The sequence below is a fragment of the Nelumbo lutea genome, chromosome 7 (assembly GCF_056320005.1).
Source record: "Nelumbo lutea isolate HS-2025 chromosome 7, American lotus-T2T, whole genome shotgun sequence".
Taxonomy (NCBI): domain Eukaryota; kingdom Viridiplantae; phylum Streptophyta; class Magnoliopsida; order Proteales; family Nelumbonaceae; genus Nelumbo; species Nelumbo lutea.
The window spans coordinates 58101113-58167640 of record NC_142690.1 but is presented as its reverse complement, the minus strand read 5'-3'; the positions used below and the strand labels follow the sequence as shown (position 1 = coordinate 58167640).

Genomic DNA, 66528 nt, shown 5'->3' with positions numbered 1-66528 from the left:
AAAAACTAAAATGGAGAAGGGAGGAAATTCCAACAGAAATCAACTCAATAAAGGCTTATCCAACTATAGGGGTGGGAAGGGAGCGGGGGGGGGGGGGGGGGGGGACTAAAACAGCCCAAGGCAGAAAAAAATTCAGTTAATAATGGGATTGATTCCTTCTAGATGTTGCCTTTCTTTTTGACATGTTATCCCAAGAAAATGTGGAAATTTATGATATTAGTTCTATTCCACGAACATAACACTTCTTTTTAACAACAAACTAGGTGAGCAGTATGGGTAAAACAATTCTAGTGGAGGCAAATAAGTAATTGTGCTCTCTTTATATATTATATCAAAACAGGTATGTATAGATAATTTGAGATCAATTCAAGAGTATGTACCCATAGTTCTCAAAATTAGCGCTCTACCAGGACCCCTTAAAGGCTCAGTTTGTAAAGAGTACAAATACAAATATGTACAATGCAAATACATACAAAATAATACAAAATACAAGGTGTTGCACTCTACATATTTGCATTTGTACTCCTTCCAAACAAAGCCTAAGCAATTGGAAATTTTCTAATTTATTAAAAAGTCAAAACTGAATAAGATACAAAGATAGAGCAATAGATCTACTTGTTTTCATCCCTCTCCTTCTCTCTATCGATATCTGTCAATCATCCAATCCCTCTATATCGGATTTTCTTATCAGAAATTCCTAATCTCATGATCTCAACCAGATCTTGTCCTTTTTTTCTAATCAGGGCTGCTGTTCTTGTGATTTAATTATTTAATGGCCTAATTTGCAGTTTAATTGTTTACAATTGGAAGATAAAGGCCATTACCCAACGTTGGTCCTAGCTATCTGGGGTCTTGGGAGGGGTAAACTGGATGTGGTCCTAACCTCTGGCATTTTTTGGACAAGGTGGCCACTCTCAGACTCCAGCTTGTGTTCCAGAGCAAGATTTTACCATTACAACAAATAATGGTTGTGTTTATAATTTCATAATAGTTTTTTTTTTTTTTTGAAAGAAGTTAATTGATTTCAATAAAGGAAAAAGGAGTACACAAGAAGGTGTACAAATACAAAGCAGGGGCCAGACCCCTGAGAATTACACATGAGGAAAATTATCACAGTACAAGGACTCCAGAATGACTCCTAATTTTTCTAGACCATCTGCAATAGCATTTAGATCCCTTTGGATCCAGTATAGAGAAGCGTTCTTATGATCCAATAGGTCCCTTGCCTCTGTTAAGAAGTGACTGAGGTCCAGTCTCCTGTTGACCTAACCATCTCATAGTATTTGCTGAGTCACCTTCAATGGAGAAGTTCTGAATACCCAGCTAACTAGGTGAATCCTTGTGAGAGATGCCAACACTTCTACCTTTGTGAAGTCAGCAATCCCAATCGGTCCACTGTATACCCAGCAGGTGAGACCATTTTCATCTCTTAGGGTTCCCCCTATGCCAGCCGCTCCAGGGTTACCAAAAGCGCTACCATCAAAGCTTAGAGTCCAAGTTCCTTCCTTTCTTAATGAGGGAACTCTGGGGGGGGGGGATGGGATGGAGGAGGAGATAAAAAAGTTGTACACATTTCTGTTAAGGTCGTTAACATTGATTCCTGTGAACTCCTCTGAGCTGGAAGCCCACAAATTGCAGTGATAAGAGATGTGGTTGATCAGCTCATCCTTTGATTGTCTTATTTTCAAACAGTCGATTGTTGCTTTCCTCCCAAATTTCCCAATTCCCCAGAGTACAGCATGAAGTATTATCAACCAGTAAGTATTACCTTTCTTGCTCAGACCTCTTCCTTGCCACTGACAAATCAGATCCTGAAGGTGCTTAGGAGCCACCCAACTATAGCCAACTAGCTGTAGGAAGAAATTCCAGATGTTGCTGGCTACCTGGCAGTGTATGAAAAGGTGGTCATTTGTCTCTCCCTCACGGAGGCATAGGATACAGATGTGAGGGGAGATAAAAAGCCTTCCAAGGTTTTTCTTCTGCAATAGCTCACAAGTGTTTACTCTATGCAGACAAGCCTCCCAAACAAAGAAACTCACTCTAGAGGGAACAAACATGCACCAGATCGTCTTGAAAGGGAAGCCACAGTCTCAGTTTCCTACAACTAGAGCTTCGAAGAAAGACTTGGACGAGAACTCACCTCCAGGGTTGGACTTCCAGATTCGGGAGTCATGGGAGTTTGGGGAAATGTAGACTTCTCTAAGAGAGAGGAGAAGGTCTTCTGACACTCAGATTATGTTGCTTTCATTGGGAGAAATGGGGAGGCACTGAGAGATGGTTGCACCTTTGTTTAGGGTAAGGTTGTAGAGCCTAGGATAAGATTCTGCTAATGTGGAGTTGCTCCACCACAGGTCCGTCCAAAACTACCCACCCTAAATCTTATGAAAGAAAAAAAGAGGTTGTGAATGGAAGTGATACCTTTCGAGGGATTTGAGGAAACTGATCGGTTTGAGTGGAGATAGCAATCTCAACCGTTTGCATTTAACCCATACTTGCTGGTGATGATAGTTGCCCAAAGGGAGTTTGATTCAATGGGGAATCTCCACAACCATTTTCCTAGGAGGGCAGTATTCTTCTCTTTTAGGTGTCTGATTCTCAGCCCTCCAACCTCTTTTGGTTTGCAGACCTGACTCCAATTCACTAAATGCCCTTTTCTAACACCTCCACCTTCCCATAGGAAATCTCTTTGAAGTTTTTCGATCTGTGATCTGATTTTGGAAGGGATCTGAAACACTGAAAGAAAGTAGACGAGCATGTTTACATAGAATACATTTATTTTGATCAACTCATCTTGCTAGGACAAAATGCATAGGCAAACCTAAGATCCTCCAATCATGTGCTTAGCAGACCTCATCAGGAGTTGCAATATTGGACAACTGGGGCCTGAAACTTAGTGGTTGGACTAGTTGTGAGCAAAAGAGAAAAGATATCATTTCCTTCAATGCCTTATTGATTGTAGTACATAGATCCATCACAAAAAAAAAAAAAAAAAAAAAAAAAAACATTTTAATTGTTGATTAGGTGCTGAACATATTAATAAACCACTCAAAGTGCAACCCTGCAGTACTAAACATTCCAGAAGAAGGTATAAACTTTTAGTTTAATAACAACACATGCATATTCACAATAAGGAGATTAATAAAAGAAGCCATAGTGTATACTTTATGACGTTTCCACATATGAATTTTCTTGGTCTTAGAGATAATATTGCATTCATACATAGAGTGTTTAACAAAAATCCTTAGAGAAAGGTATAAATAAAAATAGTTTTTCTTAAGAGAATTTATATTCATTTGTCTTCATAAGAGAGAAACGTGGAAAAAATTAAAAGCAGATTGACAAAGTATGGATGATGATAATAATATAATTTACAAGACATTTGCAGTGGATAACTTACTTTTTCTTTATCAATAAAAAAGAAGAGATTCTATTAGATAGTGACAGTAAGAAAATATACAAGAAACTAGTGAAAGATGGCAGAAAATGTGGCCACACCACAAGGAAAGAAAAAAAAAAAAGAAGTAAGCTGGGATAGAACCAAACTATGCCAAAAAGAGACTACGGTGCAAGCACATGGTAGTAGAAGACCCACAAAACAACTCTGCTCTAACTGTGACACCCCAGAAACAGAATCAACAATGGAATTATCCAATCATTATCATCATTACCCAAGCCTTATACCAACTATATGGGGTTTACTTTATGAGTGCTGTTAACACCATTCCATTATCCATTGTTAAATTATTGGTGCAGCATGAAAAGAAAAACCAGTATCCATGATAATGAGAGTTCGGAAACAGTTTTAGTGCCTGAATACAATATGTCAGTTATGTGTACAATATCCCACATAAAAGTATAACATCAACAAAATGGAAAAATACAGACAGGATTTTCAGGATAAAGTTGTCAGTCACATGCTAGTGTGGTAGCAGATAACCAGGAATTTTTGAAATAAGATACCAGCTCCCACAATAATAAACAAATAAATAATAATTTTTTATGATCTATTATTGGTAAAACAACATACTAGAGAAAATACCGTCCAAGATATCAAATAAAAGTCAATAAAAAAATAAACATACTAATTTATCTTAATGTTACTAAAAGTATTGCCTACTTGTGTACATCGTCTCTTCCAGAAAGCATGTAATTGTGAATACTCTGTCATACCAACCACATGATTGCAAACCTGGATAATGGAATTATCCAATATTGCCTTCCAATGGAACAAATTTTTAGACCTGGAAGCAAAGACTTCGTGCTTCAAAACTTCATGAAAAAAAAAAAAAAAAAAAACCTCAAGAGACCCTGTTGACTGACAGATCCAAAATATGACTTAAGTATGAGTTGCAATCCACAACAAACCTCTTAAACTCAGAGGTTGTAACCTCTAATCACCTTACACCCTGAAAAATTGTTGTACACATGATAGATTATACAGCTTAGTTTAGTGTTATAGCATATTTTTCCATTAGCGCCAAGACCACAAATCAATATCTGATGTTTCAAAACAACGTCCATGGAAATGCACACCACATTAGATTCTGCCACCTTGCACAGTTACTTCAATCATTTAACGAACACAAAATTTAATCAATCAAAACAAAAAGGACTAGTAATGATCAGATTCTACAAAGTATGCTCAACACAAAATTAGGCATCCAAATAGAACATCAAGGGAAGAATTAAATGAAACAATGACTACACAGGCTTATTCCTTCCCTGCCTTAAATGAAACAAATGGCCATGATAAATATTGTGTTTCTCCTAACGATGTATGACTGTATGATTATAGACTAAATGATTCAATTGGTTCGTTGGCTGAAGTTTTCGAACCAGATACATAATTTGTTCAGGTATGAAATATTACAACAGAATAAACCATTTCGGATCTCATTTATCTTAGTGAAACATCCAGTTGGCACTCCAGTATCACAATCTCAGTCATATTTAAATGCTAAAATGTTTCCTTTTTGAAATGCATGCAAGGACAAAAGATGGATATTGATAAAAAACATGTACTCCAGTTCCAGTCAGTCAGCTCCAATTTGAAGCACAGGTAGAACAAATTGTTGCCTTGGGATTATTTCAAGTAGTTCAGCATCATCCATGATTTTATTTTGACTAGGACATTATCCATGAAGTTTAAATGACTTTGGTGATTATTCTGTTACAGTACAAGGAAATCACTACTGAAAACACGTAAGGCATAGAAAATGGAATAACTAATGGATTGAGGTTGGAGTTTCTTTGCCTTCCCTATTTCCTCATTGGTTAAACCTTGGTTGAGTTTTCAAGGATTGTATTGTCAATGTCATATCATCTCTTTTTACTGCCAAATTGAACTGCATCACAGGGCAGCATTTTCAGTTTACTTCTGAATTTAAAATGTGATTTGACATTTCCAGTAGTTCAACATATGCCATCATAGTCATTTCCCTAACCTTAACCACATCAGTAAGACCGACCTATGAGCTAGTAAAAAATATTCAGCATGCCTTCTACCTATTAGCTATTAAAGGTCCAAAGTTAACAGCTGTCTCATTCTTATTTTCAAAAGTTCTCATTAACAGCACACAAGTGAATGGCCAACCAGAATCATTATATACTTGAGCAGGGTTAACAGTTGTTTTCTCTGCTTCAGCTAAATCTGACAACTCTGAAGTAAACTGCAGCTAAATCTAGTGTTTTTCTTACAATAAATGGATTACTTCTAGGTTTAGAATTCCAAGAAAACTGAAGTTTACCCATTATCTTAAGCAGGGTTACTTCTGAGTTCTCAGATTAGTTTTGGGTTGGCAGATTTAGCTGCTAACCCTGCTCATTTGTCTAGTTCTCATTGTAGTTGTTTCCTCTGCTTCAGCTTAATCTGCCAACCTGAATCATAATATACTTGAGCAGGGTTACCTTCTGTTTTACCCATTATTTTGCTTACAACAAATGGATTAATTCCAATGTGAATTGTATGAATGACCAAGTACAAAGATTTAAACTTCATCAATACATGGATATTGGAAAAAAGAAGTTTCTTTCAAAACACTACAGAGATTCTTAATCAGATCTTAGTCATTTACACACCATTAATTAACCACAGAAAAGGCCTAATATAAACAAAAAATAAAATGATGGAAACCCATTTCTCCCATTCTAACAAATCATTCTTTCAAGTATTACAAAGAAGAAATACTAAGGAAACATGGAAATATCTTAAGTTCACCTATAATAGAAAATTCAAACAAAACATCATAAGAAGCAAACCAGGCTGGCCTAAGTAAATCACTTTTCCTAATTATTTCTTTCTATGCCTCCTTTTTCTCTAGACCAGAAGGAGTCATACCAATCCATAAGCCATTGGCAAATCATTTGAAGATTTTATATGGGTAGCTAGCAATCATAAAATTAAAACAATGGACAAAACTTTCTGGTTGCTTTTCAAACTCCTAATAAACAGACAAATAAATACAATTATTGAATTGAATCGAACCAAAAAAATCAAATTTCAAAGCTTCATACATTTGCCAAATTTATAACTTGGTCCTTAGACCATGTACAAAAATAATAGAAGAAAAGGAAAAACTATTAATCATGTGGCCTTGGATGCATCAGGATATCAAAGTCACTGATAGTCCACTCTACAACTTGATCAGGGTTCATGAAAACCTCTGTACCAACGCCTATAGAGTCCCAAGACCTATCTATAGGCACAGTTCCTGGATCCTGATAGAAAGGTAATGTGAATGCCAATTGTCCAGCCTTTAGCTTCCACTTCCTTGAATCACTGATCCATCCATCTCCTTGCTTCTTTGGGAATCCATATGATTTCCAAACCGGATGAGGTAGTATCTAAATAATCTCCTGTGGCATTGGATTGCTGTAAGGGTCGCATAGTTGGTATAGCTCTTGAAGGTGTCCAGCATTGCTAGGTGCACAGTAACTATGGTAAGCCTCATATGGAAAGTTTGCTGTGTCATTACGATATATGGGAGGGGAACCACCACGAGTAATGTGATATGGAGGACATGCTTTTAAGTTGGTAGGGCTACACAGTGCAGTTGTGTTTGGACTGAGGATCATTCTGAAGTATCGATTTACATCAATTCTACTATTGCCTTCACATCTAAGACCATCATTCCGCCAACAGATTCTCATCTCTAGCAAGTTGAATTGGCTATTTGCACCTCCTCCCTTGAGCACATTAAGTGTGAAAATCACTTCAAAGTCTGGCGAAATTGTAAGCTGCAATATCAGAACAAACTAAAAGAAGTTAAAACTCTTAACTAACTAAAAAATATCATTGCAAATTATATGATCAATATGATCAGAAATCAGAAATTAATTATAGAAAAAAAATAGAAAGAAAGAAACCAGCACAATGATACTTACATCCTTAGTCATTCCTCTGGTACCATAGCCAAATTTTCCACCAGCAGTATCAGATTTCAGGATGAGCTTCAGTGATGGATATTTGTCTGATGTCCTCAAAAAGTGATGAAAAACCCAACTCTTATCCTCTCCAAACTTCTTTTCCCATGACACAGAGTAGTAGGAAATGTTACGTGTTACTCCTTTTCCAAAATCAACATCCAAGTCATGGGTGCCAAAGAAACTCCCTCTAAGAAACTTCTCCTTCCCAACAGTTTGCAAGCTGGTATAGTTATGGAACATAAGTGGCTGATTCATACACCCCTTTCCATAACATGAGAATCCATCTTCTGAATGTTCAAAGGGACCGACCTTCCTGCCTTTACTGGGGCACGATCCAGCATGTGTGTCTAGGTTACCATTTCTAAGAGTAATCATCCAGAACTGATAATAGTCAGAAATAAACCTCAGGTCGTTCCCATGTACCTCACTTGGAACCAAGATACAGTTCCTTCTGAACAGCATACAAATCTGGGTCATTAAGATGAGACAAATCTTGTCCCCTGAATGAACTAGGAAAAGGGTTTCCAACACTTAATCTGTTATCGGCTTCTGTGACTCTATGATGAACAGAGAATGTCTTAGGATGGACATCAAAGCAATCAGCTGCAGCCGGGCTCCCCATCTTAGGAGCTTCATGTCCAACCTTGTTACAGTAGTTCCATGAGTCTATGGCCAATCTAAGGTTAGAATTTCTCATACCAGGATCTCCCACAACGGAATATTCAGGTCCAGGCCACTCGTAATCATCTAATTGACCGAAGGAAACAGTGAAGGAAAAGATTGAAAGGAAGGAAAGAATAGCTAACACCATAGTCATTTTGTTTGTTGCAGACGCACGCACTGCAGATAAACAGAAGAGAAGAGAAGTCAGTGTAATGGAACAGAAAATGAATAAAGAGAAAGAGAATTCACTGTAAGAACATGAATAAAGAGAAAGAGAAACGAAGGGAAAAGAGACTTACCGTAACGATTTCTCAGTGTTGAATCGAACGAAGTGTAGTGTTGATGATGCTGTATGTATGCGAATGAGAGGCAGTCTATTTACTATTTACAAAACAAGAATCCTACTTAGAGTAGGATTATTAGTAATAACGTGTACTGGATGGAATTCTTAACCGACTTAACTAACAGAGTAACAGACTGCAATATCTATTTACTATTTATAATACAAGAATCCTACTTAGAGTAGGATTATTAGTACAAACGGCTGCTGGAATGGAATTCTGTTAACCGACTTAACTAACAACTAACAACGGCTGCTTTCGTATGGCGGTTACTAACGCCTCGAGTTCCCACAACGACCAAAGATCTTTGTGAAGATAGTTAATCTTATCTTAATCATTTAGGGCTGTCACTGGTTGGATCGGGTCTAGTTAGAACCAGAACCGTCCCGGTTATATTGAAAACTATATTTTTTTATTAAATAATAATTTAAATTCTAAATGTTGATAATATAACCAAAATAAAATTGATAGAAAAGTATTAAATTACTTATATATATTAATAAATGAAATAATTTTAATTAATATTATCTATCTAAATTATCATGTCAAACATAAAACATGATAAAAAATTATAAAAAATCAAATATTTTGATAACATAACCTTAACAAAATTGATAGAAAAATATTTAATTAATTGTATGTTAATAATTTAAATATTTTTTAACTAATATTATTCATCAAATTTATCATTTCAAACATAAAACACGATAAAAATTATAAAAAAATAAGAAAATGTTATATATTCAAAATTCAATCAAATAATCAGTTTTCGGGTCTGAATTGGTTCAGGACAGGCAAGTGTCAGAACCGGCCCAATTATTAACCGGGACAAAACAATGGAACCAGACCTCATTATAATTGGTTCGATCTATTCAGGTACATTGGATAGACATGACCCATTGACAGTCCTATCTAAAGAGAGCTATCTATTGACTAAAGGGATAAGTAGATTGCACTCTCCCTCGGAAATCTGAAAAGATTGCTCCCTCCTAATCTACTAGTAACTTCCCCCTATAAAGCGCATCTTGCCCGTGGATTTGGCATCAATCCACGGTCAGGATTCATTCCACCTGTATGGTGGAGCTAAGATTTTTAGGGGTGGACTGAACAATAAAAACCCCTTGACTAAAAAGCAACGGGTTGAATGTGAATCCCCTGATTTGTTGGGTTATAGGGTTGGGTGCAATCTGAATCCCAAGTGCTTAGGATGTTCGGTTAGTATCGAGGTCTAGGGCTTGAGGAGGTCCTGTTAATAGTTCTCTATGGGCCAATATTCAGTTTTGATCATGTAGGGAGATGCATTCAAGTTGAATTTGCATTCTATCACCCCTTGGGTCAATCTTTTACATTGACCCTTCAATAAAAACTTGCCACATCATCTTGAAGAATCTAGGTATAAGTGGACTGCATTCCACCTCAAAAATCTAAAATTGTAACCCCCTCCTAGTTTACTAGTAGCCCCTCTATAAACTGCATCCTACCCATGGATTTGGCATCAATCCACGATCAGGATTCAGTCCACCCCTAGAAATCTTATTTCTGCCCTAGGGGTGGACTGAACAATTAAAACCCCAAGAATCTATGGCAGGGATAGTGGTGTTCCAATCTTGCTTTCATCATCTTGAACAAGATTTATGATTTGAGATGGATGTCACAAGTAGAGGGTCAAATACCATCTTCACTTGAATGGAGTGATTTGGTTGTCACTACTCATCAAAAGGAGATCAACTTCAGTCAAGGCAAGCCCGTGCTCACACCGTCCCAACAGCCTCTTTCAACCTTGCATCAGGAATATCTCCCCATGAAATAAAGCACATGAGTAGGGAAAATTCCCAATACAAGACTGTAAAGGCTGTTCAAATGGGCGTTGCCATGATGGGAGACCAACTCCACCAAAAGTGGAGAAGAAGATGATTTCTTTTGTTTTAAGAGGATCTTCTCCCTTCAAATACACCACTCTCTTTGATACACCTAATTTGTAATTACTATGGATGTCAAAGGGCTGGGTTAAGTGGTAAACCTGCCTTAATATGGTTACATGTAACATTGTAAATATGGACTTTGTTGCTGCTTGGATTAACAAGGAGATGAATGTAAGACCTAGGATTTTGGCAACTTGTGGTCATGGAAAGGTGTTAGAGGCATTGGAGTTATGTCCCTAGGGTGGTGTCTTTGATACTAAAATTTAGAGTGTTCTCATGTGTTGTACCTTGGGGTTCTGTGCCCATATATACTTGATATTAATAATTATTTTAAAAATAAAGTTAATATTGAGAAATTAATAAAAATAATGGTAATAATTAACTAATAATATATTATTATTTTAATAGTGAATAATTAAATGATAAAATACTTTATTATTATTATTATTATTATTGAATAATTAAAACAATAATAATAATAATAGTTAAAAATAATGATAATATAAAAATATTAAATAATTAAACAATTAAATATTAGTAATATAATGAAATAATAAATAAATAAAATAGTAACTAATTATTACTATTTTAATAACAATAATAATATTATTGTTAACTTAATAAATAATAATTATTATTTTAATCATATTTATTATTATGAAAATAATATCTTATTGTTCTTATTATTATTGTTGTTATTGTTATTATTATTATTATTATAATGTTTTAATATAATAATAATAATTATTATTGTTAATTTAATAAATAATAATAATTATTATTTTAATCATATTTATTATTATGAGAATAATTTCTTCTTCTTCTTCTTCTTCTTCTTCTTCTTCTTCTTCTTCTTCTTTTATTCTTATTCTTCTTCTTCTTCTTCTTCTTCTTCTTCTTCTTATTATTATTATTATAAAGTTTTAATATAACAAGAGCATGTTACTAATAATAAATGATGAATAAAATGCACAAAGGGAAATTGGGGGATAAATAATAAAAATATGGTCATTTTGATGTTTGCAATCTAAAAAATAAGAGGTATTAAAATAATAACATGATGCCAAGATTCTTTTGCTTTTAAGATATGTATTAAAAGAACAGTGAAAGTCATTTGCTTTGAAGACATTAGAGATTGAAAACAAGTTAAAACAACAAGACCTTGAATATATAGGCTATGCTTAATTACAAATGCCATACAACCCTTTTATCAAAATTGCTTAATTTTTTTTTCTAGTAAACCAATTTTGCTTAATTGAGTGTGAGTAAAAAAAAAAGCTAAATAAAAGAGGGTGTAAATTACAAAATCACCCATTGTACCATGGTCAGTCAGTGATAATTACCCTTGAACTTACACTTTGGGACAAATACCCTTGACTATTAAGTTGGAGGACAAAATGCATTAAATTACCAAAATATTCACTTTAACTTTTTTTATTTTATTTAAGGTTCGACTATGATATGGAAAGGATATGATATCTTAAAAATTTCTAACCAATCAAGTGGTATCATAAAAGTGGTAGTCAATAAAGTGTTATTTATCAAAATTCATGGGTGGGTTTTGATTGGTCAAAACTCTTCCGGTACCATGTCTTTCCCGCATCATAGATTTTCCCTTTTATTTTTCTTGCCATTTTCCCTTAAACCATAATTGATCCAAAATACTTTCATTTTTTTCCAAATGAAACCAACTAGAATAACAATAATCATTTTATTTACATACAAAAAAGTTTCTTTAAATCCTTGTTTATTTTATTGACATGAATGTCTTTATTCATCTTAAAATATAAAAATTATTCATTCCTTTTTCTAATAAATCAAGAAAAACCAAATGAAACCTCAAATACATATATATTGAAAAGAAACCTCTACCAATTTTATTTAAACTAGTAAAAGTGCACGCGTGTTGCACGCGACAATATCAAATGATAATGATGATAATCAGAACCAAATGACCTTATTGATTGAACCATTAAACTATTTAACCAAGAAAATGGGCTATGATTAAGACATGAATTCATTTTTTCTTTGTATTTTAGCCATTTGTATCTTTACTAACAATAATTCTTATTTTTCAAACATATTTTTGTTTAATATGAAGAACATATAATATTAATGCATGTTCAAATTTTTTCTATAAAATTTATAAAAAATACTATATTTTTATTTTTAATTATTTAATTTATGAGATAATAAAAATTACTCATTTTCCAAGGGGCAATACAATTCCAATATATTATTTGAATATTGGTTTTTAATATATATATATATATATATATATATATATATATATATATATATATATATATATATATATATATATATATATGAGATCCGATTAGATCTTCAGATCAAATTGAATTCGAATATATCCTGATTCAAATCCAATCCGATCAAACCACTTGCCTACAATGACTTATTTAATTAAATCATTGGACCACTTGACATGGTTAGTAGGGTCATGTGCTATACATTAATGCTCTTTATTTTTTATCCCATTTCTATCATTAATGAAAATAATTCTCATTAATCACATTTCTTTTATATGATAAATATATAATATTATAGAATGTACCCAAAATTGTCTATAAATTTCTACATTTTTTAGAATTTTATTATTTAACATGGATAGTTGAACCACCAACCCATCACTTAGATAGAAAAACCATTTTTCTTTTTCGGTTGATTGTTAAATCATATATTCCATTTTCATTAGCAATAAAAATAATTCTTATTTCACATTTATTTTTACACGTGATGGTATCAAATGATGATGATGATGATAATAATAAACAACCAAATGACCTTACTAGTTGAACAATTAATCTATTTAACCAGAAAAATGGAGTATGATTAAGACATTGATTCATTTTTTCATTGTATTTTAGCAATTTCTATCTTTACTAGCAATAAAATTCTAATTTTTTTCAAACATATTTTTTTTAGTATGAAGAATATATAATATTAATGTATATTCAATTTTTATAATATTTATAAAAATATATATTTTTTATTTTTATTATTTAATTTATGAGATAATAAAAATTACTTATTTACCAAGAGAAAATTCAATTCCAATATATTGTTTAAATACTGGTTTTTAATATTGTGGTCAAATCAATTATTTATATATATATATATATATATATATATATTATTTATATATAGTATATGTGTTATTTATTATTTGTTTATAAATATTTTATTTATATTCCATTTTTGTAAACTTTTTATATGATGGAAATAGTTAAAAAATACTTATATTTTTGTTTGTTTATTTTAATTGTTATATTTCCTTTTTATTTTAATAATTTATTATTTAAAAAATAAATCGGATTGTATCATATTCAAATATCCGACATCTTGATCAGATTCGGATTCGAATAAATATTTATGAGATCTGGTCGAATCTTTGGATTATATCAGATTTGAATATACCCTAATTCAAATCTAATCTAATTTGATCTGTTTGCATCCCTACCAAGCCACTTGCCTACGATGACCTAGCTAATTAAATTATTGAACCATTTGACATGGTTAGTTTGGTCATGTGTTAGACATTAATGCTCTTTATTTTTTCTCCTAATTTTCATCCCACTTCTATCGTTGATGAAAATAATTCCCATTAACCACACATTTTTATATGATGAATATATATTATACAATATACCCAAAGTTATCGACAAATTTATATATTTTTAGAACTTTATGTATTTTATTATTTAATAATAACAACATGTGTTGATTCATTTGACATGGATAGTTTAACCACTAACCCACCATTTGGATGGAAAAAAAATCATTTTGCTTTTTCGGTTGATTTTAAACCATGTATTCTATTTTCATCATCGATAAAATAATTCTTATTTTCACATTCATTGTTGTTTAATATGGTGAATATATAACAATAAAATTGTATCAAAATGCTTTATACAAAGCTTATATTTTTCTTTGAATTTATGTATGTATGTATGTATGTGTATATTTAATATTCGTTACTTAGTTATGACATCATAGATTGACCCATTTGAGTTAGAATATTAGATCATTGACCTACCTACCATCTAGATATGGAAAATGGTTTCATTTTCAAATTGGTTTTAAATTTTGCATTTCATTTATATCAATGATAAAATAATTAATGTTTATCATACTTAATTTTATTTATAATATTAGTATATAATATTATAGATGTGCCCAAAATTGTTTCATATTTTTTCTACATTCTATTTTAAAAAATTTATTTTTAATTATATATCATAGGATAACTTATTAATTTCCCATCGGTTTCAAGTTGTATATTTGATGTCCATCATTAATAAAATTATGTTTATTTTATCATACTTATTTTTTAATGTGACAAATATATAATAATAGAAACGTGTCCAATTTTTTAAATTTTTTTCTATTTTTTTGTATTTTTATATTTATAAAATTGTATTATTTATTTATGACATCATGCAATTATCCATTTGACCCAATTGGTTGAAGTACTTACCCACGACCTAGATGGAAAATATGATTTCATTTCTAGGTTTATTTTAAAAGTATAAAATTCCGTTCTATTAATAATTATCGCGTATGGATTTATTAGTAGAATTTAATCATGATAAACAAAAGTATTTTTTATATTTCTAAATTTGTATTATTTATTTATAACATCATAAAATTATCCATTCGACCCAAATGGTTGAACTACTTACCCACCACCTAGATGGAAAATATGATCTCATTTCTATGTATTTTAAAAATATAAAATTTCATTATATTAATACTTCTTGTGTATGGATTTATTAGTGGAATTTAATGATGATAAACAAAAGTATAAATGTTGGATTCAATGAGTGAGAATGTGATTTATTTAATGACTTAAATGTGAGACTTAAAGAGAGGTAATTGAATGTACTTAATGATATTATTTTAATTACATTGTCTGTCATTTTAATGGAGATGAACTAAATTCAAAACGAGGGGTATTTTAGTAAAGAAAAATTCCATAAGCCAATACCTCCTCATTCACACTTATATATATATATATATATTGGATCCAATAAAAAATATAAACCAATAGAACTTCAATATTATATTTAGAAAATTAGTCGAATCATAAATCGTTCAAATAAATAATAAAAGGGTAATTTAGATATTTAAAAATTGTAAACAATTGAGTGAGCATTTTTTCGAAGTAAATAGACAAAACTCCAAGGTAGACTTATTCATGGGCCAAGCTTTGTCTATGTATCAAACATAATACATTTAGGCCCAAGCCCAAGCCCGAGCCTGATCGGACCATCGGGTCTAGGTCTTGAGCCCGAGCCTAACCCTCATATAAAACTCGAACAGAAATTTGAAAACCGACTTTTTTTATATTTAATAAAAAATATTTTATTTATATTAAAAACCTTCAAAACTCAAAAATTATAAACATTTCACTATTACTTGAAAAAACAAAGAGAAGAAGAGAAAAGAAAAAAGTTCGGGTCCGATGCTTTAGGCCCGAACTCGAGCCCACATGCCTAGAATTATGGCCAAGCCGGCCGAGGAGCCATCGGTGGGCGGAGACGCCCAAAGGACTCTCTGCAAGATCGACTTCCGATCGACACTCGCCATTTAAGCACCATTCGAAACTGAGACTCCGACGCCAGTTTCTGCAGCAGCAGCCCCTCCAACTCTTTCATCGGGATGGGCCGCGCCACCCCCGGCCCCATTACCGATCGCGCCCATCATGCCTCCGCCATCCGCGTCATCAACGCCTATCTCGCTTTCCACTCCTCCACTGTCCTCAAACCCCCTCTCCCCTATGCCAAAGACATCACTGACACCATTCGCTTTCTCTTCACACGCCTCGATTGGCCCTATTTCAAACTCGAAGAAGATCTTCCTCTTCTCCTCTAACACCTCAATTGCCCCTTCAAACTCAACAAATCCGCCCTCAAAGCTCCCGGCACTCTTCATTCCTGGCCTTCCCTTCTTACCGTCATTCACTGGCTCGTCGAGCTTGCGCTCTACAACGATCACATCGCGTCTTCTTCGACAACGACGACAAATTCACTCTTCCGAGATAATAGGGTTCTTACTCACATCGTAAATAGTTACTCGCTCTACATCCGCGGCGACGATGATGGTGTTGAAGCTCTCGATAATGAATTCAATAGGCAAATAGAACAAGAGAGGGATGCCGCGGCTGAGAAAGTTAAGTCGTTGGGGAAAGAAGTGGCTGATCTTGAAGCCCATCTTGAAGCATTGAGGTCGGGGCCGTCCGAGAGGGAGGTGCTCGGAGAGATAAATCTATGCTGGAGAAGGATGTGCAGAAGTTTCACACAATTGTTGAGGAGCTCACTAACGCAATTGTGATGGTGGAGAAGACTTTGAAGGATTAGGAGAAGGAATTGGACGCCAAGCTCCAGGAGAATAAGAGGATTTCTGAGGAGAATGAGGAGACGAAGAAGAGAGTTGATGCGCAGACTGTGAATGCTAGGGATGCGGAGAGGATGAAGAGGAAGCTCCAGGCTGTGGAAAGAGATATTGCGGAGACAGAGCTTGCGAGGAACGATTGGGAGAAGTCCTGGGACCTTGATGCCACTCTAGCACATAAGCTTAAGGAACTTGAGAACCTCTCAATTGAATGCAATCATGCTCTCAGGAGGTGAATTGCTAAGATTTGCTTGATGATTTGCATTTTGAATTGTTTTTGCCAATTCATCTCTAACTAATGTGCTGAAGCTGCGTCAATTATCTGATTTTGAAGGTATATTGCTTCATGATCTAAATAGGTCAGAAACCATTTTAGTTTTAATTTTATAATCGAAACATTTTGGTTTGTGGGTTTCCTGAGTATTATTTGAAATTCCATTCCATTATAGCTTTTAGGGCTGGTTTATTCCTTGTGTAGAAGTTAACATGAATGTTTTTGTTTTCATTTATTTTTGAATTTTCTGCATCAGCATGCATAAAAAAAATGCACGTTCTTGAACTGGGTTTTTGTTTTGAATATCAAAAACAAGTTGGTTTTATTTCAAAAATAAATTCATATTTTTAAAATAATCAAAATGATAGTTTTAAAAACAGAAATGGATTTTGTAGTAAAGATATTATATAATTCATTTCTTTTTGAAAGGTAAGGTAAAATTTTTATTCCGTAGAGAAAACACAAGGTACAATAGATTCTAGGATACAGAAAGACTAGCCTGGAATCAAAGATAGATATTATATAATTCATGTAACATGATATTAAATAACCAGATGAAAACATAATCTTTAAATCAGGAATTTAACATGTTTTGGTTGTGGTTGAGAATCTTGAGACTTTGGGAACAAATCCCGCCTACACCAGGGTTGGGGGGTTATTGGTAGGCGGTAGGGGGACAGGCTATCCCTGTTATGTAGCCCCATCAAGAAATAAAAAAAGAGCATATTTTGGTTCCAGTTTTGGAAGCAAAGAACACATATAACCATGAATCTATTTTCTGTATTTTTGCTTTTTTCTTGGTTTTGAGAATCAATTTATTTTCAAATCAGATAGTTTTGATTTGTTTTTGAAACTCACAACATGAAAAACAATCCACATTGAAGAACACTTCCTTCATAGCTACAACGTTGTTTCCTTTTTGTCATTTCCAGGCTAAAGATCGGAGGCAATTATCAATACGTGCTGAACGCCAAAGGATCAACCCCTGCTGAGGTGTTGGGAATTGACTACAAAGGAAGACTAAAACCTGCCCTTAATGAATTTATGGATAACATAAAGAAAAGCTCCAAGGCAAAGTTGGAGGAATTGATTTCTCTTCAACAACAGTCTGTGGAAAATGCTACTAAGATCGAGGGCAAAAGAAATCGTCTTGCAGCCCTTCAATATAGGATTGATGAGGTATGTGATTGGGATTATACAACAGGGCATGGTATTTGTTTGTTGATGTCATGAAAATTTTCCTTTCGTTTTGTTTAATAGATGCTCAAATTTGTTCTGGTTGTATATTTTGGAACCAAAAAAATTGTAGGTAATTAATTACCTTGCACCTTTTGTTAAGGCTGCAGCAGTTACATGATCTGTCTGGTTCCAATGATATTGAAGCTTTTCAAGTTCTATGGCTTGCTTCATTATTCTGGATTGTTGGAACTTTGAAGTTAAAATTTCGTTTGCTGAAGATAGGAAGAACAAAAAGAAATAAGATGTATATCTACTTTAAGTAAAGTTGAAGGAATGACACAATGTCCCATTTTTTGAATTCTAACATTATATACTTGCAAAAAGGGGTCTAAAATATTGCTTTTGTTGCTATAATATTTGATACAAAAAATGCACTCATCTTGTACATTAGATATTCATTTATGTCAAGTAAGCAAAGAGATAAAAGGGAAATGTTATGTAAATGCGTCCTCAAGAGTCCATTGAATGTTGGATTCTGACGTGTGCTCCACACAAACATCTTTTCATTTTAGGAGATTCCATGCAAGACTGGTATACCCCTCGTCTACCTATCTTTATTTATACCTTTCAATAAACCCATTTGCCTTGTATTTTACCATAAAATCCCACTTGTAACCAAAATGGTCCTTGTCCTTAGAAAGTTCAAACAACTCCCACTTCTAATTTTTAGTTAGAGCATTCATATCTTGTTTCATTGCTTCCTTTCACTTTTTTTTTTTATAGATCAATAACAAAAACTTTCATTAGAAAAAAGGAAGTACAAAGGACTAGGGAGGGGTAAACTCTCTTATCTCTCCCCAAGAAATAAATACATAGCTTTCTTTCATTTATGATGAGATGTAGCTTTTACAACACTTTCAGGAAAGGAGATAAAAGTAGGTGCAAGTGCAATATAAATGAAATAAAAGATTAATTAAAAGGAACTTAGAATGGAGTAGGCAATACTGATATACCTTTATGCAAAGCAATAAGAAGTTAAGAACATCCAAATCACATGGTTGTGTATTGATAAAAAAGGAATATGATGGATGTCACAGATCAGCAACACGAGACACTTTGACCTTCTTAGGTTCACTTGCAATTCATTGCATGGCATGATTGTAGTAAGAACAAAAATGAGGATGTTGAGAAATATTTACTGAAATAGGCAAAGGTGATGACCTCTCTTCCCCAATCTTACAAGTCTCGCCCTAAAGACAGAAAAACAAGGAAAATACTAATACAAGTGATAGTCATAGTAACATAGGATTTCCTAGATGTAGGATCAAAACATCTAGACCCTTTCTAAATGGAGGGATATCCAATAAAGCACCATCAATTGCATCAGACAACTAATTATACATGAAAGAATGGAGAAAGCATAACTATCAGGAAAGAAGTGTTGAAGTATGGATTTTAATTGAGGGATCCTGGATGGCATGCAATTTATCAGGTCAATAGCATTCTAAACAACATTCCAAAAACGAAAAGGAATGTGAGTTTCAATATCACTTCTAGCTACTTTTAGAACCTGGATTTTTTTTTCCTTTATGCTACTTCATTTTTCCGAGGGTAGGAACATAGATAAATAACTTTTTAGTTCACTGGATATGAAGTTGTTTCTCAAAGGTTTCCTTGGTAGTAATTTTATTGCTTGGATAGTATGGGGATATACAATGCTTGGTTAGTTGGCAGGCTTCACATTGATGATCTAAAGGAAAATGAACTTAAATAAACCAAGAAACACAGACATAAAATATTTGCATGGGGTCTAACTGGACCGGGCTCTGAAATGTAAAACCAATTTATAATTTTTGTTTGTATTGTCAGCTGGTTGCTTTTCTTGGATGTATTTGTCTCTACTGTGTAGTTGTCAAGGCAATGCCTAGGTGACAAGGCACTCATGGAGGGTCGCCTTTCTTAATTGCATACCTATTTTGTGTATACTGCTATGCTATAAATGAAACACTTATATTCTTTATTTTTTGAGATTATAATTATAACATAGACTATTTTTGAACTAAAATATTCATTTTGTAGGTCTATATGCTAGTTGTTTGTAATTATTTTCTTATTGGTTAGGGTTCTATCAACACACATGTTGGTGTATGCTGTCTTGAACCCTCACAGACTTCAAATCCTGAACCAATAAGCAAGGAAGAATGTAAAATTTTGTCAAATCAACACATTCTTTATCTTTATCACTAATTCACTATCATCTTCTTTCCCTGGGACAAAAAGAGGGGCTCAGCCCCTATATTTTCCTTCTTTTCTTTCTTCTTTTTCTTCTCATGAATATTTGAATTTCTATGCTTTAATATGAAGCTATAGGATAATTATTAATGAAAGATGATTGCTGGTTGCTATGGAACCTAGGGAATTACCCTAGGATTCATGGATTTTATTTAAAAAAATTCCATCACCTAGGTGACTAGGCAACAGGGCACCCCCGTCACTTAGCCTTGCCTTGGCGCCTTGAAAACAATGCTCTATTGTTTTTTCCTGGATTGTTTAGGGACATTTTTTTTCTTCTGATTATGAATACATTTTGCAAATTCATCAGCAAATGGGGGAAAGACAAATATGGGTGGTACAGTGGTTAAAATCTTTGGATTTATTCACAGACTTTACTGTGGATGATCTGCTGAGAAAGTGGAAAGAGATTGCTAGCTTTGCCCAGGTCAAAGCGGGTCTAAATTTGTCTTGGATCCCTCCCCCCCACTGGTTTTATAAAGCTGAACTTTGATGGCAGTAGTAGAGGGAATCCTGGGCAATCTGGCATTGGGGGAGTGTTCAGGGATATGAGAATGGGACTGTCGCAGCCATGTTCTCAGGCCCAATTGGGGTAGGTGACTCTCTCAGGGCTGAGATCTTTGTGGTCTTGGTAGGTGTTCAAAGGGCAAAGGAAATGAACATTTTTTTTTATCAATAACAATTTCATTAATTCACCAAAAACGTTACGCAAGGAAGACAAACACACTTATCTTCTAAAAACAATAAAGGTCCTCAAGAAAAACAAAAGAATAGGAAGATACAATAAAGTTACAACTTAGCCCAAAACATTGAATCCCTTTCTGCCCCTTGTTTATCTAAACCATCAACTAAAGAATTGGCTGATCTTTTAACCCAACACATCTTAATTTCCATCTCTCGCACCGACTACTTAAATTTCCTCCTCAGATTGCTGTACTTCCTTAGACCATTGCTGTCTGCATTCAGCCACCCTATCACCACCTCCAAATCCCCTTCAATTAGGAGTTTTTTGATGTTCATCTCCTTATCTTTCTCGACTCCTTCCATAACTACAAAGATCTCAGCTCTAAGGGAGTCACCCACTCCAATTGGACTTGAGAACATGGCAAAAATGACCCCATTCTCATCCTTAAAGACACCCTCAATCCCTGATTGTCCAAGGTTCCCCCTACTACTCCCATCAAAGCTTAATTTCATGAATCTAGCAGGTGGAGGGGTCCAATACACACTCATTACTGACTTGGTCTGTGTGCATTCTGCTATTTCACCCCACTTCCTCAACATGCCATCCACCGTGTAATCTGTGAATAGTTCCAAAGATTTCAGCCACTGAACAGCCCTAATATGAATGATAGCCTTTAGTTCTTCCACCCCTCTCTTAGCTTCTAAAAATATCCTGAAATTTCTTTCTTCCCATAATGTTCAACATACTGTAACCCTCAGTCCTCTCCACATAGTCTTTCCCCTTTTCCTACGCCATCTGAAGAAAGAAGGGGAAAAGAGGCCCTGTAGATCTGATGGAGGGTTCCATCTACACTCAAAGAGGGAAAAAGCCCATTCGCAAATTGACCTCGCAAAATGGCAAGACACCAGTAGATGAAAACCAGTCTCCCCATCCGCTTTACATAGAACACACCAATGGGGTGACAAGTAAGTATTGGGTCTCTTCTTTTGGAGTAGATCACTAGTGTTGAATCTTTCTAGATAGGCTTCCCAACAAAAACTATCAACCCTAGGAGGGATTGCTCTACACCAAACCTCATCAATAGGGAAAGAGGAGGTTCCAGGACTGGTGGACTAGCTTAAGACTTTGAAAAAGGAAGCACAAGAAAAGAAGCCAATGGGGGTAAGGGTCCAAATTCTAGAGTCCGCCCTTATGGGGTCTAAGACAACGTTATCAAGGAGTTCAAGAAGGCTTGAAATATTGTCGAAGTTTGAATCCCTCAAAGCCCTTTTTAGACCCAAATTCTACTCAAGCCCAGAAGTGGAAGAGGATGGAGTGATGAAGGATAAAATTGGCTCATTTTTAAGATCAGATAGAGCATACAAAAAAGGAAATTGGTCCTTTAGAGGGGCATTCCCCACCTAAGTTTGTTCCCAAAATATTATGGAGTTACCGGAATTCAGATCATACTTGATATTAGGGGAGAAAACTGGAAGCAGATCATGAATGACTTTCTAAGGAGAAAAGCTTGTGGTCCTAGCTTTGATTCCAGCATCCCAACCATTGTGCTCCAGCCCATGTATACTTGCCACTATTTTAGCCCATAGCTTCTCTTTCTCCAAAAGGAACCTCCACAACCACTTCCCTAGAAGAGCCATATTCCTTCTAATATTCCCAATCCCCAAACCACCACAAGTTTTACTCCTGGACACTACCTCCCAGTTGACTCTATGATCCCTCTTCTCCTCTCCCGGCTTCCACAGGAAATCTCTCATCAACTATTCCAATCTGTTAGACACCTTCATTGGGATTTTGAACACAGACAAGAAATAAATGGATAAATTAGCAAGTGTGGCCTTAATCAATGTAATTCTTCCACCGAGAGAGAGGCAATTCTTTTTCCAAGGGACCAATCTCTTTTCAACCTTTCCACCACTGGGTTCCAAAAACTCTCCCTCATAGGGTTATCACCTAATGGCAACCCTTAATAATTCAATGGCCACCCTGAAACTTCACACCCCAACACTTATGCACTCTCCCTGATCTCTCCCTCCTCCATATTCACCCCCGCTACGCAACTTTTCCCAAAGTTTACCTTCAAGTTTGACATTTGCTCAAACAGGTATCACCACCTTCAAGTTCCTGATAGAGCTCACATTACCACCTTCACAGAACAGAATCATGTCATTAGCAAACTATAAATGAGTGAGGGGGGTTTCCGCCCTTCCAACTCTCTACCCTCTAATGAGACCTCTCGAGTCTGCTTTGTGAATCAATTTCCCCAGAACTTCCACAATTAGTATGAACAAGAAAGGAGAGAGGGAGTCTCCTTGTCTTTACCTCTACTGTTTGAAAAGAAATCTACCACTGTCCGATTCACTAACACTGAATAATGACAATTCTGGACACAACCCATGATCCAATTGCACCATCTAGCCCCAAACCCCAATTTCATCAAGACTTTCCTCAAAAATTCCCAGTCCACCAAGTCATAAGCCTTTTCAAAGTCCAACTTACAGACCACTCCCTTCTTTTTATCCTTCTTAAAGTTCTCCACACTCTCATTAGTAATTAAGATTTGATCAGTGATTTATCTTCCACTCACAAAAGCTCCCTGATTTTGTGCAATGATGTTTGGCAAAACCTCCTTCAGCCTCAAAGACAACACCTTAGCAATGATCTTATATAGGCTATTCACCAAGCTAATTAGCCTAAAATCCTTCGGGTGCGAAACATCTTTCTTTTTTGGAATCAAAGCTATAAATGTAGAGTTCACACCTGGATTGATAATTCATCTCTTGAAAAACTCCTCAAACACCAACAAAAGATCATCTTTCATAATATCCCAACAGTCCATAAAAAACATAGCCTCCTTGATCTCTTCCAAATCAATCATTCTTTCCAACCTTCTCCTGTTTTCCACCCCTACATCTGGCCAATCCAATCCTTCTACTTACCGGCCTTCTTAGAATGGATTTAAAGTGCTCCACACATGCCCCTGCTATCTTCTCTTGGATGGAGTAACCACATATTTTCAAATCTAAAGGGGGCGGGTCCTCCATTCCTTCTTTCCTCCTTGCAAATTACTATGGGTCAATGATCCGAGGTCACCCTTAGGAGAGCTCTAGAAGCCAAATTTCCCCAGTGTTCTTCCCAATCCAAAGAGAACAGGAATCTATCCAACTTAGAGCAAATGGGTCTAGATTGGGGATTTGACCATGTAAATGTTTTGTGGGCTAGAGGAATCTCTTTGAGTTCAAAGGCATCCACAAACCTATTAAACTTCCTCATGCTTTTTGTCACCCTCTGATTAGTCTTTCTGGTTTCCTCCGAGTATCTAATCACATTGAAGTCCCCACCCACACACCATGGCCCATCCCACAACCCTCTAACATCTGCCAATTCCTTCCACAACTCCTTTCTCTCTCTGTAGTCATTTGGTCCGTATACATTTGTAAGGTCCCATACATAACCATCCTCTTACTGCTTAAACTTCATGGAAACCGAATACTTTTCAATCAGCTCCTCCAGGCCTTCAACCACATTCCTCTTCCACATTGTTACAATCCCCCCCGAAGCACCCCACGAAGGAGCAACCACTTAGCTAATCCCCCTGGCTTTCCATACACTCCTTGCCTATCTGTTATTAAACTCTATTCTCTTGGACTCCTATAACAGAATAATATCTGGATCATACCTCCTTATCACCTCTTTTATTGTCGTTCTTTTCCTTGCACTCCCTATTCCCCTCATGTTCTAACTAATTATCTTCATTTTCACTTCTTTCTTAACTCCTTCTTCGCCTACCCACTACTTTCCCCCTTTTCTTCTATCTCCTGTTACCCCAAACTTTTCCCCTTCTACATCTCTTTTCAGCCTCTCTACTTTACTAAATTTCCTCTTCTGTAAACCTTCTTTCAGCACATTCAAGTCTTCCAACCTACATCCTAACTTCCCCACAAATTCTGCTATCATATCCTCATTCACTGACTCCTCCACCCCTATCCGTCCTGCATTTTCCCCTCCATCTCTGCCCCCCTGCCCTTCCCTCCTCTCCTCTGGTCCCACCTCTCTTCTCACCTCTCCCTCCCTTCATCATCTCCTGTTACCTCCCTCCTGCCATGTTCTTCCCCATATTCCTCTCCCACTCTACCCTCCTTCCTTTCCTTCCTCTCCGCTGACCCCTCCCCTCTTCCTTCCTCCCCATCCCTCCTCCAAGTCAGAATTCCTTCCACTTCATTAAACACTCTTTCAATGATTTCCCACACTTTTTCATTCTTATACCTCCCCTCCCGCATCTCCTTATAGTCCTTCATTCCCCTCTCCACTACCTCAAATAACCCACCATCTAGCTTGGTTGCATATTCATGGGTTACAGGACAAGGATCTGGAACCAATTACATAGGAAACACATTACTAGCACAAATCGGATTCACTTGGTTACCTGGGATTGATGGAAAGGTTGGAAAAAGGCTGTTCTTGGCCTTCCCCTCTTGTTCCAGAGGTTGGTAAACGTCTATCTCCCTGAGTTGGTTGGAAAATGCTTCTGTCCTTTGGTCACCCTGGTGATCTTTCCACTCTACCCCTGATTCACCCCTAGAAGGTGTGTTCCTGCTTTGCTTCAGGTTCACCCGATTTGCCCCTTTTGTTGTACCTTGCACACTCTGGAGTCTTGGAGATGAGTTACAACCTTCACCCTGAAATAAGCTTGTAATATTCCACCCATCCATTTCACCTCCAACATAGTCACCTTCGTTGTTTACACTGCCCACGCTGGTACCATCATTTGTGCTATCGTCCGAATCTTCATCCTCCTCACTGCATTGCACGTTTGCACCCAGCCTTCATCCGCCTCTTCCCTCTCTTTTGCTCTTTCCCTTGCATATCTTGGATTCGACTTGTCTGAGGATCATCCCAGGGAGCTATACTCCTCAAAGTTTCGGCGTGGGATCCACTGAAAGTTCCCCTTCTCCAACTTCCGCTGCTGCGAACAACACCCATCCACTCTCGCCAATTGGGACAATGATAGACCAATTACACTGTCTAGTAATGGTCTTTGGTGTGTCCCCTTACCCCCGACCTCGTGACAACTTAAGTTATCACGTGGGTCATTCAAAAAACAACTCTGTTCGGTATTAGGCCCGCCCGACCTGCCCGCGTGACCAATTAAGTTGTCACGTGGGCCCTTAAATGAATGGCCCGGTTCACTCTCCAAACCTCCCGACCCACCCACGTGACATTTTGAGTTGTCACGTGGTTCCTTCCAAGACTGTCCTAGTTTAGACTTGAGCCTGCCTGACCGCCCACCACCTTCACCGGCTCGGACCAAGCCATTCTGCTCCCAAAAGCCATCTGCTTCTTTGCCACGTCAGCATAAGATGAAAAGCCCACCCTAATTTTGTTTAATTCAAATCCATTTGAATTGATTTCCTTAAATAGGTTGTCTGTCGTTTGGTTTTCCCCAGCCGACACGGTAACCCCAGATTTAACCTTTATCTGCTTCACCTTTTCATTGCCCACTCTCTTCCCTCCACGTGTCCACCACCCTGCCATCTCATCATCTTCAACCTTAGAAACTCCTTCCCACCACGACCGTTCGACTTCTGAAGCCACCCACACCTTGTACCAGGCTTCATCCGAACAAATTTCAAAGAACCTCGGCAAGTTCTCGTGTCTAACACCAGCAACTTGTAACTCCACTGCACTCAGGTTTCGTTTATCAGCCTTCACCAAAATACCTCCCAGGCTCTGCACTATGTGCTCAAGAACAGGTTCCCACCAGAGGTGAAATGGAAGGCCTATTAGCTTCAGCCAAACACACCCGTCTTGAACTTCGACTTCATTGCAGATTGGGCTCTAGTTCTGAACCTGTATCAGACCTCCATCCACCACAACTGTTTTAAAGCTTAGTTCCTGGTTGCCCACATCAAGCACGGCTTTTGTCTCTGCAAAAGGGAACAGCATTGCTTCATTCCCAGTACCTAACTCTCCTGCAACTGTACTCAGAACCTTCTTCCAATCTGTCGCCCCTTTATCAGCCACTAACACCATTCTTTTCTTCCAATCATCCTTCCCCGCTCCTACCAGTATTCTTCGATGAATAGAAGAGCAAGCAACCACCATTTCAGGACTCAGATGGCCTTGCACTTCTACACTCCCAGAGGTACCAATCGATGCTGCCTCCTCCTGAGTTTTTTGACCCTGGTCTTCGAACTTTTGATCAGTTGCCTTCCCTCCATCCACTCCCTTATCTTCCGAAGCTACAAGGTAAGACTGCAGCACCTTCACAATAGCCATCCACTCTTTCTGCAATCCCCCTTCTGGCACACAGATCATTTGTTTTCCATTTGTTCCAAAAAACTCCACCACTGTGACGAACCACCCTTTCTTGTTTCTTTTCAATTCTGTTACATATTTCTTGCCTGGAACTGACATGGAGTTTTCCCAGCCATTCACCTTACCAGAGTTGATAGCCCCATCCACGAAGCCTTTTATCTATGCTATAACCTCCTTTGAGACCAACATTGTCGCCCTGTTATTCTCTCTGATTTCCAATGCATGCCTTTGGTCCTTTCCTCTTCGAACTTGAATGTCTTGTCCTCGATCGACACCTCAGACCTCCATCTTCCTACTACTATGAATCCTCTCTCGCCCTCCATCAGAAAATTAATGCCAAAGTTACATGAAGGTTTCACAATTAATGCAAATGAAATGAACATTAGGAGGCTTGTAATTGAAGGAGATTTCGGAGGTGGTAGTAGGGTGGCTGAAAGAAGACAAGGCTTGGTTATGGAGCTACAACAATGAAAAGAAAAAATTCAAGTGGCTGGCTAAGGACATGGAAATAAAGTACAGTTGGGTGAAGAGGTTTGCTAACTCGTTTGTTGATAGATTAGCCAAGCAAGGGGTGATTAGGGAATCTATATTTTGGGCTCAGTTGAAATTCTGGGTCTTTTCTTTTTGAGGACTCTAGCCTTTGTTGGGGGAGTTAAGATGGTTTATCTACCCTTCATTGTAATTAATTATTCTATTTGATCAATGGAAGTTTTCTTATTGATCGGGGGGGGGGGGAAGACTTAAAAGAACTAACAAAAAAAAAGAATAAGTCTTGCATCCTAGGGAATTACCCTAGGATTCATGGCTTTTATTTAAAAAATTGTAATCACCCAGGTGACTAGGTAATAAGGCACCCCTTGTCACCTAGCCTTGTCTTAGTGGCTTGAAAACAATGCTCTATTGTTTTTCCTGGACTGTTTATTGACAACTTTTTTTTAATTAAAAATACATTTTGTTAATAATCACAAAAGGGAAGAAATAAAGACTTCAAAGAACTAACCAAAAAATGCATTAAGTCTTGCATCCAAAGCCTCAACTCATTATTTGAAAGATAGAAAGGAACTGGGATTACTAGATTGATATGCCAAAATTTGCTGAGGTGGAGCATCCAATAATTAGACCCTGCTAGCTTCAGGATCAATGCCAATTGTCTTCCTCATAATTAGGTCCTGTTAAACACTATGACTAGGAAACAAAGTTACACAACAATTAGATCATTCTGTAAGACCACAGAAGAACAAAAGATTAGTAGTCAATTGAGGAACATGAAGACCAAGAGATAAAGATGGATAATTACCAAATTTGATGTCCCTTGGCCAAGATAGGGGCAAGAGATCCATTTGCTATGGTAACCTTGTCCCTGCCAAGGCACAATTGATAAGAATTGAAAAGGGAGGACTCACCACTTATATGGTCGGAAGCACTGGAATTGGTTATCTGGGTGGATGAGAATGAGGAGAAAATGCTATATTGGCAGTGGCAATGATATTTGAATGAGCAAAGGTAGTAGAGGGCTTAGAACAGTGTTTTAAAAGCGTAAGGCTCAAAAAAGGTGCCGGGGTCAATTTGTGCTTAAGGCACAAGGCGAGGCACGTGCCTTTTTAAGCAAGTTGCAAAAAATAAAAAATGCCCAAAAATTAAAAAAAATGCAAAAATAAAAATATTAAACATAGTATTAATAAAAATATAAACTTTAATTTCAAAATAAATGTTTTAAAAAAACTATTATCTAATATTAAAATACATAAATATAACATGTAAAGCATATTCAAATGAAAATTTAAAAATAAAATCAAATATATAAAACATTTTCAAGCATATAAAATCCCCAATCTCTTTTTTTCTCAATTGCATTACTTCGAGTAGCTAATGTGATGTAAAACATATTACATTCCTGATTGTAAGAGCCGCCTTTGTGCCACGCCCCTCGAGGCAATCCCAAACAAGTCCACGTTAGGTCTTAAATTCTTAGTCCTCACACAAAAAATAATGATTTTATAGTTTTTATTGCTTTTTAAGAAGATATTTTATTAGGATGAATGAATGAACAACACTACCAAATAGGGGGTTCTTGAAATGCGCCTCGCCTGCCAAAGTTATTGCAGCTGGAATGGAATTATGTAGAATCAACCATTTACAACTTGGCAATACTTTCACTTCAACCTTGGTTATCATCAGTTATTGCAGCTGGTTATAACAAATGGATGGGGGAAACTGTGACATTTTTTCTTCGGTGCCTTTGACCATAATCTGGGCCTAGTAAGCAATGGTGATTCTACCGAAATCTGACCATCTAATCACTGCTGATGCCGAGGAAATGTTTAGCATCTCTATGTTCTTCCCTTTTTAGTCCAATTAGAAGGCTTCTCTAAGTGGTATGATTTCTCTTGAGTCTTGTGTTTATCTCCTTGTAAGAGTCGTTTTTTGAATTAAACTTAGCAGTCATATTGACAGAATAAATCTGCATGTACACTAGCCGCCAAGCCAGTGTGGCAGATGTTTTAGTTTGAGGCCTTGAGGGTTGAGTATACTGAGAAACATAGCTCCATGTGGTTGACTTCAATATGTATTTTCTTAGTACTCTAATTTGACCAGTAAAGATAAACTTTCATGCTTAATTAGGGCCAGTAGACATGCTATAGTCTCAAGTGCAAAATGCTAATTGGATATCAGTTTATTGGAATTTGGCATGGTTGGTTGATCGATATTTGAACTTTTTTGAATGCCACTTGAGTCCTTTCATTACTGTTTTCTAGTTAACAAAGAAACAAAAGCAGCTTAAGCATCCTGACTAACAAGATGAAGCCTAAGGTGCTCACTGACTCACCCAAAATTAGAGTCCTTTTATGCTTTCTAGGATTCTGACACAAGCCTATCTGGTCCATGGGGGATTGGAGGATTGTTGATCTCTTCTAACACTACTCTTATGGAATTGATGCCCATAGGTGGGAGTGAGACATGGCACTTCCCACTTCACCAATTAGCTTCATTTTTATTAATACCAACCTGGCAATTGACAATTGTAAGCTTAGTGCCTGGCCATATAAACACATCAGATTATCAGTATGTTTCGTTTGGAAAGCTATAAATCAATTTGCCTTCAAGCAGCAGAAGTCAAGTTCTCTGAGGCTTGCGCACTTAACTAAGGTGTTTCATGGCATAAACCACGACTCCGATCAATATATATATATATATATATATATATATATATATATTGTCTAGAATCTTAGTTTTTCTCCAGGATAAACACCATTGAGCCAAGCCCTCCTTTTTTGCTTTTGTTCTGTTACCTGTCCACAATGTGTCTTCCCCTATTCAGGCAGAAAGTACAGTTGTTTCATCAATGTCCTCATTGAAACTTTTCCTCCTGTAACATGGAAAATAGGAAAAGTAAAATGTAAGAGAGATGCTATTTCAAATGAACATAGTGTGGAATAAGAATAATGATGGTATATACCTGATGTGAATTAGGAGGAACAGTGCGCCAAAGAGTAACCCCACCAGCAATTGATCTTAGAACTATTTTTTTTTTGCTGGACTTTGCTCTCTGGTCATTCTAAACGTGTCTTTGTTCCTTTCTAAACTTTGTTCTTATGTGCATTATTCCATGTCCTTCTTTCTCCTATTTCCAACCATTGAATTTGATTATACACCATTTCAAAGGCAAAATAGTGATAATGTGATATTACTTACCAAGATGTATAGCCTACATGTATAAGCATTAATAGAAATAGCTAAATGAAATAAAACATATTATTGTGTAAGCCTATCGGCTTCGGTGAGGCGGTTATGGTGGTCTAGCTCCGAAGGTCCAGGGGATGGCAGTGGTTCCTAGAGAGTTGGTGATTCAGAGAGAGAGAGAGAGAGAGAGAGAGAGAGAATTATTATTTAAAATGTTGACTAATAAGGGGCTTCTATGGCAATGCTTTGAATGGCTAATTGGTCTCCCATCTGAATTAAAAATATATTGCATGTTGGTCACTCCATCTGTTATCCTTGATGTATTTACTTGGGGCTATGGGATGATTTTAAACTCAAAGACCTAATAGAACCCTTGTCAAGGCGATCCCTAGGCGGGCAACAAGGTGCCCTTTGAGGTTCGCCTCACCTAATCACCAAACGGTTTTGTACTATGTATTATAAAGTACTTTTTTATTCTTTATTTTTTGACATTATAATTATAAAATATGCACTATTAAACTAAAATATTCGTTTTGTGTGTTTATATACTAATTTCTTTTTATTATTTTCTTATTTGTTAGGGTGTAATCAATATAAACATTGCTAAATGCTGTATTGAACCCCCAAAGACTTTAAAACCTGAACCAATAAGGAAGAACTTAAAATTTTGTCTAATAAGCATAGGACTCAACCTTGTTGCAGAAGGAAATATTAACATCATTATGCCATTATAAGCCACCTCCAGAACCAACATTACCAAGGGGTATAAGGTTACAACTTTTTTTCACTCCCTGTGCTGTTTCTGTTAGTTCTGCATTCAATGTCTCATGAAAGAAAGATGTCGACAGAAAATTGCTTGAGTGCATTCTTGTATCCACATTGTTCTTTATGGTGGAACTAGATACCTTATTTATAGCATCTGCATGTTTGAAGATTGCATCATCAAGACAAAGAGCATCTATTGAAACATGCACTGTTAAGATAAATAGCATGTGATGGCATTGGCATAGGTTCCAAAGGAGTAATAACTGTTCTCCAATTTGATATAGTAGCTATTCCATACCTGCTTTAAGCATCCCATATGGTCTGACTACCACTGGGAGGATCAGATTGGCCTGATAAGATATTTTTTTTTTCGGAAACAATTACTTTCAGTCAATGTTTAATAAGATAATTACAAGACAAGCACCCCATTTAAGGAGTGTTAACCCCACATAGGGAATCCACTATTACAATGCAGCTCAAACAAAAAAAAGGTTCTCCCCACGTTGATCCTTGTTTCACTAAGCTATCAGTCAAACCATTGGCTTACCTTCTAACTCATCTAAACCTTACACCAATTTCCCTTGTTAGACTCCATATTTGATATTTCTCTCATAACTTGTGCATGAGTCTAGATTCCCAGATTTCCTAACTGCACCCATCCTATTACCATCCTTGAGTTGCCCTCCACAGCAATCTGTTGGAGGCCCAACTGTTTAGTCAATCTCACGCCTTGAAGGAAGGCCAATATCTCATCTCCTAGTGAGTCTCCCACGCCTATAGGCCCCGAGTATAGATTCAAAATTCTTCATTCTCCATCTCTTAAAGCTCCCCCCACCCCCGATGGCCCTGGATTATTGATGAAGCCCAAGATGATATGCAGGCCCAAGTAGTGGCCCAAGATCAGACCCAGACACGTAGACTCGATGCCCCTATCCTCCGATCAAGTTTGTCTATTATAGAAGGCCATGCCATCAGAAATAACTTTCATCTTCTCTCTCTCTCATATTGTATAAATAGGAGGAATTTCAAATGAAAAAGGCATGTGACTTACCATTTGATCACTCTCTTCTTTTCTCTCTGTCTTCTCTCTTTTAATCTCCTATCAAATTGGTATTAGAGCCTTCACTAGCAATATCTAATTCGAAGTTGAGATTCAACATAATCTAATCAAATTTGGATAATTCAAATATCATAATTGGTTGAATTTGGATATCCTAATCATATCGTTTATGTAATCAAATTGAATTCAGATATGATCTGATTCAATTCAATAAATATCCGAATTTGGTTGATTATTTAATTCTTATTATATAATATATAAACTATTTAAATTATATAAATAATATATATATATATATATATTTATATATTTTATATAAATAAAATATTTATTAATTATCTAAAATAATTAATTGGTCAAATGCGAATCTTATCAAATATTCTAATATATAATCAAATTTGAAATTGAACATTAATTTTCAATATCTATCAATTTTCTAATCGGATTCGAATTTGAATACTGCTTAATTTGATTTCCAATTACACCCCTAGGAAGATCATATTGACAAGTTAGAGGTGGAATTTCACAAGGTGCCAGGATACCTTTGGGAGATCAATGAAGTTCTTCCCACCATTATGACAACTCAATATAAGAAGATTTCTTCCTCTTTCATTTGTGACAACATAAAGGAAAGCTCGAGCTAGGGAAGTGGAAAGCAAATGACGAACAACTTCAATTAAATAGTTAAATTAGACTTTCTAGTAATTACCAACAATTGCCAAATTTCCTAGAGGTTTTTTTGCATAAAAATTAACAAAATTTGTTGTATTGGCAAAATCAGATACGTTTCAAAATAAATTGCAAAAGTCGATAGTAGGGAGAAAAAAAGCTTTTAGTTGGACCAAATTGCCCTTGGTTTAAAAGTCCGCCACTCTCTCTCTCTCTCTAGAGGATTCTTCTTGCTTTTCCTTATCCTTTTCTTCTCATTAGTTCCTATACCTCTCTCCCCCAATCTCCAATTTATCTCTCCCATAAGCAAACCTACTTCATGCCTCCGGTGGCATCTCAATCTAAAAGAACAAAAGCAAAAGGGGAGTTCGTGCCATTTTTCCATGCCTCTGTTGGTTATTAATTCGCCTCTTTATGCTCAAAGGATCGATTTCTTTGAAATAAATGTTATGCTGTTGAGGGCGTTCTCTCTTTCTATCTTTGCGCTCATTGTTTCTAACTTCTTAGTGGAATATAAATCCCACACCCTCTTGTATTGGCAGAGGTCCCATCTGAAAAAATGATGTCAATACAGGTCAAACAAGTTGTTAAAACTTTGGTACAAGAAATCACTTCACTTGTGCATTATTGCATGGAAAAGTTTAGGCATTTGGTTAACAACTTGACAACAAGCAGTGCTTCAAAGGGAAAAAAATTTAGGCATCATCCAGCAATAAATCGAATGGTGTTTTACAAGGTTGGCAATCATCTAGCATTATAAAGACTGGATGGTTACCTGTAGTTTTGAATCATCAATTGCGGTTGCAAATATCTATCACTTAGGTGACAATATAGTATTTACACTTGCAAATTCATCTAAAACTCAACAGACCACAAGGTTTTATATAATTCTCACAACTGTACAGACCATTCAGTATAGTGGAGACTAGATGGTGTTTTACAAACTTAGAAACCATTCATCATTACACAGGCTAGATGATTGCTTACAATTTTTAGTCATTAATTATAGTTATAATCATCAATTACACAGGTGATTTAACACATTTAAAACCAATTAAATCACATGGTTATATATGATTGAAAAGACTGGTAATTTTGGAACAGCATCTATAGTTGCAAACATCTATCTCTCAGATGGTTTAGTTGTACTTACACCATCAAATGCACCTAGAACCCAATAAACCACAAAGTTTTATATGATTTTCACAGGTATATAGGTCATCTGGTATAGTGGAGATTGGATGGTGTTTTATAGATCTAGAAACCATTTGGCATTACACAAGTTGGATGGTGTTTCACAATACCAGTCTAGTGAATGAGGAAGCTTCATCTTCCTTGATCATTTGAGATGAGTAGCATGTGCCTTTCACGAACTAATGAGGCAAAACATCCTTTACCGTTCTAGTAGTCTCCCTGGCTACAACAACATGCAAAGTTGTGAGACAACGATGAACTTCTAGGCTTTTTACTCTCTAGTAAGTGTAGAGGGTATTCTTGTGGGAGATATTTGTGGTTGACTACACAAATCCTATCTCCCCATTGTAAAGGGCTCGAGCTATGCTTTTTGCAAATATAGAAGCCTCCAACTTCATTTCAACATACAAGAAAAATACAAATAAATGATAGAGAAATAAACATATGCTCTATCAAAGTAAGAAAAGGGAGATACAAAGAAAGATCTAAGCTAATGGGTGGGATTTTAATAAGGGGCAATTTGGTAAAAAATAATAAGCTTTTTATACAACTCACTATTTTTGCAATTTTTTTTCAAAGGTATATGATTTTGTCAATAGTTGTAATTTTGTTAATTTTTATGCAGAAGCCCTTTCCCGGATCTTTTAGAGCCAAAAGAATTTTTCTTTTTGAAAATAATGAGACCCTAGCACATTAGCGTGTACTATTATCAGTGGAAACCAGCTGGCCCTCTAATCTAGAGCTTCCCATGCCACTGGGAAACCATACAAGTACCCTAACTATTAGTAGCTTGGAAATAGAAAAGATAGCTTGATATGGACATAGCTCTAGTCCTTTTTTTGCTCTACTACTCCTTGTTAAAAAGAAATACAGTACTTGTTGGATGAACTAAACACACACAACATAACTGTAAAAGATCTAAGCTATCACCAAATCAGATTTCACTACAATAACATTTAGAGGCATTTGTGGTCCGGTTTAGAGAATATCTCATACCAAACTAGTAAATTATGATTTGAAAAATTTTCAGATCAAATTAAACCGTTTTATTACGGTTTGTGTAGTTTCTAATATGGTTTGTGGACTTTGGACCTGTTTATGATTCACTTGGACTGGTATAGAACAAAAAAATTAACTAACTGAAAGGGGTGAGGGCATCGAAGAGAAGAGAGATATATCAATTCAATTATTAATTAAAAGTTAAAATTAAAATTAGAAGTCTTTAGTATTTAATCTTTATTATCATTTTATAAAATAAATATATATTTATAATTTAAAGCTTTAAATGTTCAGTATTTTGTTATATATATATATATATATTATTTATATTATATTAATGCAGTTTACGGTTTAGTTTGGTGTATAAAGTTTAATAAAACAAAACAAAATGATAACACGTTTGTTCAAAACTTTAAAACCAAATTAAATTGTTTTTTTCTTTTTATTATAGATCGAAGTCAAATCGCAAATTCAGTTTGGTTCAATTATGTTTTACAGTTTGAACCATACAATAAGCACCCCTAATAACATTTTTGGTCATGCATGCTGTTTGGGCCAACCGATTCTCCTTCTCTACTTTTTAGTCCATTATGAATGAGGTATTTTGCCCCTACCTATACCAATATATATACTGGAATTAGGCTTAAGCTTGGGCTTATGTTTCAAGTCTGGAACTTGACTGAGCCCAAGCCTAGGCTATAGCCCTTAGTGATTATCATGTGCCCGACTTGGCTTGACCCATGTCACCCTTACACCCAAAAAGGTCAATGGGTCACTGGTCACTAGTTCAATTGTCCCTAATAACACTAATAACACTATTGAATTTAATAACACTAATTTAATCGCGTTTGTGTTCACCGGTTTGACTATCCGGTTTGTGTTCATCGGTTCACTGGTTCACCAAAAAGGTCATCAGTTCACCGGTTCAACTGTCCAATTTGTGTTCTACAACACTGCCCCTAATAACACTACTAAATTTAATTGCGTTGGGTTAGAATGAATTCGATCGATCCAAACCCAATTAAGGGTGGATTTAAGCTGAGTCGAACTGAATATTTAGCTATTCGAACTCGGTTTGTTGAAATTGTGTTAGGCTTGAATTTAAGCTCGATTTCAAATTAGAGACTTGAACTTGAGCTTGGCTTGCTTTAAAGTTTGCAAGTTCGAGCACGACTCTGCTTAAACTTGATTACAAGCCAATTTTTTTTCTAAAAAATAAAATTATACATATAAAAACATTTTTTATTTTATATAAAAATTATTTATTATCATACATATAAAAAAATAAAATATTTTATATAAATTATTATTATATATAATAAAAATTTATTTATTTATTATATTAGACTCGACTGGCAAACGAGTTTCGAAAGCTTTTTCACGAGACGACTTCGAATAGGTCGTGAGAAGCTCGGCTCGTAGGCACCCCGGGTCATTACAAAAACGACTCGTTGACATCCGTAACTAACGCATGTAGATTAGATGAGACTAGAACGAGCGAGCGAGAGAGATGGAGACGGGTTTCGTGGTAGTTGAGAAGGTCCAAGGCAAATCAACTGTCACTCGTTGCTTCTCAAAATATCCCCTCAAATTCATAATACCCAGAAAGGTTCGTTTCGATTCTGTTTTTGAAAGCGTTGATCACGATTTTATTGGTCAATCACTAATCATCAGAACCATCTGATTTTCTCTACCCTGCTGATGGGTCTTAGGCGGGCTCCTCCAAAGCTGATGTTGTGTGGATTTACAGTCTCACCTATGGTGGGGGCATAGTTTCTGTATGTCCCTTTCCCTCCCTCTCTGTCTCTGTCTCTCTCGCTCTCCCCCTCCTCTGTTTCTCTCTCTAAATAGTATATTTTAACTAATTTTCTTTCGTATTGGGTATAGGGAGACTACATTTCATGTAGGCTGACTATCGGCGATGGCTGCAGCACCGTCTTAACAACGCAGGCTTCCACTAAGGTTTAGTGTTTTTATCATGACTTTAGTTGACTTTTAGTTTTCTATATTGATTATATGTCAGATATACGGTTCTAAGTTGGGTTTCCTTGTTGCATTTCCTCGGATCAATCTTATTTTTTATTCCTGAATCTCTTGATGGCTTGTTTTAATTCCATTAGTTCATCATTAGTTGCTGGGATTTTCTGGGTTATTTTTCTTTAATTATTTTGAAATCATAACTTAATCCTGGTTCAGGTATACAAGTCAGTGGGGTCGAAATGTTCGGAGCAATTCTTGGAGGTAAAATTTTCCTTAACCTAATTGAAAAGGGAAGGAAGCACAATTGTTCCCTTTCATGTTTTGTAGATTCATTATCGATCAAAAAACGTTTTGTAAATTCATCTTTGATTGTAAACCAACTGGTTATTAGAGATGTTTATCAGTAATGGTGGCAAATTTATGCCATGCAGTAGGCGCAAATTGGAAGCAATGCTCTTCTGGTTGTCATTCCAGATCCAGTGACATGTTTTTCTACAGCAAGGTACCATCAGAAGCAGGTCTTCAGAGTGGTTTTAGACTCAAGCTTGGTCATTGTTGATTGGATTACAAGTGGGCGCCATGAGAGGGGTGAAAAATGGAACTTTGAGTTCTATAAGAGCATCAATCACATCTTCCTAGAAGAAGATCAGCCTCTATTTCTTGATTCCGTAATTTCCTTATTTTCAATAATGCTTATGAATGTTATTACTTCTTAAGTGGTGTTTGCAGTAACAATTTTGAAGTTCTTGTATGTCTTCTTTTCCTTGGGAATTGATCATTTTTGTCAAATTTAGATTAGATTCTAGCAATAAACTATCACAAAAGAGATCGTTGAAGTGCACTACATAAGGCCATTATTATGTCCAAAGTTTCTGCTGTTTTTTATGTATTTATTTTTTGATAAGTAAGTTTCTGCAGTTCTTAGTTAAGACCTTCTAAGAAGAAATCATCATCCACATTTCAGGTTCTAAATATTAAGCATTAAGCAATTCTTCTACTAATAAAATTAGAAAAAGAAAAGCCATTCATCTGGTTTGATACCTAATGAAGTATAACATAATTCTTAATCTTACAAAGGTGGTAGAATATGTCTGTGTGTGCATGCTTGTGTGGGTGTGTGTTTTGGTATTGTGACCATTTCTGAAAGAAAAAGTATGAGATCCAAAACCTTACTCCATCCTGGAGATTTAACTTTATAGGTTCACATCCTTTCATAGCTTGGAACAAACACTTTTGAAGCTTTCAGCACTGCTTTCAGAAATGTTGTCTGTGTTGTTTTTTGTTCTTAGCAAATGATGTAGTTCTTTTTTTCTATATATATATTTTTTTTACTTCTGAACAAAATTAAATGGGAAAGGAATTTCTTCAAAAAGTTTTTATAGTGCGTTTCTCAAGCTTTCTTCAAGCATCCAACCTTCCTTTCCCTTCTACCAGCACAGGCACAATGTAGTGGTGCACAAGGCGGGAATACAGGATGATACGATCTACAACCTTCATCTTGCAACTCAAGGGCTATAAAAACTGACAGTTAGTGGGGACATGGAATTGCCCATCAGGATAAATATGCATTGTTTGCTGAAATAGAGCTGTTGAATGAGAGAAGAAGAGGAAGAAGAAGAAGAAGAAAAAAATGAGATGGGCGGCAGAATAATGCTCAGCCAGCCCTAATCTATTATATATAAGGACATTACATAATGTTACATAAATAGACAAGAATGCCCCTGATTAGTGATAGGACACCTAGTCAAAATAAACACTAAATAAGATTAGGCCCAGTAACTAAGGCCCAATAACTAATGACTTAAGACCCAACAAAGATAAACATACAAATTAAGACAGCCGAACCAACATGCATCTCTCGAAATTACAAACATATCTAACAATGATGAGCTAATATGTAATATCTCCTCATTGCAAGAAGCATGGATGCCAATCATGTTTAGCTTGCCAAGTAAGTCCACGAATTTCACTGTAGCTAACCCTTTAGTTAGAACATCTGCAATCTGCATCTCGGAGGGAGTATAAGGAATGCAGAGTTCTCCTGAGACAATTCATTCTCTAACAAAGTGACGGTCCACCTCAATATGTTTCGTTCTATCATGTTGCACTGGGTTATTTGCAATGTTGATGGCAACCTTGTTGTCACAGTACAACCTGAGAGGGCACTCAATCTTTATTCCAAGTTCACCATGCAGGATCTTAAGCCATAAGAGTTTAGCAACACCATGAGCCATAGCTCGGTACTCGGCCTCTGCATTAGATCTAGCAACCACATTTTGTTTTTTACTCCTCCATGTAACTAAATTTCCTCCAACAAAGGTACAATACCTAGAAGTAGACTTCCTGTCCCCAACAGAGCTAGCCCAATCTGCATCAGTATATCTTTCAACTTCAATTTTATTGTTTTTCCTGAACAGAATCCCTTTCCCCGGGCAAAACTTCAAATATCTGATGATCATTTCCACAACTTTCATGAGAGGGATTTTAGGAATGTGCATGAACTGACTGACAACATGTACAGCATAAGCAATGTCAGGGCGAGTAAGGGACAGGTAAATCAACTTCCCCACCAGCTTTTGGTATCTTTCCTTATCAAGGTAGTCCTCTCCTACTGACACCTGTAGACCATGATTCTGTTCTATTGGAGTATCGACTGGCCTACACCCCATCATGCCTGTCTCTTGAAGAAGATCAATGATATATTTCCTCTGACATATATAGATGCCATCTTTGGATCTTGCAACTTCAATCCCAAGAAAGTATCTCAGTTGACCCAGATATTTGATCTCAAATTCAGTAACCAAAACCTCCTTTAGTCTTTTAATCTCTTCCTGATCATTCCCTGTAATTACCATATCATTCACATAGACAATAAGTGCCGTAAGTTTGCCATTTCTCTTCCTTATGAATAGGGTATGATCTGCCCCACTTTGAGTGTAACCCCCTTTCTTCATGACCCCACATAGCTTCTCAAACCAAGATCGAGGGGACTGCTTAAGGCCGTATAGGGCTTTTCTCAATCTACATACCTTCTTGCCAAAACCATAACCTGGTGGAGGATCCATGAACATCTCTTCATGCAGGTTGCCATTCAAGAAAGCATTCTTCACGTCCAACTGATGTAGCTCCCATGAGAAATTTGCAGCTAATGATAATAAAACTCGGATTGTGTTGAGTTTTGCCACCGGAGCAAAGGTTTCTTTGTAGTCAATCCCTTCTTTTTGAATAAACCCTTTTGCTACCAGTCTAGCCTTGTACCTCTCAATGGACCCGTCCTCCCTATGCTTCACAGTGAACACCCACTTGCATCCAACAATGCCTTTCCTTTCTGGTAGATCCACTAATTCCCAAGTCCTTGCTTTCATTAAGGCTTTCATTTCTTCGTCCATAGCCTCTTTTCATTTTGGGTCAGATACTGCCTCAGAATACCTGGTAGGAACATGTACAGAAGATAGAGCAGACACAAAAGAACAATGACGAGGAAACAATTGTGAGTAAGACACAAAATCAGCAATGGGGTATCTGATAGTACAAGAACGAGTAGACTTACGAAGGGCAATAGGAAGATCCAAGTCAGAGGAACTGATAGGATTACCTTGAGTTTCTGAGACAGGTTGATCCGAGTCCAATTGGTCGCTGTCATGAGTTAGAGGACCCTTCTTCCTTCTGTTGTAGGTGATTCTGATATCTCTTTGCAGTCTGCTGGAGTCTTCAGTAATATTTGCGACATCACTAGTAGTAGCTGGTACAATGGGAGCCTCACTAGATTCACCCGGGATACCACAACTAGGTGGATTAGGAGGAGAAGATGGAAGGCCTGAGGTTGAGAGAGGTACAAAGAATGGGGAAACAGAAGAATCCTCTTCCATCCCACTAGTCTTCCCCTGAAGAGGATCCTGGGAAGAGTGAAAATAGGATTGAGACTCAAAGAATACCACATCCTTTGTGACATTTTTTCTTGGTGACTGGATCATAACACTTGTATCCCTTCTGAGTAGGGGAGTACCCCAAAAAGATTCCCTTTGTAGCCCTAGGATCCAATTTGGTTTTCTTTGGATCCTTGACATGTATAAAGCATACACAACCAAAGACTCTCGATGGAAGAGAAAAGTCAGGAAGATGAGGGCAAAGAACAGAGAAATGAGTTTTCATCCCCAATACCTTAGATGGCATTCGATTTATCAGATATGATGCAGTAAGGATTGCTTGAGACCAATAGCTTTTTGGAACTTTGTGCTGAAATAGTAAGGCTCGAGCAGTCTCCAATAGGTGCCTATTCTTGCGCTCAGCAACCCCATTTTGTTGGGCGGTACTAGTACAAGATGACTGATGAATCATTCCAGCATCCTCCATAAACAGATTCAAGGACCTCTCAAAGTATTCTGCAGCATTATCTGACCTGAATTGTTTGACCTTCGTACCTGAACTGATGTCTGCATCAAGGTAGTAGAGACCTCCACACTCATGACCGCTCCCAATCGTTCACTTCGTCAATCTGTCCTGAAAGACACAATGAGTAGGAAAAAAGGTTACGCTACAATTCAAATTTTTGGTAAGCTTTGAAACAGATAAGAGATTTGAAGAAAGATTGGGAACATGCAAGACAAATTTTAGTGAGAGGTTCTTGCTTAGGTCAACCACTCCTTTCCCAGAGATGGTAGAGAGAGAACCATCAGCAGCCCTCATTTTATCTTGGCCAGACATTAAATGATAGGAAGAAAATAGAGAAGACATGTGTGTCATGTGGTTAGTTGCACCAGAATCAATAATTCAAGAGGCAGGATCAATAGTACTAGTTGCACTAAAGGCAGGGACAATACCTGATCTGGCAAGGGAGGAGGATGGAAGAGAATTGGTCCTTAGACGGGCTAGGGCCCGACTAAGTACCTCTACCTCATCGGTAGTAAAACCCAAGGACCCGGTTCGAGGGGAATTAGTAGTCTGTCCCATGGAAGAGGAAGTAACTGTAGATGAGTGTTTTGAACCATCATCACTTTGACCCGTAGCCAAATTCACACTTGCAGATTGACCCTTCAGATGCTTCTTATCTTTCCTCAATGCAACTGGCTTCAGATGCAGATGGAGAACCCAACAGGTCTCTTTCACATGCCTTTCCCCTCCACAGTGGGTGCACTTCAGATGTCTCTTGTCAGAGTGCCTGTTTCCCCTTTGATTTATAGAGATTAGGGCCGAATGCTCCACAGACTGTTCAGCTAGTTTTGTTTGAGTATCAACCTGCATCTCTTTTCTTCTCACCTCTTCATTCCTCACAAGGTAGTAAACATGATGTAAGTCTGGCATTTCATCCCTTCCTAGAATTTGGGACCTTATGCTCTCATATATAGGTTCTAGGTCAGCTAGAAACTTAAATGCTCTACCCTCTTCAATTTGTTTGTCATGCTTTTCTTTGTCTCCGGCACTCTCCCAATCAATAATAAGGTGGTGATCTAACTCTTCCCATAGTCCTTCTAGTGTAGCAAAATATGTTGCAACACTCATATCTCCTTGCCTCAAGGCAGCAATGTCTTGATTCAATCTGTAAACTCTGGCATTATTCTTTTTTTGCCCATAGGTTTTAGAAACTTTTTCCCATATCTTGGCAGCCGTGGAGAAATGTTGAACAGTCCTAGCTACTCTTGGAGTCATTGAGGCAAGTAGCCAGGACATAACTGTAGCATTCTCTTTGCGCCAAGCTGCATATTCTGCACTCCCCACTTCTGGTTCCTTCTTCTGCCCGTCCAAGTAACTAGTGAGTTCACGGGATGTGATGAAAAGCATGGCTGAGACAGACCATTCTCTGAAGTTGTACTCATCCAACAACACACTTGTGATCTGTAGGCTGTGCAGATTTGGATTCTCCAGATTAGGAGACCTCCCACAAGCCCTAACATCACTAGAAGACACTTCCCCGGATATGGAAGACATCTTCACTTACTTGTAAATGCCAAGACTGTAAATGCAATATATAGAGAACTGTTTCACACTTACGGAACTTGCTGCACTGTAAACTCAGTCCTGAGAACCCGACACAGAGCTGAAACACTGAGTACTACACTGCACACTGTGCCCTAATTACTGCTGTCACAGATTATACTCTGTTGTGCTACCTTCTGCTGTGTTCTAATTACTGCTGTCGCAGCCTGCAACTTGCTGTGTTGGCTTCTATTGTGTGCTAAGCACTGCTATCGCAGGTTATAACCTCACCCACAAACAGTTCTAGGACTGCTGAGATTAGTCCTTCCGCCTAGATCTGTTCTACACAGATCTATCTTAGCCGAATGGCTACAGTCTGTTGTACTGCGTCTATTAGGGCATCAGCCTCTGGGTCTAACTCCCCTTGGGCCCTACAACCAAGGGAAACCCTAGATGTAGGTCTAGCTGTGTTCTACGACCAACCCTAGGGTTTCTTTGTAGCAACCAAAAAGAAAGATGGGAGAGTTACCTGCGAGTAGAAGAAGAGGCGGCTGCTGTAACCAGTCGAAAGATCAGTGCTCTGATACCATGTTTGCTGAAATAGGGCTGTCGAATGAGAGAAAAAGAGGAAGAAGAAGAAGAAGAAAAAAATGAGATGGGCGGCAGAATAATGCTCAGCCAGCCCTAATCTATTATATATAAGGACATTACATAATGTTACATAAATAGATAAGAATGCCCCTGATTAGTGATGGGACACCTAGTCAAAATAAACACTAAATAAGATTAGGCCCAGTAACTAAGGCCCAATAACTAATGACTTAAGACCCAACAAAGATAAACATACAAATTAAGACAGCCGAACCAACATGCATCTCTCGAAATTACAAACATATCTAACAATGATGAGCTAATATGTAATATCTCCTCATTGCAAGAAGCATAGATTTATTTAAAGTATCTATTGGCATCTGTGCCTGATTATTGGGAATGGTCCATCCAATGCATCTTAAATTCAAGGTTCTTGTTTTATTTCACAGTATTTTGGAGTTTAGAAATGTATTTCATTTCATAAGGATTTTCCTATATAGCTTTATTTACTGAAGCAGGTGCTACTAGAGAAAGGAGGTTTTACCAGTATTGCTGAACGCATGCAAGAGTACCAAGTCATAGCAATGTTTATACTCATGGGGTATGTATCTTGTACTTCTGTTTCCCATTTTTTTTTTTGTAAGAGAACTTACATATTTTTATAAATGATTTTCTTTATTTTATTAAAATTGAATGGTGACATGCATGATGCATTCGATTCTCATTTTTGCGTTGATGTAGACCCAAGTTGAAGAATGTTCAAAACCAAGTACAAGAAGATGTGAAGAGAATGATGTCTGATCAATTCTATGTTCCTTCAGGATGCCGCAAGATAGTGGATTCTAATCATGTGCTAGCAAAACCAACCTTAATTGCTTCTTGCAGTACATTTGGTCCCAAGGTACATTTTGCATGTTTCTATGTTTTATAGGATCAACTTTAACTGTACTAGAACTTAGTTGCTGACTCATTTTGACTGGTGGCAAATGCAAACTGAGTTGGCATGATCACTATCTAGTAGTCAAGTATAAGATTTTTACTATCTTATCTTTAGTGCAAATATGGCAATCTGAAAACTACTCAGATCATCCCTACAAAATAATCCTTTTTTAAACATATTAATTGGAATCAAAATAACCCATTTTTTGTCAATTCAATTTTGATGTATTTCATTCAATACTTGAGTAATTCATTAAGATGATTAAGGACTATTGATTTCTACATCAGTGTTTTTTTTTTTTTTGCTTTTTTAAAAGACGACTTTCATTAATAATAAAAAATGGGGCGGGGGATGTGACAAAATCTCCCATACTTCAACAGTAATATTAATTTTAATAATACTGTTGGGATCGATCTAAAAGCTACTCAGATCATCTAGGCTATAAAGCGGATACTTGGCTTGGTTTTGGTGTAGGTCATAAAAGTTAAAAAAGAGTTGAAGGGGGATTTGGAGATGACGGTAAGAAGTGGGGAAATCTGTTGGAGACAAAAATCAAGGTGTAAGTGGTTAAAGGAGGGGGATGGCAATAACAAATTTTTCCACCTATTGGCAAACGAGAGGAAGAAAAATCTGATTCTAGGGTGGCGATTGATGGTGAAGAATTCAGTGATAAAGGGGAGATTGAGAGCATTTTAATCTCTTATTGGCTTTGTACACCAAGGTGTACACAAAGGCCTATGGTGGAAGGGTTACAGTGGGAGAAACTGCCCTCAGAGGTGGCGACAAGGCTTGAGGAACCTTTCTCTTTGGAGGAGATTAAGAGGGCTGTTATGGGTATGAGTGGTGATAATTCCCCAGGTCCGGATGGTTTCACTATGGTTTTTTACCATGAGTGTTGGGATTTGATTAAGGAGGATCTAAAAAAAGTGTTTGATGAATTCTATGAGAGAGGAAAAGTGGGAAGAGGAATGAATGCAACCTTTGTGTCGTTGATACCAAAGTGTGTAGGGGCTGCCTCTACAAATGTGTTCAGACCTATTAGCCTTAATTCAAGTCTTTACAAAATAGTGGCTAAGGTTCTTTAGGTGAGACTGAAATAGGTTCTTCATTGGGTGGTATCCAAGGAACAAGGAGCTTTTGTTAGGCATAGGCAAATTTTGGGTCAAACCCTAATAGCTAATGAAGCAGTGGAGGATTTTAGAAAATCAGGGAAAAAAAGGTTTTGTGTTCCAATTGGACCTGGAAAAGGCTTATGATCATGTGGACTGGAATTTCTTACGGTGAGTGATGGGCCAAATGGGTTTTGGTCAGAGATGGATAAGCTGGATGATGGGGTGTTTGGAGACAACTCACTTTTCAATACTGATTAATGGCTCCCCAAAAGATTTTTTCAAGGCTTCGAGAGGTTTATGACAGGGGGGCCCACTTTCTCTAATGTCGTTTACTTTGGTGGTAGAGATTTTCAGTAAACTTTTAAAGAGAGTGGATGAAAGGAATATCTTCAGGTATTTTAGAATTGGGAGGGAAAGCCAAGTTGTGTCTCACCTTCAGTTTACAGTTGATACCTTAATTTTAGGTCAGTTTAGGGGGGTTCAAGATTGTAGGACTCTAAAAAAGATTTTAGAACTAGTTGGGAGAGTCCCAGGTATGAAAGCCAATTTGTGGAAATGTGGTATAGTGGGTCTTAGCCTGGAGAGTGTGGAGCTGGAAGAGTGTTGGAAGTGTTGAGTGGCCAATTGAATTTCTAGGACTGCCCTTAGGCGGTAACCTAAGAGACGAGTCCTTTTGGGAGATCATTATTGAAAGGTTTGAGAAAAGGTTGGTATCTTGGAAAAAGAACTAAATTTCCAAAAGGAGGAGAATTACTGTGATCAAATCTACTTTGTCTAATCTCCCAGTCTATTTTTTTGTCTGTGTTTAGGGTCCCAGGGAAGGTGGTGAGGAGGTTGGAGAAATTCATTATAGATTTCTTGTGGGATCCAGGGGATAGTAAGAGTAGACATTTGTTGAATTGGGAAAAGGCGAGCAGTTCTAAAGAGCAGGGTGGTTTTGGGAATTGGTAGGATTCAAGAACAAAACATGGCTTTTTTAGGGAAGTGGTTGTGGAGATTCCCAAAGGAAAGAAAAGCTTTATGGCATTTGGTGATCAAAAGCATCCATGGGTTACACCCAAATGGTTGGGATTCCGGGCCTGCCAGGGGAGCAACCTTGAGATGCCCCTAGAGGTTGAGATTCCCAAAGGAAAGAGAGGCTTTATGGCATTTGGTGATCAAAAGCATCCATGGTTACACCCAAATGGTTGGGATTCCGGGCCTGCAAGGGGAGCAACCTTGAGATGCCCCTAGAGGTCAATTCTGACTCTATTGCCTACTTTCATGCAAAATATAAGGTATGATGTGGTTTCAGCGAAAAGCGTAAGGTTCTGGGAAGATACTTGGGGGGGGGGGGCTCTCCTTTTTTGTCAAACCTTTCCAAGAATTTATAGGCTGTCCAACTATAAAAGCAGTTTAATTGTGGATTTGCTTTCTGAATGCGGACAATGCTTCAACCAGGCTAGTCGAAGGTTGTGGCTGCAGGGGGTTCGACTATTGATGGGTTTGTGGCTGCAGGATGATGGAGGAGAATGCTGAAGGTTGAAGCCAAGGAATTTCTGCTTGAAGAGCTGAAAAACAAAGGAGGGGCGAGCTTGAAGATTAGGGAAGGGAAGAAGGCCACAGTGCTGTTGCAAGGTATGGAGGTGATTAAATGGTTCAGGGAGTGTGTGAATGAAGCATGCCTCAAAGGTAAACAAAGGAAACTGGAAGGAATTGAGAACTCAAGAAGGGAAGAGGTTGTTGTAGAATGCAGAAGAAACAGTAAAGGGGGTTATTTAGCTTTTTCTGAATATTTCGAGAAAGGAAGGAGGCAACTAGTCTGCTTTCCTGAAGGTAGACAGGGACTTGGATGGAAGAAAATCAATGGAATACTGGAAGAGTTTATCCAACACCTGGACACCTTGCGTTTGGATCTACTGAAGGAGAATGGAAAAACCAACAAAGTTTCAACTGAAGATGAAGACCAGGTTCAAGAGCTACTAGCCTTTGGACAGAACAGGCTGGTTGGCTATTCCAGGAGAGAAGAGTGGGAAGATAAATGTGTGGAATCCGGTTAGCAACTGGAGGAGAGTTGCAGACCTGCTCGTATTACAGATGATGTTAAAAGGGATGTTTATTCTAACACCTTTTGAGAACAGTAAAGTGGTGCTTGATCTGACTGAAGATAAGTTAGAACTCTCAGCTATCAGTTTTCAATCTGAATATGGTGTGATTTCAATCTCTAAGTGGAACCCTTCATCTAACTCTAAAGAGTTCTTCACTGAGGACGGGGTGGTGGTACGAGTTCTAGGTCTGCCCTTTCATTTGTGGAAACAGGAAGTGGCCGCATCCATTGCACTGTTATGTGGTGGTCATCTTGCCAGAGCCTTTTGGGGGGACCTTCAATCAGCATCTCTTCTATTAAATGGAGTGAAACCAGAAGACATACCCAGAAAAGTGGAGATAAACGTGGAAGGCTGCTTCTACTCAGTTTGGCTGGCCTCCTCCATAGAAGCTACACTGTGGAGGGAGGCTCGCAAGGAAGGGGATGAGAAAGTAGAAGAAGAGGCCTTACGTGGAACAAGGAGATTGGTAATCTCAAAGGTTGATGAATCCTTCACCGATTTGTGTAAGCAAAAACTGGAGACTTTAAAAGAGAAGGGGTAGATGGGTGGTCAACTATGTGGAATGCAAGTTATCAGAAGGGAGGGCAGTAAATCTTATGCTTAGATGGTTAAAGGCAGCAAGAAGGATGTTTTAAATTTTAGTTATGAAGGAAGATTAAAGGTTTTAGACCAGTTCGAACCAAAAAAAAGGGTGAACGTGAGCCGGGTGTCCTGGGCATTGAGTGTGAAGTGGTAAAGTCTCACGTGCCAATGCAAGTAAGCACGCGTGGGCCTCTAAAAATTGTTGGGCCTGTTAATGAAACCAAGGGTGGGCCGTGTTCTCAACTTAAGTCAGCCCAAATCAAGTCTCAATTAAAGAGGGCACTTGACTCACTTAAGTTACACGTGAATGGGAAGGGGGAGGCTCCAATAAATGGTAAAAACCATCTATTATCTTCTCCTTCAAGCTCCTCCTCTCGTATCCACACGCCAGTTGCAGGTTTGGCCACTTCATCGCTGCAATGGTTTCCGACCAAGAAGGTAAACCATCTTTCCCCGGATAGGAGGAATCCCAGAAGCATAAAACGGTGGGATCTAGACCTTGTTGAAGACAGTGATTACTTAGATGAAGAAGGTAGTGGTGTTGAAGATGCGACTGATACAGAGAGTTTGGGAAGTCTTGACCTGCAAGAAAACCTAGACATGCTCCAGGAAGGAAGTTTTAACACAGAGATCCTTTTTCTAGAAGGAAGCTCTCAAGAGGAAGATGCGGAGGTGAGGAGGATTGGAAGTTCAGCTTCGGCAGCCGGGCGTATCACCCCACCTTTCCATGAGGGAGCAACTCCAACCTCTCAGACCATAAACGGAATCGGTACAAAGTCACAGGACTCTTCGATGATCTGTGAAGATAGGCTAGGAAGGAAAGAGAAGGAACATGCTTCTCCAGTGGTAAGAATAGACAAAGGTGAAATATTAACCTTAACCACTTCATTGCAACTGCCAACTAAAGGGATGGACGGGGCACCACCAGTAATGTCTCAGCCACAAGCCTTATTTGCTCCTCTTTCTCCTACTCAGCAATTAGGTATGGGTGTCCATTCGGTTTTTGCTATTGATCTGTGTGTTCAACCTGTTGCAGATACTCTAATATCCCACTTGGGGCTTCCGTTAGGGGCAAACCCTAGGGAAAGTAGTTTTTGGTGTCTAGTGGTGGAGAGGTTTCAAAAGAAATTGACTTCTTGGTGGAAAAACTATATTTCTTTGGGGGGAGGATCACGTTGATAAGAGCCACATTAACTAACCTACCAACCTATTTCCTATCTGTGTTTAGGATACCACCTAGGGAAGCTAAGAAGCTAGAGAAGGTGATGAGAGATTTCCTCTAGGAGCCGGGAGAAGGTAAGAAGGACCACTTGATAAAATGGGAGATCGTATGCCAAAATAAAGAGGAGGGGGGTTGGGGTTAGGGAATTTGATTAAAAAAATAAAGCACTCCTGGGGAAGTGGCTGTGGAGGTGGCCAGTGGAGAGAGAGAGGCTCTGGCATGAGGTGGTGGGTAGTATTCATGGTTGCTTTGATAATGGGAGGGATGCTAGAGTATCACAGCAGGCAACCTTGGCAACTCCTTGGAAAGTTATTCATGGCATCCTTCCTTAGTTTCTTAGTTTTGTCAGATATGATGTTTGTAATGGTAACTTTGTTCTTTTTTGGGAGGATACCTGGGTTGGGGAAGCTCCATTGAAGGACCTCTTCTCTTCTTTGTTCCTTGTTTCAAGGTACAAAAAGGAATCTGTCTCAAAGTTTTGCTCCTTTATGAATAATCCATTAACACCGAATTGAGACTTTGGGTTTCGTAGAGGTCTAAGGGAAGAGGAAATTGTGTCCCTAACAAATCTGCTAAGCCTACTTGATACAGTGTGTTTGGACCCTTCTGAACCCGGCAAACGGATCTGGACACCCAAGCCAAATGGATCCTTCTCTTGCGCTTCTTTCTTTAAATTCATTACTCAATCTAACCCCACTCGGCTTTTCCCTTTTAAGGAAATCTGGTGTAGGCCTGTTCCCCCTAAGGTTTTGGCTTTTTGTTGGGAAGTGCATTATGGGAAAATAAACACCTTAGACATTCTACAAAAGAGAAGACCTTATCTTTGTCTTTCATCTTCTTGGTGTATCCTTTGCAAGTCACATGGTGAGGACTGTAACCATCTACTAATTTCTTGCTCATTTACTGCAGAGTTATGGGAGTGGCTCTTCTCATTGTTTGGGTGCAGGTTGATGCAAGTTTGATTTTTGGTCCTACTTTCCTCCCTTGGTAGCACAGTAGAGGAAGAATTATGTGGAGGTGTGCAAGAGCAGCGCTGCTTTGGTCCGTGTGGGAAGAAAGGAATACTAGAACATTCCAAGAGAAGGAGAGAAACTTAGAAGAGATGAAGGACTGCATTCCTCCCTTGGCAGCACAGAAGAGGAAGAATTATGTGGAGGTGTGCAAGAGCAGCGCTGCTCTGGTACGTGTGGGAAGAAAGGAATACCAGAACATTCCAAGAGAAGGAGAGAGACTTAGAAGAGATGAAGGACTGCATTCTAAATAGGGTGATCTTATGGCTAAAATCACTGGACTTATTCCATCATTTCTCATTTAGTGATATTTGGAGGAATTGGTTAGCAGTGGCTAATTGTTCATCTAGAAAGACTAAAGTGAGTTTGACTTGGGAACCCCCTCCTGAAAATTTTTTGAAGCTGAACTTCGATGGAAGTAGCCTTGGTAATCCAGGTCTGTCAGGGGTGGGAGGGGTACTGAGGAATGAGGCTGGGAATGTGGTTCTTATCTACTCGGGGCCCATAGGAGCTGGAAACTCCACTAGGGCGGAACTTGCAGCTGCTATCCAAGGAGTACAGCTAGCTGTGTGGATAGGTGTGGAACATCTGATAATAGAAGGGGACTCCAAGGTGGTAGTGGGATGGCTACAAAACCCGGACTCTATGGTGTGGTGTTTTAAGAATGAAATTAAAAAATTCAACTGCCTGACAAGGAGCTTGACAGTGAGAATACAATGGGTGGGGAGATCTGCAAACTCTATGGCTGATGGTCTTGCAAAGCAAGGGGTAAATAGGGAAAGCTTATATTGGGCCCAATTGTAGATTGAATCTGTTCCCTGTTTTGTGGTTTCTGTTTTCTGTTATCTGTTTTCTTTTGTCTTTCTTCCTGCTATTAGGAGAGGACGCAGCTTGTGCCTCTCCATGGGAAGCTTGTAATTGCATTAATTCTCTATTTATGAATCTTATCTCTTTACTCATAAAAAAATTGTGGATTTGCTTTCCTTTGGAGAGAATGGTTCAGCATGAGATTTGGGTCTAAGAAGGCCATTAAGGGATTTTGAAACAAATGAGTTGGTCTCTCTTGTAACCCTTCTTGAAACCTGTGTTTTGTCTTCGTCAGGGAATGATGAGAGAATTTGGACCCCTAATACAAATGGTTGTTTCCCGTGTGGCTCCTTTTTTCATTCCTTACTTCCCATTTCAGAAGCTCAATCTTTCCCGGTTAAAGAGGTATAGGGCTGCCCGATTCCCCTAAAGTAAATTTTTTTTTTGTTGGGAGGCTGTTAACCAAGTCATCAACACCCATGAGAGACTCCAAAGGAAATGGAAACACTGGACTCTCTCTCCTCATGTGTGTGTTCTTTGCTGGAAGAGCAGGAAAAATACAAACTATCTACTGTTACGTTGTCCCTATGCTTCTAGACTATGTCAGCTATTCTTTTTGCTGTTTGGAAAAACTCGGGTGGCACCAGATGCAGTAGTAGATCTTTTCAAGTAAAAATTTTTTTGGTGGCTCCACTCAAAGACAAAAGGTTGTTTGGCAATGCATTCGTGGGGCGGTGCTATGGGGTTTATGGTGTGAAAGAAATGCAAGGATTTTTGAAGAAAATTGTAAACCTGTAGAGGAAGTGTTCGAACTTACCAAAGGGTAGCCCACTGGGATGTGATGTGTGGGCCTTTTAAAGGGGTTTCTATCAATTATCTGCTTAGGGAATGGCAGGTGTGACAGAGTTTCAGAATACTCGGCAACAAAGGATGGTTGTTTGGTCCCCTCCTAATGTAGAGGTGCTCAGACTCAATTTTGACGGTTGCAGCCTTGGAAACCCAGGGCCCTTGGGGGTGGGAGGAGTTGTTAGAAACCCTGAGGGCAGTATCATTTTAAGTTTCTCAGGCCTGTGGGACAAGGAAATTCCTCTAGAGCTGAACTTTTGGCCTTGGTGCAGGGATTAAAGTTGTTGGTTAGACAGGATCTAAGGTATGCAGAAGTTGAAGGTGACTGTCAAATGGTTATAGCTTGGATGACAAAGCAAAATCAAACTCTTTGGAAGTTCAGATCTTTAGTCAGAATGGCTCAAGCTCTAGATGCTGACTTGAATGCTTCATTCAAGTGGGTACCTAGGAATGCCAATATTTTGGCCAATTCTCTGGCTAAGGCTGGGGTTGGGGAATCTTGCTTAGATTGGGGATGCCCAGGACTGGCTACTAATGTGTAATTTGTAATCAGTGCTGTTTCTTCTTTGTTGTTTTTTCTTTTTCTCTGTTGTCAGATGTGGATGGCCTCTTGGGAGGCCCAGCTTTGTATGCTTCTTTGGCTGTACCTTTGTGTGCAGCTTGTTTTTAATGAATTTTCTCCATGTTATCAAAAAAAAAAATCTTTATCCTTTACTTTTACATGTGCATAGCACGTGCCCTTACACTAATCTCCATAAGATAATATGCTTAAACTTGTCAATTTGACTCAAAAATCAAAATGACTTATTCTTGTCAGTTCATTTTTTATATATTTCATACAATACATGAGTGATTCATTGAGATTATTAAAGACTATTTGATTTCCTGACCAGTGTTCTATTTTTAGTTAAAAGAGTTGCTAAGAGGTATGACAAAATCCCCCAAACTTTTACAAAGTTTGAAGTAATATTAATATTTAATAATACCATAGGATTTCCACCTATTTTGGTTTTTATTTGTTTAATAATTGCAGCTAACCATGACAATAATATGGATCATAGTCCAATTATGAAACAGAAGATATCTGAATTATATGTTGGGTTATTGGTTCTTTTTCATGCAGGGGATAGGTATGGTTGTTCGAATAGCTGCCTTGTCTACTGAATCAGTTTACAAATTTCTGCGGCATCAATTAGCTAGTCTGGAGCCCCTGCTTGGGGCATCTCCATATTACCAAGCATGTGTTTAACCTTCAACTATTATGATTGTTGCCGTAACCTTCAACTATTATGATTGTTGCCAAGCATTGTTGTAAGTTTAATCTCATTTTTTCAATGCAAATATATTTCTGCAAATTTTTGTTTCAAGTCATTACAAACGTTTGTTATGACGTTATGATCAATAATAACGTTGACCTTGTTAGACAGTTTTGTTTGCCCTTAGCTTCAATCTGATTTGATGTACTTTTGTTATTTAGTGGAAATAAATAAAGTGCATGTTTGGTTCATGTTGTTTGGTTTAATTCTGTGTAAAACCCTAAAACTGGACATTTATAGAGACTCATGCTAGTTTTAAATGTTCACAGCCGTTGGATAAGTCTGGGGAGATTTATCCTGCCAAGGCTGATACTGGTGTGCCACCAAGTGTTGGGATGGCCTGTCTCAGCCATCAGGGTAAGACCCGAGACACATGCAATATGGGATTACTTGAATCCTTGAACCGGACCAGATTTCCAGTATTGCTCTGGACCTTGGAGATAGATGGGCAAAACTGGAAAGTTACACCTGACCCCTAGACTCGATTATGACATTTCACTAGGTGTTGGATCAGGCTGCCTTTGATATGCCAATCAGTGAGATCCTTAGCGGGGATCAAAACCTGGGTATGTTGGGGTAGATTGAGAATTCATCTGAGTGGGTGATCATAGTGACAGAATCAACCACTTTGTCGGACAAAGGGTAATGATCGGGAATGCACTCTCTCTGATGGAAACCAAACTGCCGACAGTTGATTTCAATCGTTGGAATTTTGTTTTGCAAAATTAATATATTTATATATATATATGTACGGTTTCGAATTGTTTGCAAATGGTTTTAATTCCCGGGATCCATGTGAGAGGAGAGTGCGACACTGTACCTTGCAGCCGAGGGAGAGGTCCTTTCTTGTCGGGCAGTGCTTGATCATTAAGGGCTGAGAGGTTAAGTGTAAGACCACTGAGGATAATACCTGATGGGCTAATCTTGCACCTGCCCACAGTCCCTGGGTTTTTATAAGATGGCTTGGCCCAGGGACCACTTAATGTAAGTGTTGGGCCCATAGGGTCCATATGATGGAGTCAAGGGGTTCATTGAGTTTTTCAGTGAATTCGGCTGGGCCTTGTATTAAAGGCTGGGCCGAACCCATGTGCCTGGTGTGTAGATCAATGCTTGGGTCCCACACCATACAAAGAAGCCCAACTGGGCAGCAGATTGGAAAGTAATTAGACACTGAACACTTAATGGGCCAAAAGCCCATTTCGAGGTGGGCTGATATGATCACCCATCCATGGGGCGAATTTGAGATTAAAGTTAGTAAAAGGATTGGGCCTTTAGCCTTATCCACTCTTAGAGACCAAATTCAAATTAGATTTGAATCTGGTAACCTCCTGATAAGATCAGGAGTAGGCTAACTCTATCTGCAAAAGGATTAAGATTATCCCCTATCCAAATACTGATTTAGATTGGGATAACTCCTAAAAAGGAGGTTTCTTAATCAAGAAGAAAGGAGGAAATTTCGAACCACCTTGAAGAGGTATAGGATACCTCCTGCGAATTCAGATCTGATCTGATTCATACTCTCCAGAAAGACAGAAAAAGCAGTTCAGCCTTTTTCGATTTGGAGATCTCCTCATGCCGTCGCCATCTGCCATTGCAAGATTAGATCTTTGCAGAAAAGAAAGTCAAGAAATCTGTTCTTGACATCAGTCTTGCAAGAAAGACTGAAAAGGATTCAGTGTTTAGTACTTCCAGAGGATTCTTGTGAAGGATCCAGTGTGTAGGACGCACCCTGCTGGTTCTGTTCCATCCACAGCTGTGTCATCTTCAGCAGGAACGGATCTTGGAGCATTCTTTGGGCGTGAACACCAACTTTGGGAGATACTGCTTCTCCGGATCAGGTATATTCCTCCCATTTATCTTTTGGTACAGATCTGGTTTGATTATGGTTCAAGTAGGATCCTTGAATATTGTATTCTAAACTTAGGGAATATGATTCCCAATTGAGAGAATGTAGGAAATTTTTGAAATTCGCCCACCCATTCCGCAACCTTTATGGCGTCCATTAGATGGATCCTACCATTTTTTCAGACCTTTATGTTTACTTATGTAAAATGTATCTGTAAGGGCCATTACCCAATGATACCCCAGCTATCTAGGAGCTTCGAAGGGGCAAATTGGATATAGACCTAACCTTTGGTGATTTTTTATGAACAACATGGCCACTTTCAGACTTGAACTTGTGTTCTTACATTTGTGCAATGGCTTCTAATGTGCACGAAATATGTGACATTGAAACTGGTAGATCGATAGGAATTATTTGTGCTTTATGTTTGTTTTTCATTTAATTACTGTAACAACTTCTGAAGCAGATTAGGCAAAAAGAGAAAAAAAAGGAAGGAATGAAAATGATTGACAAGTTTTCCCTGCTATAGATAAATTGTTAGTTTTAATGGTTGAAAGCCCTCTATATCTTATATATTTGCCATGGTGAAATCGAATTGACCTAGCTTCTAATCCTATCTCTTATTGGAGGAGAAATCAATTGGTTGTAACCTTTAATGAGAATATCTTTGTTTCGACTGTTGCTACAGTAGTCCGAACAGGAAGAGGAGAAGAAGAAGAAGAAGAAGAAGAAGAAGAAGAAGAAGAAGAAGAAGAAGAAGAAGGGTCTGTCGAAAATCTGATGGTTAACCCATCCAGTCGACCCCCTTAATCTATATTAGATTCTAATAATGTTTACAAAGACAGTAATGCCCTTACTTAAGTGTGGGGCAGAGTAACTCTAATAACACTGTCACATAAGTAAGTTACTTAATAAACAGAAGAAGACTAAACTACCCCTATTCGGCACATCTTAACACTCCCCCTCAAGCTGGAGAATATATGTCATATAATCCCAGCTTGTTACATAGATAGTTCACTTTCCCTAAGCTTAGAGATTTTGTAAACAAATCTGTCCACTGGTCATTGGAGCCCACATGTTCTGTATTTATCTCTCTGGAAAGAACCTTCTCTCTCACAAAGTGGCAATCAACCTCTATGTTCTTTGTTCTCTCATGAAAGATAGGATTGGATGAGATATGTAGTGTAGCTTGGTTGTCACAGTACAATTTCATAGGTTTATCCATGTGAAACCCAATTTCTTGTAGGAGATTCCTCAGCCACACTAATTCACAGGTAGTGTGAGCCATGGCCCTATATTCGGCTTCAGCACTGCTTCTGGCTACAACCGTCTGCTTTTTACTCTTCCATGTCACAAGATTTCCTCTCAGAAATGTGCAATAGCCTGTAGTAGATCTTCTGTCACTCACTGAGCCTGCCCAGTCTGCATCTGTATACCCAACTACTTCAAGTTTTTCTCCTGGTTTATACAATACCCCACGGCCTGGAGCTCCTTTCAAATACCTCACAATTCTAAGGACTGCATCCCAGTGAGGTATACGAGGGTTCTGCATGAATTGGCTCACCACACTGACTGCAAAGGAGATGTCGGGTCTCGTGATAGTCAGATAGTTCAGCTTTCCCACTAGTCGTCTATACCTTCCAGGATCTTCAAATACTTCTCCTGTATCACTGCTCAACTTAACATTTGGTTCCATAGGGGTCTCAGCCGGTTTTTCACCTAACAGTCCTGTTTCTTCCAATAGATCAATGACATATTTCCTTTGGCACAGATTCACACCTTGTTTTGACCTGGCAACCTCTATTCCCAAGAAATACTTTAATGTTCCAAGGTCCTTTGTTTGAAAATGATTTTGCAGAAATACCTTTAGTTTGCCAATCCCCAATTTATCACTACCAATGATGACAATTTCATCCACATAGACCACTAATAAAATCTTCCTAGCTTCTGAGTCATAACTGAACACTGAGTGATCAACCTGGCATTGCTTCATTCCAAAACTCTTCACCACTTCACTGAACTTCCCAAACCAAGCACGTGGAGATTGCTTCAACTCATAAATTGCTTTCTTCAGCCTGCACACCTTACCACCCTCCCCCTGAGCAACATACCCAGGTGGTTGCTCCATATATACCTCCTCCACTAGATCACTATGGAGGAAGGCATTCTTTATGTCAAGTTGAAGGAGAGGCCAATCATACATAACTGCCAAGGAAATTAGGACACGAACGGAACCAATTTTAGCCACCGGAGAGAATGTCTCCATGTAGTCCACACCATACACCTGTGAGTAATCTTTAGCAACAAGTCTGGCCTTCAGACGCTCCACACTACCATCTGGCAAGTATTTCATAGTATACACCCATTTACAGCCCACAACATACTTCCCAGGTGTGAGAGTAGTAAGTTCCCACGTTTGAGTATGTTGAAGAGCAGAAAGTTCCTCCTCCATTGCCCGCCGCCATCCAGGTGAACTAAGAGCTTCTTGAACATTGTTAGGTAGGGAAATGGAAGACAAAAGTGAAACAAACTGGCGATGTGAGGCAGAAAGACGAGATAATGAAACAAAATTGGAAATGGGATGGAGTGTAGAACTACGTTTACCTTTCCGTAAGGCAATGGGTAGGTCAAGATCTGAAGGTTCAGCAATAGGAGCCATGAGAGGATCTGCAGATGAGGTAGAAGCAGGAGGGGCCGGTGTCGTTCGACGTGTATACACTTGTTGGATCGGTGGTCATTCAGTGGTGACTTGCATTGGATGAGGAGACGAGTCTACTCCAACAACAGCCTCTGGAACTGAATCGCTGACAGGGAGAGGAAGAGGAGGTAAGGGTGAGGACAAGGGTGCTTCATGACTGGAGAAGAAGGGGACAGACTAAAAAAAGGTGACATTAGGGCAGACATAGCATTTTCGGGCAATGAGATTATAACACTTGTACCCTTTTTGAGTCTGAGAGTAGCCAAGGAAGACATATTTAATTGAGCGTGCATCTAGCTTGTCTATTCCAGGACTCAGATTATGAACAAAGCACACACAACCAAAGACACGAGGAGTTAATGGAAACGGAGATAAAGTGGGAAACAAGATGGAGAAGGGGGACCGACCATGAAGAAAAAAAGAGGGCATCTGATTAATGAGAAAACATGCAGTGAGTACCTGATTGGGCATATGTGGTATGCTGTGAAGTAGCTTGAAGGAACCGTTCATACTCATCACGCGGAACACTCACCATCTCCCTCCCAGAAGTAGATGTAGATGTGGGAGGTGTTAGGTCTGCCAGTTTACTGTCACTAATAGCAACCTCGCCTGCTACAGCATGATTAGCCCATTTAGAGGGAGGGCCATGTAGGTCATAACAGAAATTCACTGTTTGTCCATCCCTACCACAATGAGTACACTTCCTTGTAGAGTTATTTTTTCCTCTGCCATGGCCTCCCCCTGAGTCACGACCACCCCGACCAATCATGGAATTGCCACGGCCCCCTCTGGAATGACCTCCCCCTCTTGTACTATGTCCACCACGTCTAGCTGTCACAAGTGCTGATCTATCATACTGTGTGGGGTTCTCTGTCTGGCCCAAAGAGATTCTATGAAGTCTTGAGAATACTTCCTCAAGTGTAGGAAGAGTAGAGCCCCCCAATATTTGAACTGGTTCGTATTCCGACTTCAGCCCCACTAAAAATCTTGTAACATCTAGCTGCTCCCTTTGCTGTTGCTGAACTTGAATATCTGGAGTAAGGGGATGATAGACATTGAGTTCATTCCTTATATTCTTCATGCAGGCATAGTACTCTTCTAGTGTTTTGCTTCCTTGTTGTAAATCAAAGTACTCCTGATACAGCTAATATACTCTTGTTGTGTTCTCTTGTCCAGAATATAGCTTCTTAGCATGCTCCCATATATCCTTAGCCGTATCAAGGAACATGAAGTTGGCACTGATTTTGGGTTCCATACTATTCCACAGCCAAGTCATGATTTGAGCATCTTCTTGTTCCCAATCATCAAACCCTGGAGAGTCAACCGGTGGCTTCTCATCTCTAACATGCTTTACTTTCTTCTTTGCCTTGAGGAAAATTTCAACTGATTTAGCCCATGGAACATAGTTCTCCCCATTTAGCTTAATTGAGGTCATTTGTACTCCTAGGTAGTCGGAGGAAATTACTACACTAGGTTTCTGATTGTTGTAGCCATCTCCTATTGCTGCCATTGTACTCTTTCACAGTTGTCTCTAACTTTACTTCTCAGCTACAAGCTGATTGATGTTGTTCACAGTTTGATATTTCAGTACCTATTGCAGCCTCTAAACACCACTGCTGATTTCACACACTTGTTCTTATTCACACTACTGCTGACTTCACACACTTACGTCCCACATAAGCATCAATTTACCATTCACTAATCACAGTAGAGGCCCTCTTACAACCACTCAAGCACCACAACACAGCCAAATCTGCTGCACCCAGTTCAGACTTGTTTAACACACTTAAGAGGGCATTACACAACCACAAGGAGTTCGGCAAGGTCACTACATTCTACCTTACACCACTCGGCTACTTACATCAGCCCTAACACCATTCAACAACTTACAGTAGCCCTACACCATTCGGCTACTGCACACACAGCCCTTCCTAGGGCAACAATGAACCTAGTTCTCTAGGTTCTACTCAGTACAACAGCTTCTTGTAGGGTTTCTACCCAGAAATATAAGTAACACTAGAAGAAGAGAGAACCGACCTTCCTTTGAGAATATCAATCAACCATTCACTGCTGAAGTCACTTTCCTTGTTGAAGAAGGTTATGCGTAGTAGAGAGACAAGCTGTAATGTTTCTGACCTAGGGCGAACCAGTTCTCTCCATCGACTGACCAGAAACAAAGGTGAAGAGTCACGAACAATGCTGAGGTGCTTTACCAACTGACTTAGGTCAGGAGCATGGCTCTGATACCATGTTTCGACTGTTGCTACAGTAGTCCGAACAGGAAGAGGAGAAGAAGAAGAAGAAGAAGAAGAAGAAGAAGGGTCTGTCGACAATCTAATGGTTAACCCATCCAGTCGACCCCCTTAATCTATATTAGATTCTAATAATGTTTACAAAGACAGTAATGCCCTTACTTAAGTGTGGGGCAGAGTAACTTTAATAACACTGCCACATAAGCAAGTTACTTAATAAACAGAAGAAGACTAAACTACCCCTATTCGGCACATCTTAACAATCTTAAATGTCATAGAAAATAACTGTCAGGTTCAGTGAATCTAATTTAGCATTAGACAGTAAATTTTATTTTTTGAAAAAATGAGATTGGCTACAGGACTGGGGCACAACTATTTTATGTTGTACCAAGGATTCACTTTGTCCAAAAAAGTCATAAGTATTAACTAAGTCATGACTTAATAAAAGGATGCTTCAATTTTTCATTGTACAGTTTTGCATTATGTCAAATCTAGTTAGGAAATCATGCTTATAAAAGAATGGACTTTCTAACTCTTTTTTTTTAAGATAAATAAAAAAAATTATTAAAACGGGAAAAAACAGGATACGAGGAAAGGTAATTAGCAATTGCCCAAATGAAATGAAAACACCGAAAGGACAACTGACTAAAGCTTAACACCTTTGTATGCCAAACCCCCCAAAATCCAATAACCTTGACAACCAAGCCCCAAAACAAGCAAAAAGCACTGACATGAAACAGAAAAAGAAACCTGAAAGCAAAAAAACCATACAGCACCCAAAACAAAACAGAACCCCCACAAGACCCATAGCTACAAACCAGACCCACAGTGGGATTACAAACTACTTACTAGTTTTTTTATTACAATCTTCCTGGTTTCTTCTGGCTGCACTTTTGTTTTTCCTTACTTTCTTGTTGGGTCCAAGGCCAAACAAACCTCCTTTTATTCTTGTGAAAACCTTTGAAGCTAGATCCCTAATATTGTTAATAATTTGATTTATAAGTAGTGTGGATGGTTTATATATCAAAGGCTTATTGGTCCAAAATAATCACCAGAAGTGTCTTTTAACTTAGGAATGGTTGAGCTTCAGGGTGCTTTCCTTGAGGCAAAGCCTTATATGCCATTTAAAACATTCAATTCCATGTGCACAAGAAAACTTAATTTGGAGTAGGGGTGATAATGGGCCAGGCTGGGCTTTGGGCCTATGCCATTAAATACATTATACTTAATATAAAATAATTTATATTATGTGTCATTTTCACCAATACGTTCTGTTTAATTCCATATCCATTATTAAATTATTGGCGTTTAAATCATTTCTTACTACTACCCATATCCTTTTTGCTCTACCCCTTGCTTTTCTAGCCCCTTCAACTTGTAACAAATCACTTTTTATGGGTGCTGTTGATATTCTTCTATACACATTTCTACCACACTCATTTTCTGGACATTTTTTGATCAATAACTGTTAATTTTATTAAAATAGAGATGATAATCTTGATTGCAAAGTTATAAAGCAGTCAATGAGAGATAAACTCTTTTATCTCTCCCCAACATCTCTTTCTTTCTCATTATTACAACTGTGCCCAAAATATTTTCTCTCCCCACCCCTTGTTTGGCTAAAGTATCTGCCAATGAAATAACAATTCTTTTGATCCATTGTAGTCTCACTTCTATGACTTTTTTTTTTATTAATAACCTTGAAATTTTATTAATAAGAGCAAATATTAGTAAGCACAACAGATAAAGGTACAGATCAAAGTCTGTTAGAGATAAAACCTCTTATCTCTCCCCAAAATGTCCCATCTCCCTTGCAGTTATTCCCAAAACAAAGAACCTCTCATCACCCCGTGCTTCGCTAAGGCATCAGCTACAGAATTAGCACTCCACTTAACCCGCCGTAGCCTTACTTCCATGTCTCTAGTTAACCACCTGAATCTCTTCCTTTCATTATTATGCATCCATTTTTTCATCCCCTCGTCTTATAACCAGTTGATCACCAATTTTGAATCTCCCTCAACAAAGAGCTTGCTGATGCTTATTGTCCTCGCCCTTTGTATGCCTTCCATTACTACCATCACTTCTTCTCTCAATGAATCTTCTTCCCCCATCTGTCCCAGAATATAGAGCAATGATTTTGCCCTCGAATACCTGAAGGTCCTGGATTTTTCCCTCCTCACTTCCTTGTTTTTTGTTAGCCATCTGATTTTCTTTCTTTCATTGCTGTAGCTCCACATCTTTGCCTCTTAATTTTGTGGCCAGCCCACAACCAGTTCAGAGTCTTCTTCAGTGACTTTCATATATTCAAGTTCCTTTCCCTTTGCACTCCTTCCAGCATAGCCGTAACTTCTGCCCTCAGGGAATCACCCACTCCAAGCAGGCCTGTTTATAGAGCAACTATTTGGCCCTCACCATCTTCCCCAAGGTGCCATCAAAATTGAGTTTAATGAATTCTCTTTTTGGTGGAGTCTAATAAGGATTGCTAACAACCTTTTTTGAATATGAGTTTACCACTTCCTTCCACTTCTAAAGATATCATTTATTGAGATATGTGAGGGTGCTTCCAAAGATTTCAGCCAATATGCCACTCTAATTGTAATGCTTTCAATTATGGATTCTTTGCTTCTTTCCTTTTCCAAGAAAATTCTTGCATTCCTTTCTTCCTATATTGTCCAGCTTATGCCACCACCCTTGTGCATCTCTACATAATTCTTCCCATTTTTTTTGGCCAAGCAAAAGTTGGTGGAGCAAACAAACTTGACATGTTATCCAGAGGATTCCAACTGTACCTAAACAAAGAAAAATACGAATCCCAAATACACACAACAAAAGTATAGGATATTAATAATTGATGGCAAATCTCACCATTGGCTTTACATAGGACACTACTATGAGTGGATAAATACCACTTAGGTCTCTTCTTTTGGAGTAGGTCACAAGTATTAGTTCTCTCATGGACAACTTTCCAACAAAAAGTTCCAACCCTTGGAGGAATAGCTTGCACTATAACTCCCTTAACAAGAAAAGGCTGCAGAGAGTTAGTGGATAGTTGAGTTAAGGTCGTAAAGAAAGAAGTGCAGGAAAGGAGCCCGAAAGAGAAGGACCCTAAATCTGTCTATATGATTTAGAAGGGATCAAGATAGATCCTGTCTAGGTACTCCATTTAGATGAGTCCTTGTATATTCCCCAAGTATTTGATTTTTTCTTGCTAACAAGACATTGACATGTTATCATCCAATTGGAATATCATGGTGAATTTAAGTTTCTGCAGTTCCAGAAATTTGGGCTGGAGGATGCTTGGAGTTGGAAATGGGAAGCTGATGGTTTTTTCACTGTTAAGTCCATGTTCCTTAATTTGGTCAGTTCAGGTCAGAACTTTCTGGGTAGGCAAATCTGGAACTCAACTAGCCCCTCTAGAGTAAATTTTCTGATTTGGACAATGGTTTTAGACAAGTGTCTGACCAAAGTGAATCTGATGAGACGTGGCATTCAGATTCTGGATATTTCATGTGGATTGTGGTGGTTCAGCAGAATCTATTGAACACCTGTCTATTCATTGCCCAGTTTCGGCTTATATCTGGGGGCATTTCCTTAAGGCCTTGGAAGTCAGTTGGGTAATGCCAAATTCAGTGAAGGAACTGCTGTATTGTTGGAAAATTGAGGGCCTCAGCAAGGTAGGTAACTTGGTTTGGAACACTATTCCGGCAGCTGTTCTTTGGACTATTTGGACTGAAAGAAACAACAGAATTTTCCAGGGTAAAGCTAAAACTCCAGAGGAAATGGTGCAGAAAGCTGTGGGCAAATTATTGTCTTGGGTGTCGGCAACAGAGGATTTTAAAAATCAGAATATGCGGTTGTTGTTTAGTTCTCAGTCTTGGATGAGATTGTAATCTGAGGTGGTCCTAGGCAGTCTCTAATGGCCTAGGCTCTATTGTGTTGTTCTTTGATTTAATAAAGTACCTTACCTTTTACACACACAAAAAAAAAGGGCATGAGATGGAATTCTTTCCCTGTAGCAAAGAGAAGGAAAGATAATGTTTAGGGGTAAAATGAACCGAAAGGATCCAATACATTACTCTATCTTCTTTAGACAGGTCCATAAGCATGTCTGTGAGATTCACAACACTGTACAAGGGGTGAAGCTCCACATGGTGAAAGAAATTTGAAGCAGCCTTCACAAGCTTAACAGTGTCAAAGATGAATATAGAAATAAACGAAGTGTCAAGATGAATGCACATATTTGCCATCATTGATCTTTTCTTTTGTTTTTCCTTTTTTGGTCGTGATCAGTAACAATGATTGGCATAGCTTTATTTATGATGCACGAAAGGACTTTGATAATGTTACCACTTTGATTTAAGGTTTGGGGACAAAAGAAAACATTGGATCCTAATCAAGGGAGTCAATTAATGAAATACCTAACCATTCAAATTAGTGTTTGTGACAAAGACAAGCAGCCAAACATCATACCCGTTCCATGTGATGCTGAAGACATACCTCAGCATTTAAACAAGTGATTTGGTGACAAAACTTAAAAATACCAGGTACTCAGTAAATTATTAATGCACATGATTTTCTGCAGTGTGTTGGATAAATACTTGACCTTTTAGACTGAAGCTTCTCTGTTGTAGAACATTTAGTATGTGATGCATGAAAGATGATGTGTGAAGCAATCAATTAGTCCGCATGCCAATGAGCTTGATAGAGTTTGCATGCATCTTTGCAGCATTGCAGCAAATATCTTAAGAATCTTACTTTGTTTACGCTAGGGCATACAGTGATTGTTGACATCAGATTCTGAGATTTGATCCTTGCGTACTCCATTAGTTTCGATTACATTTGGTTTGTCTCTGTATTCTCTCTGATTTTGGAACCTACAGTGATGTATCTGGGAGTCCTACATCCCAGGACCAAATGTTGACCCATCAAGGTTGGTGAGTTACAGATCAAATGGTCATTGTTGTATGGAGCATATTTGGGCTTGGCGGCAAGCATGAATCAACCAGGTTTTTTTATTTGAAAGCATTTCTGAATACATCCCCACCAATACCTTTGCTGTATTGCAATTGCAGTTGAAAATGCTTATTGGGTCTGTCTTCTTATCATTCCACTTCCTGTTAGGTTGGTCTCTTTTATATATCTGATTTTCTTGGGTAACTATATATATGATCTGTTCTGTCGGACGAGTTGAATTGTCGGTCTAACTTCCTAGGCAAATGCAATTGTTTTATGTCCGTTGGCACCCAGCCAGCAAATTGGCCTTTCTGTACACGCTCAAGGAGGTAGTTTTGGAACTTGAAAGTCATCTTTAGCTTATACCCATAATTACACTGTAATAAAAAAGGCTCGTCCATTAATGACATCCTCGCCACAAAACGATATGGTTAATAGGGGTGCTCATAAAAAACCGAAAAACCAAACTGAACCGAGCAAATCAAACAAAAAAATGTA

At 38.0% G+C, this 66528-nt stretch overlaps 2 protein-coding genes and 1 pseudogene across 14 annotated transcripts; 2 read left to right on the top strand and 1 right to left on the bottom strand.

Moving 5' to 3' along the window:
* Positions 1–6447: 6447 nt before the first annotated feature.
* LOC148846546 (uncharacterized) lies at positions 6448–8518 on the bottom strand. Its single transcript, XM_088955711.1, has 3 exons — positions 8388–8518; positions 7384–8265; positions 6448–7236 (listed from the first exon to the last, which is right to left on the bottom strand). The coding sequence occupies exons 2-3, from the start codon at positions 7900–7902 to the stop codon at positions 6844–6846; spliced, it is 912 nt and encodes a 303-aa protein (XP_088811837.1). The 5' UTR covers positions 7903–8265; positions 8388–8518; the 3' UTR covers positions 6448–6843.
* Positions 8519–10483: 1965 nt separating this feature from the next.
* On the top strand, positions 10484–18396 carry LOC148846545 (kinetochore protein NDC80 homolog; annotated as a pseudogene).
* Positions 18397–37232: 18836 nt separating this feature from the next.
* URED (urease accessory protein D) lies at positions 37233–66182 on the top strand. Of its 13 annotated transcripts, none has more exons than XR_016101833.1 (9): positions 37233–37487; positions 37591–37656; positions 37766–37840; positions 38075–38119; positions 38293–38526; positions 44881–44963; positions 45104–45263; positions 54092–54279; positions 65958–66182. XR_016101833.1 is itself a non-coding variant. In XM_088953310.1 (8 exons), the coding sequence occupies exons 1-8, from the start codon at positions 37389–37391 to the stop codon at positions 54215–54217; spliced, it is 888 nt and encodes a 295-aa protein (XP_088809436.1). In that variant the 5' UTR covers positions 37233–37388; the 3' UTR covers positions 54218–54394. The 13 variants fall into 13 exon arrangements, 3 of the variants coding, with proteins under 3 accessions (XP_088809436.1, XP_088809437.1, XP_088809438.1); XR_016101835.1 differs by having other exon boundaries at positions 65856–66182; XR_016101832.1 differs by having other exon boundaries at positions 65847–66182.
* Positions 66183–66528: the final 346 nt, after the last annotated feature.

Coding starts and splice junctions, on each gene's coding strand:
- LOC148846546 (XM_088955711.1), bottom strand. CDS start 7,902: ATGACCCAGATTTGTATGCTGTTCAGAAGGAACTGTATCTTGGTTCCA. Junction 7,237..7,383: donor CCAGAGGAATGACTAAGGAT/GTAAGTATCATT, acceptor CTGATATTGCAG/CTTACAATTTCGCCAGACTT.
- URED (XM_088953310.1), top strand. CDS start 37,389: ATGGAGACGGGTTTCGTGGTAGTTGAGAAGGTCCAAGGCAAATCAACT. Junction 37,657..37,765: donor ATGGTGGGGGCATAGTTTCT/GTATGTCCCTTT, acceptor TATTGGGTATAG/GGAGACTACATTTCATGTAG. Junction 38,527..44,880: donor AGCCTCTATTTCTTGATTCC/GTAATTTCCTTA, acceptor TTACTGAAGCAG/GTGCTACTAGAGAAAGGAGG.